The sequence below is a fragment of the Erigeron canadensis genome, chromosome 8, assembly GCF_010389155.1.
Source record: "Erigeron canadensis isolate Cc75 chromosome 8, C_canadensis_v1, whole genome shotgun sequence".
In the NCBI taxonomy this organism is placed as follows: Eukaryota; Viridiplantae; Streptophyta; class Magnoliopsida; order Asterales; family Asteraceae; genus Erigeron; species Erigeron canadensis.
Window position 1 is genome coordinate 15,113,657 of NC_057768.1, and position 72,089 is coordinate 15,185,745.

The 72,089-nt window shown below is 35.9% G+C and overlaps 1 protein-coding gene across 3 annotated transcripts; it reads left to right on the plus strand.

The window, feature by feature from the left end:
* The first annotated feature begins 21,509 nt into the window (after window positions 1-21,509).
* On the plus strand, window positions 21,510-36,866 carry LOC122610215 (valine--tRNA ligase, chloroplastic/mitochondrial 2). 3 transcript variants are annotated; one of them, XM_043783207.1, is made up of 27 exons: window positions 21,510-21,745; window positions 21,841-21,925; window positions 24,280-24,406; window positions 24,545-24,628; window positions 25,404-25,498; window positions 26,594-26,685; window positions 26,881-26,934; window positions 27,063-27,115; window positions 27,203-27,270; window positions 27,493-27,568; window positions 27,629-27,712; window positions 27,852-28,000; window positions 28,075-28,192; window positions 28,732-28,848; window positions 28,982-29,202; window positions 29,976-30,065; window positions 32,837-32,948; window positions 33,071-33,181; window positions 33,295-33,432; window positions 33,520-33,570; window positions 34,926-35,038; window positions 35,140-35,287; window positions 35,391-35,495; window positions 35,573-35,674; window positions 35,826-35,898; window positions 36,011-36,177; window positions 36,651-36,866. In XM_043783207.1, exons 1-27 carry the CDS (start codon window positions 21,604-21,606, stop codon window positions 36,777-36,779), a joined length of 2,904 nt encoding a protein of 967 aa, XP_043639142.1. In that variant the 5' UTR covers window positions 21,510-21,603; the 3' UTR covers window positions 36,780-36,866. The 3 variants fall into 3 exon arrangements, with proteins under 3 accessions (XP_043639142.1, XP_043639143.1, XP_043639144.1); XM_043783208.1 differs by lacking the exon at window positions 36,011-36,177 and having other exon boundaries at window positions 36,651-36,709; XM_043783209.1 differs by lacking the exons at window positions 21,510-21,745; window positions 21,841-21,925 and having other exon boundaries at window positions 24,346-24,411.
* The last annotated feature ends 35,223 nt before the right edge of the window (window positions 36,867-72,089 follow it).

Sequence of the window (72,089 nt, forward strand, 5' to 3'; positions counted from 1 at the left end):
TAATTTGGATTTAAATAAGTTCAACATTTTGCCACTAGATCGACTGGTGGGTGTCACATTCTTTTGTGACCCGCCCAGTGATCTTTCTGAGCCAGCTGGTCGTGTTACGTCAGTTTTAACATTATTACCAAGTACCTGAAGCATTGCAGGGGAGAGCTCAGGCTTATCTTCAGACTCAGAGAGCTTGGATAGATCTTTGCAGTATTCAGTCTGAGAGCTCTCCTGAGTATATTAGAATATCCTTCACCCAGAATGTTAATAAAGCACAAACTTAGAAATCTTGGGAAAGCAATATGTATACTCCTCTTCCCTTTCAACTTGGTCAATAACTGAGAGAACAGCATCTCAGCAAAATCCACATTCATACCATGCCACAAGTAGTAGCCCATCTCAACTTGGATCAATGAGATCTGATCCAAACCGCCATAATTGCCACCTAGACACTCCACAATCTGTGTCCAGAAATATCTCCAACAGTTCTTGAAACCGGCAATGAAGATGTGGCCTGATGTCTTCAAGTTGCCATCATCATCTAAAATCTGGTTGTGGCCGGTTACCAACAATATTTCTCTAAAATTTACTCCTTTTCGTCTTTTCATGTAAGGAGTATTGGGAGGCAGATAGTTCAATCTTAGTGCCTCACGGAACCCATCCAGGGTCAACACACACTGCACCGTACCTTCTTTCAAGGTGAAGGATATAGACTTTTCATCCTTCCTAACTTCCGCCGAATACCAGAACTCAAGAAGATATCGGTGGTACATTTGTTCAGGATCGGCAGTTTAAGGCATATGATATGGGGCATCGTTGAAGAAAAGTGTTTAATCTCCCTAACAAACCATCGGATTTGGCATTGAGGGCTGCCTTGTAATTATTCATATTAAAGCGGATGGATTTGGATTCAAACTCTTTTGGCCAAGACGAACTTGGCTTGACTGCCGATTTTGGGAGAGAGTATTCAAAAGCGATTAATGTTTTGGGTTCTTTTTGTGATTGAGCCATTGACTATGTTGATGAAAGGATATGAAGATGAAAAAGTTATGAAGGAATTTAGAGTTTGAGAATGTTTGAAGGAAAAAGAAAGTGAGAGAGAATGAATGATTGGGAGTAAATGAAAAATGAAGTAAATGATGGAATGATTTTGGGAAAAAGGTATTTATATTTTTAAAGGAATACGAAGGGATTCCCAAAGAAAAGTAAAAAAAAAATTTTGAATTTCAAACATGATAAAATAAAAAGATATTTTGTTGAAAATGATTTTGATCGCGTTTGAAATCCGAAAATAATTTTGGTTATACGTCCGCATTTAATGCAACAACGGCGATGACCCACTTTTTCGAAAAATATTCAACCATTTTTAATGCAAAAGCAATGATCATTTTTTTTACGGCGCAAGTGGTATGACACGTCATCAAAAAGGTATCTTTGTACAGTGAAAATCACATGTCCACTTGCCAACTAGGTATCCACTATAAAAGGTTTGATGGACTTCAGATTTAATAACTTTAAAATCTGACAGAGGTTAAGGAAGTGCAATCTGAACCTTCTCATTTCCTAAAATTCTGAAGTCCTTCAGTTTCTGAACCATTTCAGACAAAATATTTTCTGAGGCAAAAATTCCCCCTTAGAGAAAAATTTCCTTTACATGTAAAAATATTTTTGTCAATTCCCCCTGAAATGCTACACAGGATTTAGCATTCCTAACTCGCTGATGAGATGTTTAAAAGTTTTGACATCTAAAGGCTTTGTAAACACATCAGCTAGCTGCTTGTCAGTGGGAATGAAATGAATTTCGATATCACCTTTTAAAATATGATCACGAATGAAATGGTACCTGAGATTGATATGCTTGGTTTTGCAGTGGATAACAAGATTATGAGATATGGCGATGGCACTTGTGTTATCACAAAATATTGGCGTTCTAGTATACTTAACACCATAATCAGTTAGTTGGTTTTTCATCCATAAAATCTGAGCACAACAACTTGCTGCAGAAATGTACTCAGCCTCAGAAGTGGATAATGAGACTGCAGTCTGCTTCTTGCTTGTCCAACTAACTAATTTGCCACCAAGGAAATGACAACCACCTGTGGTACTTTTCCTATCTATCTTACAACCTGCATGATCAGAATCTAAATAGCCCATGAGATCTAGACTTGAGCCTTTAGGATACCAAAGACCTAGTCTAGGGACACCTTTAAGGTATCGAAAAATCCTTTTTAATGCATTCTGGTGTGCTTCTCTGGGATCAGATTGAAATCGTGCACAAAGACATGATGCAAACATTATGTCTGGTCTACTTGCAGTTAAGTACATTAATGATCCCACCATACCACGATATTTTGTGGGATCGACAGGTTTTCCATTAGGATCTGAGTCCAAAGTTAATGGTGCAGAAATTGGAGTATCTTTGGATGAAATAGAGTCAAATTGATATTTCTTTAATAAATCTCTGACAAATTTTTCTTGATTTATAAAAATACCATCGCTGGTTTGTTTCACTTGAAGACCCAAGAAATATGTCAACTCACCCATCATACTCATTTCATACTCAGAAGACATTATTTTTGAAAACTTGTCACACAATTTTTCATTTGTAGAACCAAACATAATATCATCAACATATACTTGTACAAGTAAGATATCACTTTTCTCATGCAAGATGAATAAAGTGTTATCTATTGCACCTCTTTTAAAACCATTATCTAAAAGATGTCGAGTTAGAGTATCATACCAGGCTCCAGGTGCTTGTCTCAGACCATATAAAGCTTTGTTCAGTCTATACACCCAGTGGGGGTTTTCCTTGCTTTCAAATCCTGGTGGTTGATAAACATACACGACTTCTTCCAATTCTCCATTCAAGAAGGCACTTTTAACATCCATCTGGTAGACTTTGAATTCATGATGAGCTGCAAATGCTAAGAAAATTCTGATAGCTTCGAGTCTAGCCACTGGTGCAAACGTTTCATCAAAATCAACTCCTTCTTCTTGTGCATAACCCTTTGCAACAAGTCTTACCTTGTTTCTGATAACATGGCCATCTTCATCAACCTTGTTTCGAAAGACCCACCTTGTCCCAATTGGTTCCTTCTTCAGATTGCTGGGACATGGAACAAGCTCCCAAACATTGTTCCTTTCGAATTGGTTAAGCTCTTCTTGCATGGCTTCAACCCAACTTGGATCTTTCATAGCCTCGTCAATCTTCTTCGGTTCTATCAGTGATAAGAAGCTGACATATAAGCATTGATCGCTTGTGGCTCTTCTGGTTTGAACCCATCTACTTGGATCGCCAATCACTTGATCAATTGGATGTGAACGAGTCCATTTAGAGTAATGACCAGGATGAACAATGATATCAGTGCAAGAGCTCCTCTGGCTTACTTCAGGAGATGGTTCAGAATGAACTATTTCAGTTTCATCATTTTCATCATCTTGTAAATCATGATTTGCATCATGAAATTCTTCATTCTGAGGTACTTCAGTGGAGACTGATATCTGAGGAGTAGCATGCACATCTGATCCAATAGTCAATTCATAAGGTAGTTTGAAAGTGACTGAAGGATAAAATGGGGTGTTACTTCGCTGATTTTTAATTGTTTCTGAACTGAGATGATCAGTAACATGTTCAGGTGACTAATCAGATTTATCATTGTGATCAGATTCACCAAAACTGATAGAACCTTCTGAAGGTGGTTCAGAGACATGTTTATTGAAAATTGCAGAATTTGATTCATCAAAGGTGACGTGAATTGAATCATCAACCTTTTCAAGTCTTTTGTTGTAGACTCTAAAGGCTTTGCGAATTGTTGAATATCCTAAGAAGTAACCTTCATCAGCCTTGGCATCAAACTTGCCCAATTTGCTGGAATCATTCAGAATGTATACTGGACATCCAAATACATGGAAATATCCAATATTCGGTTTTCTATTTCTGAGCACTTCATAGGCAGTCTTCTTATGTCTTTTGACATAAATTGAACGATTTTGGGTGTAGCAAGCAGTTGCAACAACTTCAGCCCAGAAACATTTTGGAAGACCTGATTCATTCAACATACTTCTGACAGCTTCTATCAGCGTACCATTCTTTCTTTCTACAACACCATTTTGTTCTGGTGTGTGTGCTGAGGAGAAGTTCTGAGATACGCCAGTGTCAGCGCAGAAGGTTTCCAGAGTGGAATTTCTGAATTCAGTGCCATTGCCACTTCTAAGCTGACGAACTTTTCGCTTGTGCTTGAGTTCAATTTGTTTGATGAGGGCAATAATTTCAGCAGCAGCTTCACTTTTGTTTCTAAGGAAGATCACCCAACAATATCTCGAATATTCATCGACTACGACCAGAGTGTATTTCTTCCCAGCTCTCGTCTGAACATTCACAAGACCAAAAAGATCCATATGAAGCATATGAAGTGGTTCAGTGATGCTGAAATTTTGCTTGGTCTTGAAGGATGCTCTCTTCTTCTTTCCCATTTCACACCCTGGACATGGCTTGTCTTTGTTGAAGGACATTGCTGGTATCCCATCTGCAAGTTGTTTTCTTGACAACTTATTTATATTTTTGAAATTGAGATGGGATAACCTTTTGTGCCATAACCAGTTAGTGTCCTCATCTGCCTTTGTGTAGAAACATTGTTCAGAAGTAGCACTATTCATGTCTACTATGTAAATGTTTCCCTTGTGAAATGGTGTCTTGTGAAATATCAAATAGTACCTTGACGCCATCATCACAAAGTTGACTGACACTGATCAGGTTATATTTCAAACCATTCACATATGCAACTTTTGTGAATTTAACTTGACCATTATTCACTACACCATATCCCTCAGTTTGTTCATTTTCATCATTTCCAAATGTTATCGAGGGCCCCTCTTGCACCCTATATTCCTCTAGTAGGGTCTTGTGACCAGTCATGGTTCTACCAGCAGCACTGTCAAGAAACCATGTATTCTTTTTGCGGTCACCCTGCACATACACAAAGATTAGTTCTTTTTGGGAACCCATCTCTTGATGGGTTCACTGGGCTCTCCCTTAGCAGCCTTAGATTTCTTTGGTACATATGGAACAGATGGATCAGAGGGGATGTCGGTCATGATCTCAGAAGAGATAAAAACAGTTGGTTTAATGATTTCTTCAACCTTTTTCTTCTCAGATTTTTCTTTAACTTGCTTGATTTTCTTCGAAAACGGTTTTGGGTTTTGTTTAGGATTCAGAGGAGTGCTTTCAACATTTTTTAATCGTGCATTACAACTTTGCACTTGCCTGGCCAACAATTGAAATTGACTTTCTATCCTTAACAAAACAGACTCTTCATTAGACACCTGAGCTCTACCAGAATCTAAGGTAGAGGACTCAGCAGGGGAGACAGATTTCTTCTTCTGATGGTTCTTAGAAACCTTAGATGAAGACTGAGGGGAAGGCTTCTTGGATTTAGCTTTCTTATCTGAAGCACTGGTCTGGCATGCTTCAGATTTTCCCTCAGGTTGTTCCTGGGCTTGTTCAGTTACAATCTTTTGTTTACCAATTTCTTTAAAAGTAATTTCAGGCCTCATTTCTTTAGGAAGGGCATCTAAATCAGTAATAATGGATGCCAGATGAAGATCACCAGACTCATAAGCTACTATTTGCTTTGCAAAAGTATTTTTGATGGCAACTTCAGGAAATGGTGATTTCATCCAAGATTTAATTATTTTTTGTTCTTTTTCTAAAATAATTTTTAATTCTTCATTTTCCAATTCAAGGTTGGAAACCAGAGATTGATAACTTTTCAAAGCCAGTTGAACATCTTTTAGTTCTTTTAGCCTTGCCTGACTGGCATTCAATTTAGAAGAATTTATTTCAAACATTTTAATACTTTCTGAACTCACAGTTTCAGCATATGAAATGTCAGCCTCTATCAGAACTAAAAGATCCAACTTTTGTTCCACATCTTTCTCAAAACCAAAAGCACTAACCTTCTTCATTATTATGTCCACCCATCAACCAGATTCCACATCAGCTTTCACAACATGACCTTGATCTTCACGAGCCATGAAACACATGTCCCTCACTTCTTCTTCATCATCAGAGGACACATCAGAATCCTCCCACTTTTCTAAGTCTGCCACCATGCAGTTATTCTTGTTGGATTCTTCTTGTGCCATCATTGCGATGTGGGCTTTCAGCTTTTTGTACTTAGCTTTGTACCCATCATCATTTTTCTGAAAAATAGAATGGTTAGGGGCATTTTGTGACGAAGAGGGTTGTGATGATCTTCATTCCTTCATAAAATGTCCTTTCTTTCCACATTTAAAACATTCCAAGTTGGACTTGTCAATGAAATTATTTGAAGAAAATTGTTTGCCATTTCTTTTGGATTTAAATTTGAAACGATTAAAAGTTTTGGCAACCATTGCAACCAGATCATCATCATCATCATCCTCATCACATTCATGTGATGCATAATCAGAAATACCAGCTTTCATTAATTCAGCTACCATCTTCTTCACAGAGTCAGAATGATCACTCTCAGAAGACAGTAGAGCAGTGTTTAGGGGTTCAGAATAATGAACCAATGCAGAACTGGTTAAAGTATGATTCTTAGCATCTTGCTCAGCCATAGCTCTCTCAGCTTTATTCTCCTCAGTGTATCTAAAGGCACCATACAAAGAGGCAAGAGTGTGACTGTGAAGGGTTTTTCCTTGTCTCAACACCATGATCAAGTTTTCCCATTTAGAAGGTAAAATATCACAAAACTTTTCCAACAAAATTTCGTTGTCCTTTGTGACACCAAGAGCTTTCAATTGATTAACCAAATTTGTGAATCTTAAATACGTGTTTGTCAAACTTTCATTTGGTAAAGCAAAGAAGGCTTCATATTTTTTATTCAAAGAAACTTTTCTTGTGACAATGTTTTCCTTTGTACCTTCAACCTGAGTTAATAACTCTTCCCACATTAATTTTGAATTGTCAAGTAGAACAAGAGTGGGTTTTAAACTTTCTGGGACAGCAAAGAGAATCATATTCTGCAATTTAGAGTCTAGGTCAGCCAATCTATGGACTTCCTCTGACCAATGATCTTTCTCTTTGGGTGTTAACCTAGGGGTCCCATCTTGGTTAAAAACAACAGTTGAAGCATTCATTGGTACATAAGGACCTTCTAAGAGAATAGAGGTCAAGTGTCTCTCAACCCCAGCGATATACTTGAGCATACAAGCTTTCCATGTGATGAATGAGTCACTATCCCCATTGAACTTAGGGACAGGGTTGTAATGGTGGTGGTGGTGGTGGATTTTGATTCATATTGACATTTGGGTTAGGGTTACCACTAGGGTTTGGGTTTGGTTGTTCGGTTCCAGACATCTTGTAGGATCAAAACAGGTATAACAACTTAATGAATAAACCTGGGAGGCTCTGATACCAAATGTGAGTCCACCTACACAAGATGTTAATCAAGAACAAGATATAATACGAATATGATAATAATGATAGTTATATCAAGTAACCCGACTGGCAAGTGATTCTAATCTAGATGAAGACTTGTTAAGAATCACGATCCAGATGATGGATATGAACAAGTAAGATAATTAAGAACAATTGCTTGAAATTATATAAATACTAAATATAATCAAGTATTATGGCAATGAGTCAAGATGTATTTTTCCAAGTATTTTATTTATTGCTATAAACAAAATACAAAGGTTGTTGCGGAACAAAAATAATCACACTTGTGAAAATATCTAAACAACCTAGAAATACAAATGATCTAATCAACGAGGAGTTACTCATAAGAATACTTAGAGTAAGTATCACACGTTGCAAATGCCAAAGTTCCAAGCATTTTTGCAAGTGTGAGAAGTCTTATATTTATAGGCAAACATGTCTTGATGACATGGCAAATGCCGTACAAATATGGTTGGGTGCATTTATGGATTTGTTGGACAAATCCATAACATGTTTGTTTAAGGTAAAGTATGTAAGTTTCTTTGATGTGACTTGACATACTTTATTCGCAACCTTTTGCCAAAACTATCCCAATCCCAGGTATAAAGTTATTAACCGGGTAAAGGTAGTTTAAAGCCTGCAAAAAGACTTCCTCGTAATCAGTGTAAAAGTGTTGTAAATACTTTTACACTGAGCCTCTTCAGTTTCACCTTCAGATAAGATCTTCTCTGAGCTCTGCTTCTAAAATGATCTTCTTCTTCAGTCTTCAGTCTTTAACTTTAGTCTGAACGTCTTCAGTGTTGGTTGATTCTGAAACTGAAGTGAAGCTTCAGTGAGCTTTATTCTGAATGACTTCAGAATCCTGAGCAAGCTTCATTCACTGAACTTTAACTATTTTAAACAAATCATACTTAGTCGATTTTCGACCTAACACTTGCCAATGCCTTAATTTCAGCCACAACATCATTACTTCCACCACTATCAACCCGAGCCACACTTCTTCTTCTTGTTTTCACAAGATCCGGTTTAGTTCTACCCGCCTCTCGAATCACACTTGGACGAACCATATCTTCCATAATCTTATAGGCTTCATTGTAAGTGACATTATTAATGTTACCTCCACAAGCCCAATCCAATTCCCTTTGAGTGCGGCTATCTAAACCCCGGAAGAAAATAAGAATGTGCTCATTTAATCGAATACCATGCCCGGGACAATTCCTCATCAATTCCTTCAACCTTTTCCAAGCATCTACCAAATCCTCACCACTATTTTGCTTAAACGTCCGGATCTCCAACTTCATTGTTTCAACCAATTGAGCCGGAAAGAACCGCTCAATGAATCCTTCCCTCAACTCTTCCCATGTCTCAAATATGTTTTCATCGAGATTCTTATACCAATTCGCCGCCTCTCCCGTGAGAGACAACAGAAACAATTCAAGCTTAACATGCGGCATTTGAGTCTCCCCATACTTGAACAATCGACAAACCTTTTCAAACTTCTCCACATGATCATACGGATCCCACTTAACAACCCCGTCAAACTGATTTTCCTCAACCTGAGACAAGTGATTACCCTTGACATTGAAATTCAGAGCGGTGGTTGGAGGACGAATAGCCGAGCCCCTATTAGGTGCAATGACTCGAGTACTCTCCCCAATAGTCCTATCAAACGGATGAACCATGTCTTCGGCCATGTTTCTTGGTGTAGTAGGAGGTGTAGAGGGTGGAGTTGAGTTTGGGTGTTGATTGTGGTGAATTTTTCGGTGGAGTTGGTTGTTTATTTTCCAGTGGTGTGGAATGGACGGAACTTTCATCTTCAACGTTTAAGTTTAAGGAATCTATTTTGCTAGGTGAAAGGTTAACGGTTTTAAAAGGTTTCTTCCCATGTTTCTTCGTCTTTCCCGGATTAGATTGAGGACTTACTAGTGGTACACCGGCAGCCCTTGTGGTCATCAACTAAGAAACAAACCTGAAAACACAAACAAAGAAAACCGTAAAACGCACCAAGTTACACAAACGAAACAAAACAGAAAACTTAAACTAAAAATCGTAAATTAACCTAAGAAAACAAGTAACTCTCTTGCACTTGAGTACAAGAAAGGATCAACTACGAAATCTCAAACTAAAGCTCTTAAATTAATCCTCGGAAGCGGCGCTAAAAACTTGATGTGTGAAAATCTAGTTAAATTAAAATCCTTAAAAATACTCCGAATCGAATACCACACACAATCGGGCAGTGGACCCGTTCGTATGCAATATAGATTAAAGCAAGTAAAGGTTCGTTCCACGGAGACTACAAAGAGCTAGCGAGTTTTAAGTAGTTAAAAAGAGTTTGGCTTTTTAAAGACACCACGTCATCTTGGTTTTTATATTAAAAAGTTAGTTGATTGAAGAAGTTAGAAATTCCAAAGAATTTATCGAAAAGAGAATTGTCGTATATCAAATAGAATTAAAAGATCATCTACTTCGACTCCATGACACACATTATTTAGGTTGCATCTATATTAAAACCAATTCAACTTGTTGATTTTATAACGAGGTAGAACAAAGAACTCACTAGTTGCGCACCTAGCTTATTACCCTATCCAACCCAATAACCAATCTCTCGACCCCTAAGTTCCGGTTACCACTTTCCCTATCAAGACCTACTAGATTGACTAATTTGTATTGTTATTGTAAACAATCTTGTCTATCGATTTTACCAAATCGTTAACACTTTGAATTCTATTATCTATTGTTGTTTATTATCTTGTTACCACAAGTTAACACCTATCAATTGTACCCAATCGACTAGAATAATGTACTCCTAAACCTAGATACCTCTAAATCATTCATACATTATCAACAAAACAGTAGATAAGAGCATAAGAACTCAAAACATTAAGATTACGACAAAACGTTTAACGATCAACTTGAATTCAAAAGATTATGCAATCATTATTCAATGTGTCACTTCATCTCAGTAGATGATGAAGTTATTTAGCTACTCATAATCATAAACATAACACAAAGAGTAAAAGTATAAGAGAACATATTGTACCAATGCGTAGAAAACAAGTAGAAGCTAAGAAAATCGATAACCGAATGCCTTGAAGCTCACGAGCAACCCTTAGATCTTAATGGACAAAAGAGCTACTAAATATTGCCCCAAAGAACCCTAAAATCGACTGGAGGTGATTGTATATCGAATGGGAAGGTTTTGGTCTTGTATTTATAAAGTTTACAAAAAGTCTTCACAAACCGACCTACAGGTGCGACGCACCTGGCCTTGTTTCCAAAAATTCTTCTGCCCGATATGCGACGCACCACAAGGTCGGTGCACCGCACTTCCCTGCTTTCTCACATCTTCCAACTTTCTGAGAAGAAAATGCTCCGCACCATCCTTCCAGGTGCGACGCACCTGGTAAGTTTTCAGCCAAAACTTGTAGTTTTTATTCCGTCTTCACTCGTACGCGTCCATGAACCATCCTAATGCATCTTCTAGCTGTTTCTAACCATTTCACCTGTTCTAAGCCTGCAACCACTAACAATACCATCAAAGCATCGAATATACATGTAAATTGCACATAATTAAGCTTAAAACGACTTAGAAACGATATGGGAATGTATATATAAATGGACATATCAACGTCATTTCACGATATGACCTGTTATTGAAAGGAAAGTTGGAGAGCTATATGACATGAAATAACAGCTCATAAGTTAGAATTGTTGAACGAGTGTTTGATTAGCTCAAAATTGATTGAAGGTTTTGTAGTGAGCAAAGAAAGCTTATATTGAACAAGTGAGTATAATGGTTTAACCATAAAAACTTATGGAGGGATATGTTATACATCAAAAGTTATGGCGAGTCGACCCTTTGTTCAAATGAGTCATGTGAGTTATGGTAGCAAGTTATAAAGGATACGTGTGTGAGGGGGTTAAACGCCAAATGAATAGCCTTCGCCATATGTAATGTGGGTACTACTTATGAAGGTTGAATATATGAGTTGATTGCTTCGTCTGATTTAAAGATTGAACCAAAGAAATGATGTAACGGTCGAAATGTAAAGTGAAAGTAGAAAAGATTATGTACGGAGCTAAATGAGTTTGGCAATGATAAAGTTAAGGATATGGATAAGTCAATTACATATGAGTGGTGAAATGATTCCGAGGACAGAATCCTCTTAAGGGGGAGGTAATTGTAACATCCCCAACATTTTATGTCGACCATTGATCATGTCGTTAGTCAACGTTTGCCTTCCGTCGAATTTATACGTCTTAATAGTTAACATGTTATGTGATAATGACTACGGTCGTTATATATGATTAATGTGTCTACATGTTAATGATTAATTTCATTAAATATGTTCAAATGGAGGGTTTAATATGTCATATGACAAAGTAATATGTTAGTAAAGTGATTAATAATAATGATATGTATTCCCGATTGAGTTAAAGTGATGAAAAGTGTTCCCGTAAGAGTTTAAGGGGCAATAAGTGAAAGATATAAAGTACAAGGGTATAGATGTTAAGTTTTGCAAAGTTGGTCCAGCAGATTTAGGGCCATATCATGTTCCATAAACCCCATAATCAGATTGTAATCTAAAAATAATTCTCCCTCAAGAACCCTAGAGCCTCTCTTCAAGTTTTGTGCGATTTTGGATCTATTCGGTGGTGATTTCTTCTAGGTTTTGATCCTTTAATCATTCGTACAGGTAATTCTTTATTCTAAGATCATAGGGTAATGGTCTTTGATAGATTTTGTCCACCCATCTCTGGTTTAAGGGTTGGGTATGCTTTAATTGCAATCCGTTTATCGATTTCGATTCAATCGAGTGATTAATATATGTAAGTAATCCAAGGATCAATTGATGGTTTAATGGTGTTAATTAAGTCTTAAAAGATGCCTTGAAGTGATCTAGAAAATTTCAGGTCGTAAGGATTTGAGATGGGTTCGAAACGAAAGAAACACGAAAATCCCATTTTTGGAAAATCTGAAGCCAGTGAGGCCCACTGGAATGTGGTGCCACCCACTGAGGGTCAGTTTTAGTTCAGAAAATATTCAGTGTGCCCCACTGAATTGTTAGTGAGCCCCACTAACTGCAGTTCACCATTTTCGCTCCGTTTAACTTATGTAATGTATGTTTATTGTATAATAGGTTGTCGGGGATACTTAGCAAGCACTGTAAGACATATGTAACTCATTGTTAAGCAATACCAAGGTAAGATACAGTACTTTGACACGCTGAGGGTTCAACAAAAACATAGTTTTCATATAATAACTTCCCAAAATAGTATCTTGTTTGCTTATGAGTATTCGGGATTATACGGGAGGTGATATGGGCTATGTATATGCATATTGAAGCCTAAAATGCTACCCATAGATATGACACGTTATGATATGATATGAAATGCTTGAGTTGTTATGAAATACATTATGTAATGAGCTATGTTATGTAATGAAAGATGATATGTAATGATATGCTATGAAATGTCGTGCAATATATGAGATGTATTGATATGCTATGAAATGATATGTAATGTCTTAAGATGAATTGAAATGTAATATATGTTGATGATATGTGAAATGTACATGATTACATGGCTTGTTCATCTAGTTCACTAGACTTATTAAGTTGCCATGACACGTGCACGTTTAAGGGCCCAAACATAAAGATGTATATGTGATAATTGTTTAGGTAGTATAAACACCTAAACCATATGAGATATGAAATCGAGCTTGTAATTTAGATGTGAAGTGTTAAGCTTAACCCATACTTGCCCTTGCCCGGCGGGTGCGTAGATGTGGTTGCTCGGGTGGCTCCTTGCAACATGGTCAAAGATGTGAATAGTAATACGGGAGGTCTGACCCGCCCCACTTGTCATGTACATACAGATTACTCCTGGATTGGCTTGCCATTCCTTAACGACAATAATATACAGCCGTAAGGTTTGTCCATCTAGTCGGGTGTGACTTATGTCACACTTATAAAGATGCATATGTTATATGAGATGCATGACTTATGTCAGAATTATAAAGATGTTTAGATGTGATATGTGGAGATGCAGAAGATGACTAGGCATATTTAGGATGACCCATCCTAATATGAAAGATGTTGATGCTATGATTTGTATGTGAGATGATATGTTTGATGATATGTGCCTTAACGATTTAATATGACTTTTATATAATGTTTTAAATGGACAAACATTTTATAAACTATGTTTTATCTTACTTAGTTAATTCGTTAGCTAACACTTGCTCTTTTAAAATGTGTTGTGCCCTCAGGTCCAACAATAGTGAGCAGGTTGATGTGAGAAGATGTGAGGCATGGGTAGATGATCTTGAAGCTGGTTGTAGTTTACCCATAGTGACTACCCGCATTAGACGTTGATTTGTGTTTAGATATTTATGATTTGTATTTACTATAATGTCGGTTGTTTAATGTTGGGCAACCGATGGATTTCCATTTATATTTGTTTTAATGATATGGCTAGTAACACCATTTAATGAATAAACCAAACAGATTTTGCTGGTTTGGACTTTTAAAGTTTAATTCCGTTTTCTTTGACGCCGTTAGGCGAAAGTTTTTGGAAATACATATTTTTAAACGACAGGTGTTACAAATGTGATTACATACAATCCTACTTTCATCGAATACGTTAAGCTACACAAACACCTTGTTTTTCACATTCTAAGCATGTTGATTATCAACCAGATTGATTCAAACCTAACAATAATAACATGATTCCATAAAATCTAACTGTCGTTAAGAAATAGAACACCCACTGATTCAGATTAAGCAATAATATTGTGATTCTATAAACTGTAACTGTAAACAAATACAAACACCTTTTGTTTCAAATTAGCTGTTTGTTATAATTCATATTAACATACTTGTTGTTTGTTCGTTTTCTTCATCGCTCATCATATCTTCTTCCTATGTTGATTAAGAAAATGAAATCAAAAGTTAGTGTTTTAATTGACGACGGCGAGGTTAATTGATGTTGAATTCTGCGTCGATGAACCATACAAATCGTACTAATAGAAGCAAAGGACGATGAAGATGACGGGGGCAGGAGTGTTTGACGTTGATTACTGATGGAGATGAACAATATTAGATAATAAAGATGACGACAGGTGGTGGTTTATGGAGGTTAGGGTTTTGGTCGACGGAGGAAAAACAGAGGGAAGGAGGAGCGGGGTGTTTTTTTATTTTATTTATATAGTGTGCGTAAAATTACTTTTTTGCCTCTATGTGTTATTTTTTTCAAATGAATTGTGGCCTTAGATTAGCTATGATCCAAGGATCCAGATATATTTTCTAGTTTTCACCAAAAAACTTAATTTTAAATGAATACAACTTTATGATAAAAACATAAAAATATAAAAGATATTATATAACATCTATTTGATTGTCCTTTTGCTAATACTTTTATATATATTATGTTTGTTAGATTTGGATAGGTTATCGTATTAATTTGGCAATTCTTTCATTTTTGCAATTTTTGTGATCAGCGATAAGGTACGGATATTCTGGAGGTTATTAAGATCTTTTCGGTACAATCCTTTCTTTCAAAACTTTATTTTTTATATTTATAATGGTACGAATATTGGTATTAGGATCCTTCCAGTAACGTCTTTCCTCTCAAAACTTTGTTTCATAATATGTGTGTCGTTTTTTTGTATATAAAAATTACGTGTTATTTGAAAAGTTATATGTTTGTTATCCTTTGTATAAGTGTTGTGATATCCCTGAATTTCGATGTTGTCTGCATAATTATTAATTGGGGAATCATAATATTTAGTTATCTATAGTTGTGTCAAAACCGTCTCTTGAAACCCGATTCGAAACTGTCCGTAAAAGGTAGTTTTGGGTGTTACATTGGATGCCATGATTTGTACAAGTTGTCCTGATTTGTATACTAATATGTCTCTCGAATATTCGTCGGCCAGAAATATAATACAGTCGCATAATATTAATCATATTTGTGGGCTCTGAAATATTAATACAATCACATTATATGGCATGATGACTCCATTAAAATTTTGTGAGAATTTGGTGGACAGAGATGTAAATTTAAATCTATACTTAAATGTCTTAAAATATTATATATATTTTTAGTTACTTTAATAGTCCGAAAATTCATTTTTGTTTCTTAAAAACATATTTGATATATTTATGTATATAAGTTGGTCAAAATGGTTTTTTAAGATATGCATATAAGAGTAACCTATCCATGGAGGTCCCATGAACGCGTTATTGTGACACCGATGACATGGCACCGACCGTAGCGGTGTATTTGATTTGATTTAGGGCATCTCCTTTTGATGACCACCGAGTGGTTATGTGCACTTGGATATTAAATTTTGATAGGAGGCCTATGGATCGATCCTAGGTATATTTTGTTTGACGGTGGGCACTTATCGTAGTGTCATACGAGGTGTTTCGTACCAAAAATAAATGATTAGTGGAGTAGCTACCCTATGATTTCATTTGGCCCTGATGTGTCGTATTTTATACTTATTTGCCATAATGTATTTAGTTGATTTAGCATGGTTTTCGAGTCGTTTTAGTATACATTTGATACGTTTATGATATTTGTTAGTGTTTCAGGTTAAAAAAAGGTATTTGAGCGTAATTTTGGAAGAGACGACATATTTGAGGTTCACAGAAGATGATTCAGTTAAATAGAGTTACAAAACACAAGTACAAAAAGTGGTGGTGGTCTCGTGCACTTGTTCCAGCCGAGAGAAAGAAGAAGCAGCGGCCCAAGGTAAAAGAAAAGCAATTGGGCTTTGGCCTTTGCTCTGTTCTTGTGTCCATCCGGCCCAAAAGAAGGAAAAGAGGGCACGTCCCCTTTGTTTTTGTATGCAACAGCAACAGCAACAAGTATATATATTTTGGAAGCTGCTCAGTAATAAGAGGAGGTGACAATTAATAAAGGAGGAGGGAATTTTTTGGAGACGCTTGGTTCGTGGAGGAGAGCCGCAAAAAGACGAAAAGATCAAAAAAGGTTTTTTGGCCTTTGTTTTTCTCGTGACATAGAAGCGGCAGCTTCAAAAGGATCAACGGCCTATATTTATCTTCACATCCATAGTTTGATCTTTTTCTCTTCTTTTATATTATTATTAATTACATTCTTACAAGACTATAAACATACGATTTTTATTATAAATCTTTTTATATCAATAATTGTTATATTATTTATCTATTTTGTCATGAGTAGCTAATTCTTTATCATCCGTCTCGGATGTAGTGATACAATATATAGGATTGCACAGTCGAGATATTGATGATTTAATTCCTTATTAATTATTATTTGATATTGGTGACATATGTGTTCTTCGTTAGTGGTACTAGTTGAATACATATGTGATTTTCTATTAATTGTTTGTCTATAAACAGTTATCACTAGTTCATGGTATGATAGTGAATGTCATTTAATAAAAGGAGTTATTTTGTCAACGTGTTGTGTAACGGTTGGTGGTACCACGTTATCTTCACATAGGTACAATTGTTAATTAGATAGTCAAATAAACTAGTTGGTTAGGGAAATTGTTTTAAGCATTGGTGGTACCGGCTTTTACAAAACAACTGATTAATTAGGTGATTTAAATGATTTTACAAACGTTGGTGGTACCAGTTTGTGTCTTTATTTTGTCACGATTATCTTTGTCAACTTAATTGAATTTGGACCTCATTTATGTGCAATCTGAATATGTTGTCGAGCAAAATCAAGATGTATGACTTTTAAATCTCTTTTGTCATAAAAAACACCAAATTCTCTTTTCGATTAATCCTGAGGGATTACTAACTTTTTTCTACCAACTTTTGCAAAGTGACAACTTGGTCACAACTCCTTTTTATTTGAATTACTTTAATATTAACAATTACTTAATTAAGTCTTTGTGTTCGACCTCGGATTTACCAAGTTAACTATACTGCATACGAACGGGTACACTGCCCGCAAGTGTGTAGTATTCAGTCGCTAGGTGATTCGTGTTATAAATTTTAAGACTCGAAATTACACATTAAGTTTTTGGCGCCGCTGCCGGGGACTTAGTTTAAGTAGTTGTTTTATTTTGTAATTCGATCCTTTCTTGTATTCATTTATGAGAAAGTTATTTGCTTTCTTAGTATAGCATAATTTAGGATTATTTTCTTTATTTAGTTTATTTTGTTTTATACACTTGCTTTTCACGGGGTTTCTTGCTTGTACTTTTACAGGTAAATTCATATATGGTGGAATTTTTTAAGGAGTTCATGGAGCCAGGTGATACTTTTTCACCATCTGATTTTGGTGACATGACAATGGATGAGTTTTTAAAGGAATTCGTGGAGCCTGCTGATATATTGAGTAAGATCATCGCACAAGAGGCCAAATTGCTTCCATTGCCTTTGATAGAAGTCAATTCAAAAGAAGATAATCATGTAGACTTCCCTCCAGACATGAAGAAACCAACAAGTGTGGTTCAACCTTACATACTTCTGACTGAGCATATTAATTCTCCTTTCCATTTTTGGTTAGGTATTTTATTTCTCCGAGGTATGTATTACTACTATCACCCCTACTTAACCTTAAGTGTGGGGGGAGACCCCCTACTACCTAGTAAATAAGGGTAGAGTCAAGCTAATGACTCGAACAAAAATTAGCGCTATGCAGGAGGCACCCCGTGTTTTTATTTATTCAATTTTATTTTGTTTTAATTTTTGTATTGTCTTTAATTTTTGTATTTTATAGTTTTTGATTAGTTTTTCAGGTGTCGAAGGGTATAACGTAAGCCGGTAAGTCGAAATGTTAAGTTAAAAATTTTGGAAAAAGGCTTGGAAGTCCAAGTTCTTAGTGACCTGCCCATCTGGTCCCCCTTTTCTCTTTCTGAGGTCCAAATGAGACGTGACCTTCCTTTAGGAACGAGAGAAGAAAGTAGATAGAAATGGACTTAGTACCATTTGCTTTATAGTGTAATTTAAGAAATAGTACTTTGGAATATTTTGTCAAGTTGACTTTTGACTTTATTTTAGTTTGATTTTGAATAAGATTAACGCCCTTTTAGTTCTTTGATATCATTTTGTATTGTTTAAAAAGTTATGGGCGTTACAATTTACTACTCATGCTATATCCATTTGTAAACCATGCAATTAAAGTTATAACAACAATTATAAAGAGAAATTATTTTAGTTTTAAAGTTAATTGATGACTCAACTTTTATAATATATAAAGATGGTGTTTTCTATCAAAATTGTGTACAAAATTATCAACATAACTCTTGTGAGCTGCATGAATCATGTTGTAGAATACATAGCAACTTCTTTGGTATATTTGGACTTCTTTCCCTTATTTTTCTTTTGATTAAATTTGTTGACTTTTGTAGCTGCAATGGCATGGTAACTTGATTACAAGGGGTGACATAACATTTATTTTATTTTATTTTCTTCTAGTTTTTCAACTTTATAAGAAATAAAATCTAACATTAATATAAAAAAGAGAAACTTAAATTCAACCATGAAAAAATATGAACCATTAGATAAAGTTTTCTTATTAAGTTTGAGCCATTGATCAAAAAAGATGATGTCATTTTTGATTAATCTTTTAGTCAAGACAAATTTAAGTCCTTCAATATTAATAACTTTTATTTAACCCCATAATAATAAATTAGAGAATTAATTATATTATGATATTTTTAAAAACTTTAATATATTTAACATAAAATTCCTCTCACTTATTCCACTTATGAATTTCAAGTAATACGTCTACTTTATGTTAGTTGTTTGTACAAAGAGAAAACAAACTTTTACAATATTATAACTGGCTGGATTTACAATACTCAAAAGTTTATAGACAATATTCCATAAATGTTATATTTACAAAAGAATAAAAGATGAAAAACCAAAACAAAACCTAAAACCGACTTAAATAGACTTGAAAAACCGAAACTTGATTCAAACCGAACCAAAAGTCAAATCTAATGGTTTGTGATTTCAAAAACAGAATAATTCGGGTGGTTTGAAACATCTACTAATACTTTTTGGGAGTTATCATCATCGACCTAAATTAAGGGGTGTTTGACCTAGCTTTTTTGAAGGACCTTTTACCTTTTTTCTTATCTTGAGGGCAAAAAGCCATTTTAAGTGTTTGTGTGAGGTTTTAAGATTATGTTTTTTAGCTTTTATAAGCTACTTTTTGATAAGCTAGAAATCAAAGCTTTTTAGCTTTTCTTCCTATTTTCCTTTCATTTGCTTTTAAAAACCAAAAGTTAATCCAAACACTACCTAAGAGCTTATAAATTTAAAGAAAAAAACCAAAAGCCAATTATATTTTAATTTATAGAGTAAATTACATTTTTCGTCCCTGAAGTTGGCACATTTTTCACTTTTCGTCCCTAAAGTGAAAAAATTACAATTTTGACCTTAAAGTTGGCAGATTTTTTCAATCATTGTCCCTCGCCAAACGTCGTTAAGTTTCAGCCGTTAAGCCGGACACGTGCAACACACGTGAGGGACTGAAACTGCAAAAAATGACAAGTTCAGGGACGAAAACTGAAATTTACTTTTCTGTTTTCATCATCTTCATCTTCTCCGGCTGACTTTCGTCTAGAAAATTCACCGGAAAACTTAAAATGCGGATATATCTCACTCGTTTCTTCGAATTAGACCACAAAACCACCACCAAACTTCTCAAAATTAACTTCCGCACGAATCCTAACCAAAAGATTTCAAATTCAACATTTGCCGGAAAACTCAAAATACCCATAACAATGATTTTGAGCAATATTTATGTACAATTTAGTTTGTTTCAAGAATGCAATATTTCTATCTTCGCAAATAAGTCTATGTTGGATTAGGTGTACATGCTCCTCACTAAGACACCAATGGTGTGCCTCATTCGTTATTCCATATTCATCTAGTATTGTGTTAAGTTTCATAGTGATTCGTTACCTTTTTTTTGGCGATTTAGTTAGAGGTTAGTTTCATCGTAAGAATTTCGATATAGTTTACTGGTCAATCGTTAAGGTGATTAAGTTGTTACAATAGTTAAATTAGTAGATTGAGGTACAAAGAATTCGAGTGTGACAACTGATTCATTGGATCTCGTTTCGGTTATAAGTTATTCGCACTTAAAGTTGCCAGTTCGTGCAAGTTCCATGCTAGTTTGTTGATTTTTTTGGTCAACTGGGTCTTGGTTACAATTTCATTTACGATGCTTTTCATTTATATTTCATGAAATATTGGCATTTTAAGATGTTTTTGGTTAGAATTCGTGCGAAAATTAATTTTGAAAAGTTTGGTGGTGGTTCCGTGGTCTAATTCGAAGAAACGAGTGAGATATCGACATTTTAAGTTTTCCGACGAAAGTCAGCCAGAGAAGATGAAAATGATGACAACAGAAAAGTAAATTTCAGTTTTCGTCCCTGAACTTGTCATTTTTTGCAATTTTAGTACCTCACGTGTTTTGCACGTATCCGACTTAACGGCTGAAACTTAACGACGTTTGACAAGGACGATGATCGAAAAAATCTGCCAACTTTAAGGTCAAAACTATAATTTTTTCACTTAAGGGACGAAAAGTGAAAAACGTGTCAACTTCAAGGATGAAAAGTGTAATTTACTCTATTTTATAAGCATAAGAAAAAAAAAAATAGAACCTAGGCAAACACCCCTAAGAGTGCATTTTTGAGTTTTATTTAGAAGAGATAAGAAAAGAAAAGGTAAGAAACTTTTAGTTTTTTTGTATTCTTGAGTTTTTGTTTTAAAAGAAAGGGAAAGGAAAGAAAGAGAAAAATAGGATGTTTTGATCCCAAAACTTTCTTGCCAAAAGTGGCAAGATTTGGAAAGAAAAGTGGTGAAATTATTATTATACCCCTCAAACTTACATAAAGGTTTTAATTACTACAAGGCTATAAATGTAAAATTGTATCTTTTTATCCTTTCTTTTCCTTCCCTTCTAACTCAAGAATATATTTAACTATCAACTTTTTTTTTCTTTTCAATGCCTTTTTTTTTTTATGTAATTATTTATCTTTTCTTTCTCCTGTCCAATTTTTTTTCCTTTTTTTTTCTTATTTTAATAAAAACTCTAGAATAATATCCCCCGACCATCCCATAACTTTATCTTCCCAAATGTTCTTTGTTGTCCTTTGAATCCAATCTTTTCCACTAAAACCCACCCCAAAATCAGAGGGGTTTTGGTTTGGTTATCGAATGGCGTTTTCAAACACATCCTACTTATTATCTCCATCATCTTTATACAGATTTAATCCTGCTTTATTCTCTCATCATCGCCGTCATAATATCACTTATCCTAGATTCCCTTTTCGCATTCTCAACCCAAGGTTTGTAGCAGGTAATCCTCATTTCTTTCTTATAAACTGACCTTTTGTTTTATTCTTTTTATTCGGAATTGTGATAGTTTGTATTAAAAACTGTTGAACGTTTCAGTTGCAGCATCAGAGAATGGAGTATTCACATCTTCAGAGATTGGGAAATCTTTTGATTTTACTTCCGAGGAACGGATATACAATTGGTATAATTATAATTTTTGTATTGTTAAGCAGATATATATAGCATATTACCTGCGTAGTGAAGCGGGGTTAAATATTTTTTACGATGTCCAATGATTTTTATAGTGGTTTGTGCTGGGAAAAACCAGTTGGGTTGGATAAAGTGGTTATCCCTTGCCTCTGGAGACAGAGGTTAAGGGTTTGATCCTCATGCCTAACAAGGCTGGAGGTCCTTTTCTATCTTAGGTAGGGGTAAGGTTGTATACATCTTAACTTCTCCACGAAGATGGTATTGGGACCCAAAGCACGTGGAAGACGGTATTGGGGTTACTTTTTTGTGCAGCTTAGTAGGTGTGTAATATACAAGATAATGTCCAGATGAATTAAAAAGTTGTATTGTTTTTATTTTCATAGTTAAGAATTGTAAAATATTACTTATAATAAATGATAAATTAAATAAGGTGATTATATAAGAAGGGAAATCTGACTAAATGTATAATGAATGCATAAGTAATAAACTAATAGGGGTATTGTAGGTACTTTATTGTAGGTACTTTAAATCTTGATTGAGTATTATAGATTATAGTTAGGGGTTTGCGTTCAATTCACATATCCTGTTGAATAGTTGGATCGTAATACATTAGTCATGTAATTTCTAATGTATAGGCTATTTCACATTGTTTGCTAGATGATAGCTTGTTGGGATGTGCGTGGTCCGGTTTGGACGGTTTTAGCCTAAAATCTTAACCGAACCAATACATACGGTTTGACGATTTTTCAAACCAATTTGTCCAAATTATTAGGTTAAACCAAACCAACCAAAACCAAATGAACGGTTTGGTTTGGGCGGTTAAACGATTTTTCATTCTTTTTTAAATTCAATATATAAAAACATGTAGTACGTAGCATTAAGATTCGATATCATGACATTAACAAAATATTCATAAGTCTTATTAGACATATCATACATAACAAATTGCAAATGTTGCACACATTACTTGAAAAATATAATTATTTTTAAAATTAAAAGCTAGAAATTTAAAATAAAGATGATTTATTCTTGATTTTTGCAAACTCCCACCGCCTCTCAATATCAAACTTCTCTCAATAGCAACAATTTTCCATTTTTGTGTTCTACTTTAATTTTACATACCTATAATAATTTAATGATTTTACAGTTAACTAAATTATAACATTTTTGCAGAACTTTCAATAACAACAAGAATGCATGTAAACCCTCTTTCGAGGACAATACTAGATCAAGATATACGTCTACCAATACATAGTATAAAACATTATAAATAAATGGTTCGGTTTGGTTTAAACGGATTGTATAATGTTTAAAACCAAAACCAAACCGCACAAATGGTTTATGAAAAAAACAAACCGACAATTAAAGATTTTAATTTTAACCCGACCAATCCGGCCAATTACTTCGGTTTAAATGGTTTAGCCGGTTTTGACCAAACCGTGCACATCCCTACTTGTTAACATTGCATGGCATGTCATGCATATGAACTAGTATGGCACTCTAGCCTTACTACTTGTTTTCTAATGTTTTGGTTATGGTATAAAATTCACCGGGATATCCCATTAACCAAAATAATTCACATATCCTGATGGAATACGATGGAACTGGAATTGAATTTGTTTTTTTAGGGTGTTTGGTTGTCTAAAAATGAAAGAATTTCATTCGGTTGGAATGTAAGCATTCTCTCATTTGATGGAATCTCCATTCTTTAGGGTTGTGGGAAGGATTTTAATTCCGTCCATCACTTGAATCTCCAAAAGACAGAACAATCTTTAAATTCTATTTCCTTTAAATTCTAATTCTTTAGATTGTAGGACTTTGGGATCTCCTGATCTACGGTTAAAAAGGATGAATTTTTATGTTGAAAGAAAAGGCAAAAAGGGTAGTTTTGGAAATAGAAGAAAAGGCTCGCAATACTTTCATGCGAGAGAGAAAGTCTTGAAATGAAAATACGAAATAATTTTACCAATATACTCCTGTTTGTAATTGTTTGTATTTTAAGGATGTATATATATTGTATCTACATTATCGGCCACCCAAAAGATTTGGGCGATTTGAAAATGTGATTCCAGACACCCCCTTCAAATGAAGTTTAGGGTTGTTTTCCACTTGCATTTTTTTTTGACAGGAATTGGTATTGTAAAAACTGGATGCATATTTATATCGGCTGTGGCCCTAATGAGAAACGTTGAATACTTGTGTGTCCTCGACAACAGATAGCGTTCCTTATTTAACTAGAAAAGAAAATGTTTTACATATGATAATTTGCACTATGATACTAGATTAGAATATTTTTTGGCTATGTTTTTGGAAATGGATAATTTGTCAACTAATAATTGGTTATAGGTGGGAATCACAAGGGTATTTCAAGCCAAACTTTGATAGAGGAAATGAATCTTTTGTTGTTACGATGCCGCCTCCCAACGTGACTGGTTCGTTGCACATGGGGCATGCTATGTTTGTGACTCTTGAGGTTGGGTAAATGACTACTATGAACATGTGGATTATATCTTAGGCATGTTTTTTGAACCATTGTGCCGGTTCTTTTTATCTGTGTCACTGCAAAAGCGTTATTGTCCCATATCAAATCATATGTGCAATTCTCCTTCAGGATATTATGATCCGATATAACCGGATGAAGGGCAGGCCGACACTCTGGCTCCCTGGAACAGATCATGCAGGCATTGCGACCCAGGTTTGAGTTTTATACATTTATCTTCAATCTTTTACTCCAGTTATTTTCTGTAATTTAAGGTTTGAAATTTTAACCACTTTTAAAGCAGTGCATGAACCATTATCATTATTTTATTTCCTGTAAAATTTTATGGCCTAGTGTAAGTGCATATAATTTCTGTTTCTTGCGGCAGCAATTTCTATTGAAAATGATTCATATTTTTTTCTCTTTTAAAACTATATCTATCCAGCTATGTCGTGTTCTGAGGGAGAAAGATGAAATCACGAGATCATCTTATATGATAGCCTAATATTTATAAAGGGATGGGTATTGTAAAACAAGTATTAAAGTAAAATAAATAGGACAAGATCTTGACCTTTAGATCATGGTTTAGTTGATGCACGAAGATTCACGGGGCAATTGATGCACGATGATTTTCATGATGCATGCTGATTTTCAGTGAAAAGAAACCTATTGTTTTATTTGTTTTACTTTAATACTTATTTTATTTTACCTAAAACCTATTTATAAAATTGTGATTCATAGTTATGCAAACATAAATTTTTTTATGTTATCTTCTTAATTACTATATGTTTCTTAGTCAAGTATATATTTAAATATCAATTTTATGATTTTATGTAGTGCTATACGGGAATTGTAATTTAGGCTTGCCCTGAAAAAAATTTGTTAATGAAAAACTGTACAATGAAGCATGAGTTACTACACTCGCAACTGTTCTACATCTACCTTTTCCTTTCTTACTTACATATTTTATCGTAATAAACATTAATTTCAGTTGGTTGTGGAAAGAATGTTGGCTGCTGAAGGAATAAAGAGGGTTGAATTGGGTAGAGAGGAGTTTACAAAGCGAGTTTGGGAGTGGAAGGAAAAGTATGTTTTGTTTTCGTCATTGTTATTAGCGCATTTGCTAGTTATATAGATGTTCCTAGTGCTTTATGGTTTGCAATTGTTCCATTGTGCATTCGATATTTTTATTTTTATTTTACCGTTAGGCTTGCATGGTGCAGATGATAAGAAACTTAACTAAATAAATCAAGGATAGGAAATTGTTCATCTCACCAATTGAAACAGAATAATATTCTGAAAATATGTATGACATGGTGCAAGAACAAATAATTTATCCTCTAGAACAATAGCACCCCTTTTTCACGTTAATCATTTGTGTGGTTCATCGCACAAATCAGAATTAATCTGTTATTTTGCTCATGCTCATGCTCAGTTTCTTTTTTTGTTTTTTTTCAGTGGGTTTGCATGCATGTCTCTTTTAAATCTTATAGTTTTACATGTTAAATATTTTAGTAAACTATTAATTGAATTTTTATAAGTTATGTTACTTATGTTCTCTCTTGCAAAAGGTTTAAAACAGCAGAGAAACGTTACTCACGAGGTTCATTGGACCCAATTGACCCTTCTTCATGGACTAGATCCAGCTGTCTTTAAATACCACCCTGCGAAGTGGAAATGAATTCAAACCCGTGACCATTTTCTTGCAATGTCCCCAGAATGGCTCCACAAAGCAATTACATGGGGGAATGATACCACTAAGACCGAAACCCTGTGGTAGTGTGGTTTGATGATTGACATAGCCCTGTGCCATGCCCTAGTCTCGTTGGATTTTGGCCACTGACATTTTGAAATAAATTAGGAAGAACAACCGCTGAATCATCATAATTGAAACCACAATGGGCACATTGCGAATATTGGAAGGTTACAGTCTATAGTACTATCTTGCCTTGAAACATATATTACAGAATATACTCTTGCTGCAAAATTTCCAGTCACACACCACAGATACAAACTTTTAATGACGAGGTGACCTTTGACAACATACTAAAAACGCAATGTAAATGATCAGAAAAACTTACGTTGTTTGTTACTCTAAAAAGTAATTGCATTCTTAGGACTATTTGATGTACTTGTTAAATTAATACTATTTCCAATGATGTACTTCCAATATCTCTGTAGGTATGGGGGAACTATCACGAATCAGATAAGGCGACTTGGTGCTTCTTGTGATTGGACCAGAGAACATTTTACACTTGATGAGCAGCTAAGCCGTAAGAAAGTTTTCTATCAAATTGAACCCCCTGACTTAGGAAAATGTCTTTAATAGTTTCCGACAATAAAAAGTATTTGAGCTATATTGTTTCTTATGCCTTGCAATAGTGTAGAACCTTTTTGCTGTTGAATGTGTACTCTTTGGTTTAAGGACTTCACCATGTTTCCTTAGCAACAAAGATTTAATCTCGCAGGAGCTGTTATTGAAGCCTTTATTAAGCTTCACGAGAAAGGGCTTATCTATCAAGGTAACTTTCATGCTGAGTCATTCAACATTTTTGCAAAATATAAATTACACATGAATAATTTTGGCAGATCCATTTAACCCTAAGAACAGAATGATTTCATGAGTTGCTTTATATATTTAATATTGCAGGGTCTTACATGGTCAACTGGTCCCCAAATTTACAGACTGCAGTTTCAGACTTGGTATAGTGATCTCTTATGATCAGTCTCTAATAGATTTTATCTTTTTTTAAAGCTCTTAAGTTAGTATTGTGGATCATGTCTTCTTAGGAAGTCGAATATTCTGAAGAACCTGGTAGTCTGTATCATATTAAGTATCGTGTTGCTGGAGGTTCTAGGTAATCAGCCCATATATATATATATATCATTTCACATTCCGCGTATATCTGCTTGTTTCAAATGGGGAATAATGTTCCATGAATTCTGTTAGTTATTAAAACATGACCACGGGTTCTGCAAGAGACATTGCCTGTATATCTTACCTTTTCTTTTTTTTTTTTTAACCATGCTATGTTTCTTTTTTTCCGTACTATTTTCACTGTCTTCTTTTCATATTGTAGGGATGACTGGCTAACAATAGCAACCACAAGGCCAGAAACTTTATTTGGTGATACAGCCGTGGCCGTGCATCCTGAGGTAGTTGTATTTGTTTCCTTTTCATGTATTGGATTGGTTGATGAATTTCCCACTATACAGGATGAAAGATATGCTAAATATATTGGAAAATCAGCCATTGTTCCAATGACTTTTGGGCGTCATGTCCCAATAATTGCTGATAAGGTATTGGATATTGCTTATTATATAAATAGGAAGAAAAGAACAAACAATAGATCTATTCACATCATGTGTTGCCGTATCTTCAGTCTTCACTGTAAGCATAAAATTTGACTGGTAATATGCTTCCTGCCTTGTATGGCAGTATGTAGATAAAGATTTTGGAACTGGCGTTCTAAAGATAAGCCCTGGGCATGATCACAATGATTACCTTCTAGCTAGAAAACTTGGTCTTCCTATACTTAATGTCATGAACAAAGATGGAACACTTAACGAGGTTGCTGGACTGTACAGGTGGGCTATAAAATGTATTTTTGATCTTGTTGAAAAAAAATGAATTGACATGGATGATGCTCTTGTTAATACAGCGGTCTTGATCGTTTTGAGGCACGAAAGAAGTTATGGTCAGAACTTGAAGAAACAGGCTTAGCTGTGAAGAAAGAAGCACACACGTCACGGGTTCCGCGATCTCAACGAGGTGGAGAAGTGAGTTACCATTCTCTTTTACTCTGTCAAAATATTAGTTGTTTTAGTTGAACATGTGCTTAGAGGGTGTTGGAAATGTTTTTTTAAAAGTAATTGTGTATGAAAACTTGACCTTTGGTATTTAGATGTGCTTCTGTTCTTTAATGTTAACCAGGTATTAAATGTTTGACTGTTTAGAATATTTTGATTGTATATAGAATTAATACCAAAAAGAACAATTTATTAACAGACTAAAGTGGCTTTATGAAATACAAATGTCAGTCTCGGCCTAGGTTGAAAAAGGTTAGCTAAGTTTTTTATAAAAAAAAGTTGACCTTAATAATTCTTTATGTTGCAGCTAGTAGGCACCGATTATCCAAAAATGATTATTTGACCCCTAAGTAATCATATAGTCAGATGCAAAATCTGTTTGTTCAAATCTTGAATGCTAATTATTCCGACATCAAGGAGATATAATCAGATGCAGACCCAAAATATAATTCAAAATACCCTGCTATTTACCAGCTATTTTGTTTTGTGGTAATCTGTCATGCAATCAGATTATAGAGCCTCTGGTGAGCAAACAGTGGTTTGTGACCATGGAGCCTTTGGCTGAGAAGGCCCTTGAGGCAGTTCGAAATGGAGATTTAACCATTATGCCTGAAAGATTTGAAAAGGTATGTATGCTATCCTCAATGCTAGTTATCTTTAAGTAAGTTTAAAATAGGTTAAATATGTGGCAGTAAGTTTAAAATAGGTTAAATATGTGGCTTCTCAGTTGCTAAGCTGTAGCCTTTTTTGGTACTTTAGATATATAACCACTGGCTATCAAATATCAAGGATTGGTGTATAAGCAGACAACTGTGGTGGGGACACAGGATTCCTGTTTGGTATATTGTAGGCAAAGATTGTGAAGAAGATTATATAGTTGCTAGGAGTAATGATGAAGCTGTTAGAAAAGCTCTACAAAAGTATGGGAAAAATGTTGAGATATATCAAGATCCAGATGTTCTAGACACTTGGTTTTCCAGGTTTGTTTTAAAATAAACCATTTTGAAGATTTAAATCGTGTGAATATACAATAGTCCAGGTTTGTTTTATAATAAATTAGTATTGGAAATTTAAATTTTGTAGATATGCAATAGTCCAAGTTGGTTTTAAATTGAACCTTAACGGAGACTTAACTTGTGTGTATATCCAATACTTGCATTGGCATGTTTAAAACTAGGTGGTTCGACCCGCCCGATGGGCGGCGTCAATTTCTAAAATGTCTATGTTTGTCGTGTTTATATATATTTTTTCTTTTTAAAGGCAATAAGGCATACCATCATATTTATGTTTACCCCGAAAAATGATGTAGGAATTTAACAACATAAATGTTAGAAAAGTTATAAAAAAAACATCAAAAATAACAAAATACAAAAAAAATAATAATAAAAGAAAATACAACAAAAGTATTTGGATACTTAAATAAACAAAGCAAAATTTTTTTTTAATGTTGGACTAAATCAGAAAGAAACATAAGTGGAGGGGGCAAATTGTAAATTCTAAAATTTTGAAAATACATCTCCATAAAGTTAAAGAATAAAAAAATTGGCATGGAGGGGTCTCGAACCCCAGACCTTTACTATAAGAGGCAGGTAGGCATACCACTCCTACAAACTATTGTGCTTATAGTCCCATATACACAATATATATCTTATCTATTTGTGTGATGCAAAAAGACAAAATAACTACTGTTCACATTCTATTCTGATATTAAAGTAAGTAATATTTAATAAGCATGGTTATTGGTATTTTGTAGCTCGTTATGGCCCTTCAGTACTTTGGGATGGCCTGATGTGTTTGCAGAGGATTTTAAACGGTTCTACCCAACATCAGTGCTTGAAACAGGGTATGTATTTTCTGCATCTTCCAATATCTGTGCCAATTTGGAATTAATTTATTGCTTAGTAATGACGATTGAAATGTTGCCATTATTGATTAGCTTACCACATTTTACAATTTTGTTACCATTAATCATACTTTTGATATTTTGGCTGGTTGTTCATGATGTTTTACAAAATATATGTAAAGTACATGTTCCATCATTGTGAAATAGAGTGTAAGTTACACGACGGAGATACACATTTTCAAATTTTCATTTAGATATTTCATTTTACTGAAGCTGGCATTGTATTAATATATCCTGAATATAAAAAGCCTTTCTCTTTTTTTTTTTTGGAATATAAAAGACTAGATCCACATGGGTTCTTTATTATCTTGATAAAATTAGTTTTTAGATTACACATACTATTGGTACAGGTGAAACATAAGGCGTTTCTTAAAAAAATTGTATGAAAAGGATGTAATATACAAATATATGAAGAGGTTAAAACTTGTGCATATTCTATTGCTTTGAGAATGTATGTCTAAATTTGACAGTTAGTATTTAGTAGTTCGGTTTGTTGTATAATCAATTTTGGTATAAAATAAGTAGTTGGGTTTGTTCTATGCCATGTTGGTCATTTTGTACACGTTAAGTTGGCTGTCAAACATGCTAACCTTCATATGAAAGTATTAAATAGATATATAAAAATGTTTTCAATAAAATGCTAGGTTTTGTATAGTGTTGGCTACCAACAAGGAATTGGCCTTATGGTAAGGGAAAGCACTTGGTGACGTTAAGGTCTCAAGTTTGATGCTTGGCATTAAAAACAATTCCTTCAAGGTGCCTGTTACCAATGAAGCCTGGACCCACATGTGAACTTTTAAAGACGCAGGTTCGATCCTTTGGGGTGCCCAGATCATGTGGGAATTGCGATGGAGGTATTGTACCGGCGTCATATAGGTCATACGGGGTGAGTCGACGGGTATCCAATTGTGTACTACGGCTAGGATTCCCGCATTACCCTTTTGATATAGTGTTGGCTTTACTGATTACAAAAAGACCCAAACAGCCCACAAAGCCATCTTATAATTGACTCTGATGTAAAGAGAAGTACACGGCTCACACGACACAAGGGAAATATTTCTTATATTTTGTGCTAAGAACTGTATTTGTTTAGTTTTACCTTTAGTCTGTACTTTTTCCATTTTTTTTTTCATCAACTTTAACTTAGGAAACTAAATGGGGATAAAGATAATTATAAAGTAGGATTGATAAGTCATAAATCTATTCTCCATTCGTGTATTTTCAGATGTCCTTAAACAAATATGAGCGCATACAACCGTAAAGAGAATCATTAGGACTCATAAATCAATTCTTTATTCGAGTATTTTTGCAAGTACAGTTTCTGGATTATAGTTAACCACCACCAAGGTGTTCAGGTGTCCTAATGTCCTAACAAGTGGTCTGAGGTTCGAACCTCTCTAGGTAAACATCTTGGGGTGGCCAGGAAAAGGGTTTGGACTGGTCACGGGGATATCCAGGGGTTAGGCTGCGTTACATTTCTGAATAGGGAAATTCCTGTGTTTACTATTTCTTCTCTGCATTACAACTGTCTACATTTTTATTCAACATATTTTTTGTTGCAAGAATGGCATGAAAGTTAATGGTTACTGAACAAGTAAAAGCATCAATATAGGAAAATGTAAAAGACACTATAAGTTGAGTACAAAGGGAGAACCCATACCAATTTTGTTGCTATCTAGTTTATTAGAAATCTAGGTTGTTTGTTTTGGTAATGCCACTCATATATGCCTTTTACTATATACTTATATTGAAATTATTGAATTCTATATATGTGTTGCTAGTGCTTATACGAACCCATTCCATAATACGCTCGCATCATGCCCTAAGCTAGGTGTAGAACTCTGATATGATCCCACATCGGCCAAGTATGGGATTGGTTGGTGGTTTATAAGCCTAGGTGTCCCCTTCTCCTTTGAGCTAGCTTTTGGGAGTGACTTCTACACCTAGCTTAGGGCATGATGCTAGTCTATTATGGGATGGGTTCGTATCAATTGGTATCAGAGCCATCCCAACCTTTCGAGGTTCCAACGCTCGGAGTGGTGGCCTATGGAATGGTGGCTTGGACCCAAGGAGAAGGGTGCCTATATGATCCCACATCGGCCAAGTATGAGATTGGTTGGTGGCCTATAAGCCTAGGTGTCCCCTCCTCCTTTGAGCTAGCTTTTGGGAGTGAGTTCTACACCTAGCTTGTGGCATTACACGAGCCTATTATGGGATGGGTTCTTATCAAACTCACTCCCAAAAGCTAGCTCAAAGGAGGAGGGGACACCTAGGCTTATAAACCACCAACCAATCCCATACTTGGCCGATGTGGGATCATATCAATACCCCACCCTTTGAAGAGCCAACGTCCTCGTTGGTCACGGCTATGTTGGTCACGGTTGGCACCCTTCTCCTTGGGTCCAAGCCACCACTCCATAGTGCTAGCTCTGATACCAATTGATACGAACCCATCCCACAATAGGCTCGTATCATGCCACAAGCTAGGTGTAGAACTCACTCCCAAAAGCTAGCTCAAAGGAGGAGGGGACACCTAGGCTTATAGGCCACCAACCAATCCCATACTTGGCCGATGTGGGATCATATCGGTGCTCTTACAGCGTTATATACATAGCCAAATGCACCACTAACAAGAGGCAGTTCTTAATAATTTCCCATTTAATTATTTAGGAAAGAAATTATAAAAACATTAAACGTGCTTATTGGAACAGGCATGACATTTTGTTTTTCTGGGTGGCACGTATGGTGATGATGGGCATTGAGTTCACGGGGACTGTCCCATTTACCAATGTGTATCTGCATGGACTTATACGAGATTCTCAAGTGAGTAGCATACCATTATAAAGTATCAGTAGTATTTAGTGATTATTTCCAGTAGTATCAATAATGATACATATTATTTATATAAATGTATTTCCAACTATATTATTAATGAACTATTTTAGGGACGAAAAATGTCTAAAACATTGGGAAACGTCATAGACCCCTTAGATACTATCAAAGAGTTTGGCACTGATGCTTTGCGATTTACACTTGCATTAGGAACTGTGGGTCAGGTTGTCATTTATTCTCCTTTCCCTTTTTCAATGTTTCTGTTTATATTATTTTGTAGTTCATTGTGATATTTCACTAACTTAAAAACAAACTAATTTCTGTTACTTGATTCTAGGATCTAAATTTATCAACTGAGAGACTAACTTCTAACAAGGCGTTTACCAACAAATTATGGAATGCTGGTAAGTTTGTTCTGCAAAATTTACCTAGTCGAAGTGACGTGTCAGCTTGGGAACGCTTATTGGCCCATAAGGTTTGTTTATATTCCATGTCAAAGTTCTGTCATTACGTGTTGACCACTCGTTTTTCGGTGTCCTGATATGGTTAATCTCTTTCTTAGTTTGATGATTTAGAGCATCTGCTTGGTCTTCCTTTACCCGAGCATTGGGTGGTAAGTCAGATTTTTTAATAAGTATATGCAACCGAAATCTATTATTATTGATTATTATAATCCTAAGTTGGACAGTTTACATCTTTTTTTTTGGGTAAAAGGTGAATTATATTACAACCCAATAAGAATATAAGTACAAGTAATGTGACTAAGATATCACATTAATTCACATATATGACATGCCACATATGTGTTAACCAAAAAAACTAGCAAATTGCACTGCCAAAAAACCTACAAATTACATAATAGTTACAAGAAAAAAATATTATGTAATCAGCCAACTTCGATTACGTCTTATACGTCAAAATAGTCATCGGTAACTTCCAAGCTTCAACACGTTTAAGAACATGATCAACTCCTTTGAACTTGAGTCCCATGAGTTTCAATCTAACCGTATCACCTATAATATCTTTCAAGACAGTTGGAGTCCTTGATTTATTTGAGAATACGCGGTTGTTTCGCTCCTTCCATATATAATAGGACGTTGCAGCCAAGGATAATCTTGCAATAACACTCTCAGCAGTCCGCTTTTTTGACATCGGAATGATCCACCTGAGAATGTCCTCCCATTCGACACTTGTTTGCTAAATTCCTGCAATATTTCTAATCATATTCCAAACCTGGCCAGAGAATGCACACTCAAAAAACAGGAGTTTATGCGAATCGGGGCCAGAGTGGCATAGGGAGCAACACATTAGGTTCAGATTTACTGCACCTCCAACCTCCCATGGCTTAAGCTTGTCATGGGTCTTTAACTTGTTTCTCAAAACAAGCCACATATGGAACGAATGACGAGGGATACACTGAGGAAACCATACCATCCGTACCCAGTCAACTTCTTGTTGTTTCTCTCGAGTTGTATCCCAAACCAGTGAGTTCGAAAACCTTTGGTCAACACCCTTACTATCACGCCAAAACAGTTCATCTTGTTTATCAACATGGATATCAGGTGGCCTAATAGTAGTTAAAACTGGAAAAAGATCGTACCAAGCGGTAGGCCATTTCCAATTTCCATCGAAAATAGAATCATGAACCGAAAACGACAAAGACAAACCTGATCTTAGTAGATCCCTTGGTGTTACATACTTTCGAATTGGGCAGCTATCATTCCACATATCGAACCAAACTGATGTGTTGCCATCCCCAATACTAGACCATATATGCGGCCGAACAGTCTCCCGAAGTTGTAAAAGTTTTCTCCATCCCCAAGCCATGCCAGCATGAGGTGGGATATCCCAAAAACTAGGCCCCTTTAGCTTATTAGAATAAACCCAGTTAACCCATAATGACTTCCTTTTATACATCTATGTGTGTATAAGTATATATTTCTAATGCTATATATATTTGATAAACAGATTTCAAAATTGCACATATTGATTGATTCAGCCACAACAAATTATGACAAGTTTTTCTTTAATGATATCGCACGAGAAACATATGATTTCTTTTGGGGTGATTTTGCTGATTGGTACGTATTATTATTTTTAGTTTCTTTTTCTTAGTCGATTCAATTACACGTTACCACCATCGGTTTCAATTCTGTATATTATTTTTGGTTGAATCTTGTAGGTATATTGAAGCAAGTAAAGCACATCTTTACCAGTCAGAAGATCAAGCACTTGCTTCTACATCCCAAGCAGTTCTTTTATATGCTTATGAAAACATATTGAAAATACTTCATCCATTTATGCCCTTTGTTACTGAAGAATTATGGCAGGTGATATGCATGTAAACGTTATGTAAACGTATCAATCTCTATTTGTAGTTTTAGTAAATTCCTATGATCTGGAACTCTGTTTTTTGGTTGTTACTGTTTGCAGGCACTGCCTAATAGGAAAGAAGCTCTAATAGTGTCTCCATGGCCTCTTACTTCACTCCCAAGGAATCTCACTGCTGTAAAAAGATTTGAAAACTTACAAGCCTTGGTGAGCTCATCATTTACTTTGCGACAACTTGCATCTAGATTACATTATCCTGCAATTGAATTTGATTCATGTTATAGACACGAGCAATTAGAAATGCAAGGGCAGAGTATTCCGTGGAGCCTGCAAAGCGTATATCTGCATCTATTGTTGCCAATTCTGATGTCATACAATATATTTCTGTAAGTATACGTGTCCCCTTCCAGTTTTTATAGTTCTTGCTAATCCTATATTAACAGACATACTTTTGTTCCTTTGGTTCATAGTATATCTTTTTAATTTATGTATAGCCTTCCAAACAATTTTATCAATTGTAATATAAAATTGTCACAGAGAGAAAAAGATGTATTGGCTCTTCTGTCCAGACTTGATATGCAAAGCATCAAGTTTACAGATTCCCCCCCAGGTCTATTTTCAGAATTTCTTTATAGAGAATCTTCGTCACATTATATCTATGTATATCTGTGAATTTGTATATATGCTAGAACTTGATTCTTTTAACATAAATATTGGTTCAGTGGATGTAAATCAATGTGTTCATCTTGTTGCCGGGGAAGGGCTAGAGGCGTACCTTCCACTTGCAGATATGGTAGATATCTCTGCAGAAGTTCAACGGCTATCAAAACGCCTCTCAAAGATGCAAACTGAATATGCTGGTCTTCTGGCTCGCTTGAATTCTTCTAATGTATTGTACTCCACATTACCTAATACCTATGATTAGAGGCAGCAATCTAGACTTATATATCTCGACCGAGCCAATTCGTAATATTTAGCTAAGAGGGGACTGGATCAATCTGGAGAATGTCATTTGAAATCAATGTTTAATGTATACAAGCTATCAAGTCTTTTTTTCTGAATATTCAAATTATTATTGTTATATATCTTTTCTCATCATCATTATTTTATTATTTATCATAGAAACAGAAAATAATGGATGTTTTTGTGGGTAGAAAGTTACTATGAACATGTTGCCCAACCTGCCAACACCTGCTACTTGTTACAATTACGGTCAATATTATTTTTATTACCCGATGATAGATCATATGACCATATATCCAAGATTGAAAATAAAAGCTTTTGTGTTATATGATGCATGTAGCATGGATATATCAAGAATGTTCATTCATTATTCTGATGACTCTTATTTTCCATCTACAGTTTGTTGAGAAAGCTCCGGAAGAAGTTGTTCGTGGTGTTCGTGAAAAGGCAGCAGAGGCCGAAGAAAAACTGAATCTTACGAAAAAACGTTTGTCTTTCCTTCAATCAACAATTTTGGTCTCAGATTAAGTCTAATATATTTTGTATGTTCACTCTGTAAAATACTTGTTAATTCTCAGTGCATTCCTAACGTCCTTGGACCGCGCCTTTCCTTTATAACCTATCTTGGTAGTGCTACAAAGCCAGTTAATATGTTGTTCAGTTTAAGGAACCATAACTATTCATCTCATTGAAAGCCCGAAAATTGGACTTCTCGTTTTGCATGAATGCTAAATATAAGAGAAATGTGATTAGCCATGTTGAAGTGATGGCTGGTCTTCAATTTGTATTCGTTGTTTTTGTTAAATGGTGGTTCATAACATTTCTTATTTTTCGTACAAGTTCAAACATTCATTGCCTAGACATCTGGAAGGATTCTATATGTGCTGCACCGCCACTTTCTTTTTGCTTTTCTTTTTTTTCCTCGTAAAGGCCATCACCCCTGTTTCATATATTAAATATGTAAAATGAAGTTATGGCACTCTATGTGAATAATAGAATGACATAATACAATGACCTTGCAACAAGACAACCACAAAGAGTGACATAATTCCCACCTAGACATATAAATAAAATTACAAAACAGTACATGAGATATGAGGATCAACTAACTACTTGCTAAAACCGGAAGGTCTCATGCTGTCACGAATGTATCCAATCTCTCGGTCTTCTTATACCGAAAGTAGACAATTTTAAACGCACTTTGCCTAAAATTTCTTTCACCAGCTCGTCCTTTAATCGTTTTCGCTTTTTGATTAGCCTGTTTTTTTTCTTGCCAAATGTGATACACCGTAGCCACTAGCAATAGTTTAGCTGCTATACTTTTCATGGAGCGCTTGGCAACAAATGCCTTAATCCCTTCTACAACATCTTCTTAGGTTATCAATTGAACACTAAACTCCACCTTTGCCTTTACCTTTGTCCAAACCTGTTTTGACAAGACACGTTCAAAGAATAAGTGAGAGTGAGAGTTCGGATGTGAAACACACATTATGTGCACACAACCGAACTACCTTGGAGCGAACCTAGAGCATCCCACGTACTCAAAACATCTTGCGTCTTCACTTTGGGAGGTCCCTCTCCGTCGTTCTTTGTCTTGGAGCTGGCGCAAAATCCTTCAGGTAAGAGGTAAGAGATCTGGTTCGAAAACACCTACGGGGTTTTTGGTATGATGGAATGGAAAGGGAAGAAAGGGAATGAGAAAGACTTCTTTTGTTTGTTTCCAATCGAGAAAGGGAATGAGAAAGGAGAAAGGGGAATCAATTCCATTCGGGTGAGAATGAAATTTTTATTTTTTATTTTTTAAAGATGTTATATGTAATAAATATATTATTATTTAAGTTTTTATTTTTTTTATATATCCATTCTCTGTGGGTACTAAACAATGAAATCCATTCTCTTTTTAAATACTCATTCTCTTTCTCATTATTTTCATTCTCTATTACATATCCATTCTCTATGATTCCTTCCTACCAAACATCCCCTATGGTTTAATGTTGGAAATGGATTAACTGCTTCAGCATGGTATGACTGTTGGAATATTTATAGCCCTTTAGCTGATCACTTAACAACTAGAGCTATTACTAGTGCTGGTTTCTCCTTAACTGATAGAGTACAGATATCTTGATGAGAGAGTATGGAAATGGCATCACGAATGGACCAATAAACTTCAAAATATCCAAGCACCACTCATTGATTATCTCAACACGGATAAACTACAATGGAAGGATAATAACAATGTGTTAAATGATTAGTTGCATGGGCGTATTTGCGAACGAGGTATATGTGTGCGCCTTGGTGTAACATCCTAAAACTTTTTGACGTTGACCGTTAACTTACCGTTAGCGACCGTTAGTTACTAAGTGTTTTATATGTGCTTACGTGAATTAAATATTTTACGTGAGATATCTGTTAAAACTATTTAAAGTAATGAAATTAAAGTTGATAATGATTAATGAAGTCAATTAATGTTCCCAATAAGATATAAGGGTCGATAATTGTTCCCATAGGCGTTAAAAGAGTCGTTAAGGGCCGAAACGAGTTGTAACGAAGTGCGAGGGCCTAGATGTAAAATTTTAAAAGTTATTTTAGTATATAAAGGGTATGGAGGTCGACCATATGGCAGAAAAATCAAATCAAAAACCCTAGAAAAGTACTTCACACAAAACCTAGGTTAAACATCAAGGTCTAGTTGATTTTTGGTGATTTCAAAAGGGTTTTTGCCAGCTTTTCGATCTATTAATCATCCCTACAGGTAATATGTCAGTAATATAATGTTGATTAAGTTTTAAAGTAGGTTTTATCTCTGTAAATTCGACCGTGGGGGTTGGGATGGATTAAAGTTGATGTTTTCGGTTAAAAATGACGTTTTCGTGAGTTAAGTCATTAATAGAGATGATATACTGTATCAAGATGCAAACTTTAATGATGAATAATGTTTTTAAGATGTATTAGAGTGTATAGGAACTGTAGAGTGCATGGTAGATGTGTGATGGTCGAAATTGCTTACAAAACTAAGGGTTTACTAGATATGAAAATGTAGTAATATTGAAAAAATCATATCTCTTGAATCGATATGAACAAAGTTTCTGGTGATTCTGCCCATAAATAGCCGAAAAGTGTCGATTTCCAAAAGTGGTCGAATTTCAGACAATTTCTGCAGACCCATCTTGTAAACGTCATAAATCATTCATTAGAGATCTTCAAGAGTCAAACTTTATATTTCTGGAAAGGTCTTTGCATTCCCTACATTTCGTAAGAACTAAGTTTTGACTCATTTGGTCGTCTTGAGGTTGAACAATCTCCTGCAACTGGAGGGTGTAAGTCTGGAAATTGATATCGACGAGACCACCCATGGGCTCGGCGATACCAGCCGAGAGAAGGGTTCTAAGCGCGTTTAAGTATCTAGTTGACTTATATTTCCATCCTTTTTGTATCATAGGTTGTCAGGAACACTTGTCAAGCACGGTAAACACATTTGTGATTGTTGAGTACTCCATTGAGGTAAGATAATATCTTTTTATCACATGAGGGACAACAAAACATAGTTTTCATAAGTTAACTTCCCCTAAATAATGTTTGTATGCTTGTATGTATCCGAGAATATATGGGAGGTTACTATAGGACTGTTATGGTTACCATTAATGATGAACAGTAATCTTATGCATGCTATGATGAAATGATATCATGATGTGTTATTATCATGCTATGATGATATGATTATATGTATGTGTGTGTTACATGATTATATGCATTGCTTGATCACCTAGTCACTAGACTTCTATAGGTTTGCCATGATACGTGCACGATTAGTGACCCTAAAGTAAAGAAAAGATTTATGTGATTAGTTTAGGTGAAAGTTAGCCTAAGCTAATAAAGATATGAAGTCTCGAGCAAAAGTATAAAGTTGTGTTAAGCTTAACCCATGCTAGTTCTTCGGAGCTAGTGTGTACGTGGTCACGTGGTGCGGGAATCTAGATACCTCCCCGTGGCATAGTTATGTTTGAGTGTATCTGGGTGGAGTAACTAACCACTACATGCGCAAAGGTTAAACTGTATACTCAGTTGGATTGACTTTGTCTTTCCTTAACGACGACGATGGACTACCGAAAGGTCTACCCATCAAGTCGGGTGTGAGGTCCCCATGTAAGGTCTTATGGCCGCCTACACACAACTCCACATCCCTAAGTATGTGTGGATTATGTCACATTGCCTACGTCTAGGCAAAAGAAAAGTAAAGAAATAAAGAAAGTAAAGAAAGATGAAAAGTAAAGCTTTATGATGATAGGCACATTTAGGACTACGATGAATTCCTAATGTGTTAACTTATGTATGTTGCTTTAATGTTGATGATACGATCTTGCTAATGTATGATGTGATGGACACCATAATAATGTGGTGATCTTAACGTGCTATGACGAATATGTAATATTAACAATATGAAATGTTTTTCTTAAATATATAATGAATTGACAATGTTTTCATAAACTCATGTTATCTTACTTAGCTTTAAAAGGTAACACTTGCCCTTTTGAAAAACGTTGTTCCCTCAGGTTAAGCAGGTTGAGCTAGTGAAACACTTATCTTGGTGAGGCGGGTAGTTGCTATAAAGAAGACATTTAGTCTTCCCGCTAAATATGTTAGCCTTATGATGATTGGCTACTTTTAGTATGACTTATGTATTGATTATGTTGGTATTTATGTTGGTGCCAAATCTGGATTATCTTATACTATTTTAATGATATGAATGTTGTAACACCACTTTTATGAATGAACTATCCATTAAAGGTTAGTTATGTTTTAAGGATTTTGTTTTTCGCATTTCTAAACACCGTTAGGCAAAACCTTTTGAAAATCCAGATTTTAAAATGACGGGTGTTACAAGTTGGTATCAGAGAAATGGTTTAAGTGAACCAATGACTATGAACTATAGGACTTGGACTTAAACCGTATGATAAGAAACGATAGGTTTTAGTACTTGTACTTCAACCATAAGATAAGATGCTTGTAGGATGGGTGGGGTTGAGTGAGAGAGTATGATTAAGGCTTATTATGTGCTTCATACATTATTATGTGATTATTTCAAGTAGCTTTAATTCTTCTAATTCTCGCTTATTCCATTGTTAAGTTTTCCCTTACTAAGATAATCGGTTCTTGGAGGTAAAGTAGCTAATCCCTCCTTACGAAATTTCAAGAGTTTGTGTATGGATATGTGTGAAGAACGGTGAAAAGTTATAGTCGGTTATATTTTATGATTATGGTGTACATAAAGGTAAAGGAAGTTGAAAGAACGGTAGATGAGAGGTGATTGGAGGTCAATGTTGTCGAGCCAATGGCTTAAACGACACTTACCATGAAGTTTGATGATAATGTTATGATTGTACACTTGAAAGGAATAGAGGTAGGTGATGCACGGACAGGTTACCTGGCACCTGCGTGGAATGATACAGTTACAATTATGGTCGCGAACGTAATTGTAAATGTATCACGACATGTGTGTGTTTGTGAGACTGTGTCTGTGTTGATCTGAATGAAGTGAAGGTGGGTATGGTAGCATATTAACTACGCGAAGAGTAGTCACGTAAATATGGAATAAAGAATGATGAAGCTGAAGCAAGTAGAGAAGTTAAGGCTAAGGGTAATTGAACCCCGAATCATGAAGCATTTTCATTATTTGGGTCCCGTGTCATAACCTCAGCAACATTCAAGTAGGGAAGAGTTAAGCTTGAGCATACGAAGATTATTTGGAGCATGTTGAAATTAGTTTTTTTGATCTTAGCAGATATGCGGCGCTCAGAAGCAGTATGCGACGCATACTCATAGTTTCCAATTTCTGCGGCACATATATGAAACGTATGAAATCCTCTGACTTCAAAAACCTAAAATGTGCGACGCATATTTCTTCTATGCAGCGCATATTTTGGTCTGTATTGTATTTACGACTCGTTTAGTTTTGATTTCGCTACGAGGTGATATATGACGATTGTGACGAGTATCCAAGGTGGATATTCCTCCCCAGATTACACGAATTTATGATGAATGATAGGTCGTATTTTATGCCCATTTCCCATAGCTTAAGTAGTCGATTATTGAGGTTTAAGAGTCATTTTCGTATACATTTGGTGCGTTTATGGTATTTGTTAGTGTTTCAGGGTGTTAACAGGTACTAAAGCGTTATTCGGGAGCTAAACGAGTGTTTACGGACGTTTTACGAGGCACGGAAATGTCATAGGAAGTTGGTCAATGAAAGTCAAACTTGGTCAACGCTGGTCAACTCAGAACTACAAAGTAGTTTAAGACTGCGACGCAGTACAATTACAGGGGATCTGACTGCTTCGCAGTTGGAAAGGACTGCGATGCAGTTGTATTACGATGGAACCTGCTCTTCGGTCAAAGTTAGTCAAGGTCAACGATAGTCAAAGCCAACTGCGACGCAGTTGGGGGCGGTTTCTGTGTTATTTCGGGCAACTATAAATAGAGAGCATTATTATTCTAAAACCCTAACTTTACTCTCCAGACGATTTTAGAGCACTTTTTAAGTTTTTTTCTTGTATTTAACGATTTTGAAGGATCTCTAGCTCGATTGGAATCATTTCGTTTATCGTTTTCAATTCCTTGTATTCGGTAACGATGAATTCTTCTATTTCAATTTGTTATTCGTATTTTAATATGAGTGGCTAGTCGCATTTTCATTCATCTTGATGGAGTGAGACATTATGTAAGGATTGCACAATATATTATAATTCAAGTGATTTGATTTAACGTTGTGTCGTGATCTTGATCTATTAATTCTTGTTATTTAATTATTGATTGCGGATAATTTTTATACAAAACTTAGTGACGACTAGGGTTTGGGTAGGAGTTATTCTAATTGCTTGGTTATAAGCGATTGGTTCTATGACGGGTACGGTAGAAGGTAATTAATGATTAATAAGAATTAACGGGTTGATGTTTGGGTACAATCAATAGACATAATTGTTATCTGAAATGACCAAAACCATTGTAGAACTAGAGAAGTTATAAAAAGGCGTCTTGGGGTACTGGTCTTAATAATGGAACTAGTTTATGCAAGAGAGTCAAATGAGTTGTTAACTTGACGGGTAAGGGGTTGTCGATTAATTTGAGTCTCGGTTATTTAATCAGTAAATTGAATTTGAACTTCATCAAATGTGCAATCTTAACATGTTGTCGAGCGAAATCAAGATGGGTGCCCTCTAAATTATTGTTTTAAACAACAAACTCTTCTTCCGATTAATCCTGAGGGATTACTAACTTTTTTCACTAACTGCTTGCAACGTAGCAATTTGGCCACAAAACCCCCCATTTTACTTGAATCATTTAATTTTTACGATTGCTTATAAAAGTCCTTGCGAACGATCTCGGCTTACCAGTTTTTACTATACTGCATGCGATCAGGTACACTGCCTGTGAGTATGTAGTAGTCAGTCTTTCAGTAAATCATGTTTATAAATTTAAAGCTAGATTTCGCACATCAATGAATTATCACGTAAATCTTTATAGCAGTCCCATCACTTATTCCCTTCGCCGGTGTGACGTAATGGTGATGTTGAAATCCTATATTCTTACGAAATACTACGAATGATTGCTTCGCTAGATAAAGAGTTTTCCCTTAAGAAAAGTTAAGAGGTATTATGATGGAGTCATTTATAGTTTCTTAAAACAAAAAAAGAAGTAAAAGTTTTCAAGAGCATTTGATTCCGAGTTGACCATGTTTCTCGCCTAAGTGAATTACTCATGTAAGGCAAAGCTTATATTTCTAAAGACAAGGCCACCAGTAGTTCTGAAACTCCCTGATAATGTTCCTGGTTTCGTTACGATCGTGGGGTTAAGTACTCCATTGATTTTTATTTATGGTGTTATTTCTATGCTAGGGCACCTTACCGTTTGTCTCGCTAAAAGAAAGGGGTTAACGTTTTCGGTTGTGAGATCTATTTCTTTCTCTAAGATAGATTTACGGTTTTGCTACCATATGTTGAAGTTGATGATGAAAGTCCTGCTAAAGTTATTCCTACACTCATTATGACCCTATTGAGTTTCTCAAAATACCTTCATGTTAACGCATTGTCCTTACCATGTCATGAACTTAAAGGATCAAGTCTAAAGTTTTCTCTAGATCATTCAGTCATTACTCTTAGTGATGACGATCTTACCTATTCTAAGTATGGTAAAGAACATCATGTTTGCGTAAGGAGAGTTATTTCGATTTTCTACAAGAAGAAGTTTAAATCAAAATTTGTTAAAGGTAAGATTTCGGTATCCGAGAACGAAATGACCAAAAGTTGTACTTGAGGAAGCTTATGAACCGTGGTAAGCTACTCATTTGGATGTCGCCTAAAATGTATTACGACCTATTATGAAGTGAAGAGTTGGTAATTCTCGATCCTCAACGATGTGTGTTTTGTTTCAAAAGTCAACACTATGTGTTAAAAGTCTTATGGAAATATTAGGCAGGCTGACCATTGGTGAACCGTTAGACCATTTCATCGGATAAGATAGAAAATATGTACGTTAAGGAAGTTCTTTCAAAAGTGCGGAAGTTAGATTTCGAATGTTTCGCATCAAGACGGTCGTTATGTGAATGATTTCAGAAGGAGTATTCACTGAAAGATGAGAAATATGGTGTACTAAATTGATTATCACTCCTATATTGATGGGAAAAAGAAAGAATGATTTGGAAATTGGTGAAAAATCATATGATGGTGCGATGGTACATTGGGATTTTCACTTTCTATTGTTGAGTTCACATATGATGATAACTATGATAAAGGCATTGGGTGTCATCTTATGATATGACATGTTATGGAAAAGTGAAAGTAGAAAAGACTATGTAAGAAGCTAAATGAGTTTGGCTACGCTAGGTTAAAGAACAACCTCGGGAATCCTGAAATGAAACGATAAAGTTAAGGATACAAATAAGTTAATTATATAGGAGTAACGGAATGATTCTGAGGACAGAATCCTTTTAAGGAGGGGAGAATTGTAACATCTTAAAACTTTTTGACGTTGACCGTTAACTTACCGTTAGTGACCGTTAGTTACTATGTGTTTTATATGTGCTTACGTGAATTAGTAGATTTACGTGAGATATCTGTTATGTAACACCCCAACTAAGGCGGAACAATGAGATGTACAGAAAGTCGAGTATTCAAAACAAAGGATTATAAATAACATTCACCATAGCTTTATTTGATAAAAAGAATTTACAATGTACAAACATGTGAACCAATTTCCAAGTATAAATGCGTCCACCATACTTGGATATTAAGTCCACGAACCAAATAACAAGCACATGAAATAGTAAACTTCAATGATCAAGGCGGATTCCATTGCCTATCACAAGGTTTGATCTTTCACTCCAAAGTGCAATGCAAATAATCATGAAACATATAAATCCTCAATGCTTAAGCTTATTTCCTGAAAAGCATGAAGAAAAAGTGTCAACTACGAAAACGTAGTTGGTGAGTGCATAGGTTTTTATATAAATCTTGGTACATGCCCATTTGAACACTTACAAAGTATATTATTGTTACATTTCGAAATTCCCAAACCATAAGACCGACAAAATTCTCATATTAAACCATCAAGCTTTCCAAATACTATAATTTCATTTCAAGACTTGGAAGAATCCATGGTAACTTATAAAGTTCTCATTTATCAAAATCATTTTGAGAGAAAATATATCAATCGATTTATCGTATATCATATCCAAAATCATTCGGTTATCAATATTCAATTATCACCAAATTCAACAACTTTCAAGATTCCATATAGGGTCCAATACCCAAACCATATGTTCAATTCATAATATTCAACATAATAATATCAATTTCATTTAGCCACATGGGCATAGTTCAAGTAAGATTTGATGAGTAAATGCTTGAGCCACTACTACTACCATTTTATCAAGTCCAACAATATATATATATAATTCATTTCATAGCACAAGGTGTCAATCAAGTGCCGTATTAATAATAATAGGGTCGTGCCATGGAGACGACCATTCAAATTTAAGGTAGCTAGAGCACCACTATGGTCGAACTGGAAATGAGGGTCGTCACAAAGGCAACAAACCTTCCACTGTTACACTTATGGGTGGGTGGATGAAACCTAGTTGCACAAGTCTCTAACTACATGCCTCCACTTTCAGAGTAAATAGTAGTGTACCGAAAGAAAACGGGTTGACAAAACTCAAGCTCATCATAAAACATTTATCACCTTGAACATATGAAACAATTTCATTTCGTAATCATTATATCAAGAATCATTTCATATATATATATATAAAGCAATTTAATTTATATATCATGCTTTTCACCCCGATAGTTAAACACATAAAATAGTTTAAAATAAAATAGTTTAAAAGGGGGCTATGACTCACCTTGATATGCAGAGCATTGTATATACTTATCCAAAATGGGTACTTCCCATCTATTGCTTCCTTGATCATATATTCCATATTAGTCCCAACTATTACTAGATGGGTGCTGAAGACACCTCTATGTCGATGGTGAGTGAACTTTGCAACATGATCAATTAATCTGGATGTGACCAGTTTAGATTGATCTTGTACCAAGTTAACTGGAATTAAGTATTAAGGTGACAGAATATTAATACATGCAATAATATAAATGACGAGTATATAAACTGGTGAGACAATATGTAATTTTCAAGTGCATTTTATTTATTACTTGTATAAATAAAATACAAGGTTGTTGCGGAACGAAGATAATACAAGAATGTAAATATCCTAACAACCCATGAATTACAATTGATCTAAACTTGGAAATTCTCCTAAACAATCGAAACACTTAGAGTTGTGAAATGTTTCTTTTTGCGATTGAGAGAATATTGCACAAGTTCACCAATATTGCAGAATATATGTATTTGCAAAGTTGTTGAAAAAACTTGTGCAAGGACCTCTATTTATAGTCGAAGATTGAGCATGGGGATCTCAACTTCAACGTACAAATATGGTTAACAGCACACAAAAGTATTGTTAAAATAATCCTTCGTGTGTGTTAAATAAAGTAAGACAAAAGGTTACTTTATTCAACCACTCTACATCTTTGTATCTTTATCCAAAGACAATATCATTGTCCGGTTAAAAGGATGTAGAGTAAAAAGGTCCTCCTCGTAATCAGTGTAAAGCTTTGTAAGAGCATTTACACTGGAGGATTCTCCAGTTGATTGATCTGGTAGATTGTCAACTGGGTTTCGCTGCCATTGCCAATCTCTATCTTCCATTTGTTGTCTTTGACTTCAACTGGAAGGTCTTCAGATTCTAGTCTTCTGATCTCAACTGGAGGAAGTCATCAGTTGCTAAACCTGTACAATGCAATTGGACTTCTAATATTTCGGACAATTCCTCATGGTCTCCAGATGTCACTGGAGAGCTCCAGTTTAGCTTAAACTGGACCTAACAAATTCCTCAGTAATCCTGCCTCTATTGTGCCTTCGACGCTGTACATCTGACAAATATGTGCGAGCTTCAGATTCATTTGTCAGTTTGATTTTGCTCGTGCTCAGCTTTTGTGTAGCAGCTCGAATATCATCAGTTGTGGTTTCAGATGGTTCTACCCAAGTCCTCAGATTTGCATCTCTTGGCAAGGCTTTTTGTTTTCTCCCTTTGGACTTGGGTGGATTCAATACTTTGGTGACTGCCTTCTTTACTTGTTCAGTCCTCTTGAGAATCCCTTCAGACCTAATGTCTCTGGCCTTCTCCACCAACACATTCAAACACTTAGTATCCAGTTCAGCCTCATCATCCTGGTAGTGTTTGTCCAGTTCAACTTCAAGCATCTCCTTCAGTGCATTGACTATTCTTGGATCTTCTTTGATCTTCTTGTATTCAACAAGTGTCAAGCCAAGGAGTTGAGCATCAGTGATATCAACAAGAGGGGTTGGAAGATTTCTTCTTGATTCGAATTGGTTCACCTTCATTTGTTTCTTCCTTTCCTTGACCAGGTATCCCACTCTTGCTAACTTCTGACTCTCGCTTTCTGTAACTGGAGGCAACAAATCAACATTGCCAGTTTCCAACATTGGTGCATCGGTGGCCGGTTCCATAGATTCATCAGCAATGACCTTTCCCTTATCAACACTCCCTACCACCACATCATCAAATACCTCAATCTCCTGCTCACCAGCCTCAGTACTGGTAGCCACCACTATCTCCTTCCCTTTACTTGAAGTCTTCACAAGAGTGTGAGGGGCATGTACCGACCTTTCCCCCTTGGCAGCATCTAGTCCCTGCCTGATGGCTTCAAAATCGGCATGACTAGAGGGCAGGCGATCTAGAGGCTGCCATGACTCTTTAAAATCTGTTTGAGTATTGAGAGATCATCTGAAGAGAGCCCAGTTGCAGGGACTTCCTTAACACTTTCAGTCACAACCTCCCTTCCTTTGCCAACTTCAGTGGTCAGATCCGATATGGCAGTTGAATGTTCAGAGACCTTGCTGGCCAGTGTATCCAGACTGCACCTCAACCGATCAATCTCAGATGTAATAGGAGTGAGATCGACCTGGGGCGCTGCAATCTTGGTGATCTCAGACATCACCTTTTCAATCAAATTGTTTTCACTGGCAGCCAAAGTTTCTTCAATCTTGAGACCCACTGAAGAGGCCAACTGGTTTCCAAGCTCTGTCACATCTAGGCCAGGTTTGTTACATAAATCTTGCACCTGCCTTTCCAGATTCTTAATATCAACCTCTGAAGATCTGACAGTACTGTTCAGCAGGTTGGATATTGAAGATGTGACTCCAGATTGAGTCAGTGCGAACGCCTCCCTTAAAGATGTTGCCAGTTGATTGGAGGATTCCACTAACTCGTTCAGCTTGCCAAACACCAAGTCCTCATTGGCAGAGAACTTGTTGATCCCCAGGTCAACCACTTTAATATTTTGCAAGTGATCCTTGTGGTACCTGGAGAGGGACTTGGTGTTCCTATCGAGTGTCTTTTGAATCTCTTCCACCCTCGCAAGAAGGTTCGAGAGATCAGCTTGGAAAGACACGAATTGGCTGTCCAATGACGGAGGAGAAGGTGTCACTGGACCAGCCGAAAAAGCTACAGGTGCAACTGGACGAGGTATGACAATATTTGGTTCTCCAGTTGCGGTAGCATCAGTTGATAGAAGAGGAGGGGTTGTAGAAATGAAGGGAAGAGATTCAATGTGTCGTTCATGCTGAGAGTGCTCAGGTGTGAATGACGGCGACGGTGGGGTTAGGATGTGTCTATTTCTAGGCACACCCATAGAAGAAAGTGGTTGGCGAGAGGTGAATATTGGAGGTATATCTAAGCTTTGTACATTAGTTGGGGAAACTGAAACATGTGGTTCTTGGGGTTGACCAAGGAGAGAAGGGAGCTGATCAAGTACAGTTGCATCAGCCATCTCCTGGTCAGATTCTGTCTCAGATGAGTCCGAAGACTCAAGCTGAAACACACCCTCATTTATGCCAAGATCCATAAATGTTGGGGGTGGCTGAACAAGTTGTTCAGACTCCTGATGACCAGTTTGAGTTGCCTCAATGGTATCATCAGTTTGAGGATCGTTGCCGAAGCATCTTCTCCCTGGACAGAGGTGACTGGTGCCTCAACTACAACTGATCTATCCTCAGTTGCAATATCACCGGCAGCGGCTTCAGAGACCACTATCACAGATTGTGACTGGTCAGGTGCAGCAAGTCCAGATCTTGATCTCCTGCTTTTAGAGGATCTTCTTGCTTTAGGAACTGCCTGGACTCCTGCTTCTGCCACAGTTACTACTTCAGTAGACGAACCGGTGGGTCCCTCATTATTTTGAGGCCCGCCCAGTTGCCTTTCTGATTCACCAGATTGTGGTGCATCAGTTTTAGAGAATGCAAAAATCATTCTCGGGGACATCTGGACTTCATCAGAAGTGGACACCAGGTTGTCCAGATTCCTCAACAGTTCTGGCACAGAGAACAAGGATTGCGTGTTGTTGTACTCTTCCCTGCCCAGAATCTGAATGAAACAAAGGGACAGGAATCTTGAAAAGGGGACACAAGGACCCCTGTTGCCCTTCAGCTTAAACACCAGGCTTCTGAACAGAATACCTGCAAAGTCTACCCTCAGTCCATTCCAGAGGCAGTAAGCCATCTCTGCCTGAAAGGAGTTTATCTGGTCCAATCCACCAGAAATCCCTCCCAAACTCTCCACCAAGTGAACCATAAAGAACTTCCAGGATGGTGAAAGCCCTTTCATTGTAATAGACCCCTTGGTCTTCAACACATCCCCCTCCACCATCTCCTTATTTCCCATATCAAGGAAGACCTGGCGGAAATTAATATTGGAGGAAATCACCACTGGATTTTCATTTTGTCTCCAGTAATTGAGGTTAAGGGCTTCCCTCAATGTTTCAGTGGTGATGGTACACGGGACTGACCCATCCTTTAGAGAAAAGGAGATGGATGAGCAGTCCTCAGAAAGAGAGGCAGTGTACTAGAATTCACACAAGTAGTCGTGAAATAGCTTGTGTGGATTCAAAGAGAAGGCATCGCTGAGGGGAGAAATCCGAAGAAAGGATTGGATTCTCCCTATAAGAGAGTCAGCGGCCTGGAGCCCTTAGAGAGATGCCATTGGATTATTTGGATTTAATTTAATAAGTTTAGAGCTTATGGGAGCACCAGTGGCACGAATAACATTTTGTGATGGAATGTACTCAGCAGTGAGTAGATTCACATCATGAGAACGAGATGAAGAAGAAGAAGATTTAGGAGCCATTTGTGAATTTTGATTTAGGGTTTTGGACTTAAAGAAGAAAGAGAGAAAAGGATCTCGAATTGTGAATGATTGAAAGAGTAAATGAAGGAATTTTGAGAAAAGTAAATGAGACGGATATTTTGGTGGGGGTATATATAGGCAGTAAAATATTGCCAAAATATATACGAAAAGATATTTTTAGTCTCCAAAAATTTGAAATAATTTGTAAAAAGTTATTTTCCAAAATTTTGAGAATTCAAAAATATTTAATACTTCCCATCAAGCATTTAATGCTACGACGGCTGGTATTCCCACTCGCCCACTAACTTCACCAATACCCATAAAAAGTGCAGTACATTTCAGCAAAAGTCTTGACACGTAAGACATGTCAGGTGACGTTCGTGAGTGCGAGGTTAGCACTCGAGTAACATCACGTGTCACAAGTATCCACCAAGTAAAACACAACGTTATGAAATCTGGCTGACCACCATTTTGAGACAAGACCAAACTAGCAACCAAAAGAAAATTTAGATGCCAGTTTCAACTGATGACCTTCAGTTGCATTTTTCAATAATTTATTTGAAAAAATATTTTGAGTCTTTTTCCCCCTAAAAATGTGATCCATTTGATCAGTGACTAGTCTTCGAGTACATTAAGGCGTTCAATCTCCAACCAATCAAGGATCACCTGGACCATCCTCAACTGAAGGTCCTCTCCAGTTTAATGAGGATTTAACATACCCAGTTCACTGATGAGATGTTTAAAAGTTTTTTCATCAAGAGGTTTTGTAAAAACATCAGCTAATTGTTTATCAGTGGGGATGAAATGTATTTCAATATCTCCTTTCATAACATGATCACGAATGAAGTGATACCTGATATCAATATGCTTTGTCTTTGAGTGCATCACTGGGTTGTGAGATATAGCAATAGCACTGGTGTTGTCACAAAAGATTGGGGTTCTTGTGAATTTCATGCCATAATCAAGTAACTGGTTTTTGATCCAGAGAATCTGGGCACAGCAACTGGCCGCAGAAATGTATTCTGCTTCAGCAGTAGACATTGAGACCGAAGTCTGCTTCTTACTGGTCCAACTCACCAGTTTTCCCCCTAGGAAATGACATCCACCAGTTGTGGATTTTCTATCAATCTTACAACCTGCATGATCTGAATCTGAATAACCCATTAGATCTAACCCTGAGCCTTTGGGATACCAAAGACCAAGGCTAGGGCACCCTTTCAGGTACCTAAAAATGCGTTTAACAGCATGCAAGTGTGATTCTTTTGGATTTGCCTGAAATCTGGCACATAAACATGTTGCAAACATTATATCTGGTCGACTGGCAGTTAAATACATCATTGAACCAACCATTCCACGATATTCTTTTTGATCCACTGGTTTTCCATTTGGGTCAGAGTCCAAATTTAATGGAGCTGAAATAGGTGTGGTTTTTGATGGGATTGAATCAAATTTGTATTTTCTCAACAAATCTCTGACATATTTTCTTGGTTAATAAAAATACCATCCATGGTTTGTTTAATTTGTAAACCTAAGAAAAATGTTAATTCACCCATTAAACTCATCTCATATTCTTGAGACATAATTTTTGAAAACCTTTTACACATTCCATCATCAGTTGACCCAAATATAATATCATTAACATAAATTTGTACCAGCAAGATATCACCTTTTTCTTTCAAGATGAACAAGGTATTATCTATTGCACCTCTTTGAAAACCATTTTTGAGAAGATGTTTAGTTAGAGTATCATACCAGGCTCTTGGGGCTTGTCGAAGACCATACAAAGCTTTGTTCAATCTATATACCCAATGTGGATGCTTTTCATTTATGAAACCTGGAGTCTGCGTAACATACACTTCTTCTTCCAATGTGCCATTCAGAAACGCACTTTTTACATCCATCTGGAAGACCTTGAATTGCAAGTGAGCAGCATAAGCTAAGAAAATTCTGATGGCCTCAAGTCTTGCAACTGGAGCAAAAGTTTCATCGAAATCAAGACCTTCTGCTTGACAATAACCCTTGGCAACTAATCTAGCTTTGTTCCTGATAACGTTGCCATCTTCATCCATCTTGTTCCGGTAGACCCACCTCGTTCCAATGGGTTCTCTCTTTAACCCTGGAGGACAAGGAACAAGCTCCCAAACGTTGTTCCTTTCGAACTGGTTGAGTTCTTCTTGCATAGCTTCAACCCAGCTTGGATCTGCCATAGCCTCGTCAATCTTCTTCGGTTCAATCAGTGATAAGAAGGTGACGTTCAAGCATTGATCACTTGTGGCTCTTCTAGTCTGAACCCCACTATCTGGATTGCCAATAATCTGCTCAATGGGATGAGCAGCAGTCCATTTAGTGTATTGACTAGGTTGGTATAAAACAACATCAGTGCAAGACACTTGACGATCTCCAACAGATGCAGCAACTGGAGGAGGATCAGTCCAAACTACTTCAACTTCATCATCAGTGTCAACTGAAGAGTTGACATGATTATCTTCAAACAAAGGTATATCTTGAAGAACTGGAGAAGCTTGAACTGGTTCTGATGTTGTTGTGGCACGCACATCAGATCCAATTACCAGTTTTTCAGGTAGGTTAAAACTGATAGAAGGATAAAATGAGGTGTCACACAAGTTCTTCTTTTCCATTACTGGTTCCAAGACTTGATGTCTGGAAACATTTTCTGGTGTACTATCTGATTGATGAACCTGATCAGATACACCAAAATCAACTGGGACAACTGAAGATAAATCAAGGGTTGGTCTTTTGTTGATTGCTTCATTTGATTCATCGAACGTGACATGAATTGTCTCATGTATCTTTTGGAGTCTATAATTATAAACTCTATAGGCTTTTCTAATATTTGAATACCCCACAAAGACACCTTCGTCAGCTTTTGCATCAAATTTTCCCAACTGACTGGAATCGTTTAAAATGTAAACTGGACAACCAAATACATGGAAATATCCAATATTTGGTTTACGATTCCTGAGGACTTCATAGGCAGTCTTCCTGTGTCTCTTGACATAAACTGACCGGTTTTGGGTGTGACAAGCAGTTGCCACAGCTTCAGCCCAAAAACAGGTGGGAAGACCAGATTCAGATAACATACTTCTGGCAGCTTCAATCAATGTGCGATTCTTCCTTTCAACCACACCATTTTGTTCTGGAGAACGAGCTGACGAAAAGTTTTGAGAAATGCCAGTGTCAGTGCAAAATGTCTCCAATTCTTTATTCATGAATTCTGTACCGTTATCACTTCGCAACTGACACACTTTCTTGGTATACTTGAGCTCAATTCGCTTGATGAGTGAGATAAATATCACCCAACAAAATCTGGTGTATTCATCGACCACAACTAAAGTGTATCTCTTACCAGCTTTAGTTTGAACATTCACTGGACCAAAAAGATCCATATGAAGCATGTGAAGAGGTTCAGTGATGTTGAAATTCTGCCTGGTCTTAAAACTGGCTCTTTTCTTTTTGCCCATTTCACACCCTGGACATGGCTTCTCCTTTTTAAAGGAAAACAAAGGTATCCCATCAACCAGTTGCTTTCTTGACAACTTGTTAATATTTTTGAAGTTAAGATGGGATAACCGTTTATGCCACAGCCAGTTGGTGTCCTCATCAGCCTTGACATAGAAACAATGCTCTTTTGGAGCAGGCTCCATGTTCATGATGTACACATTCCCTTTTCTTGGTGCAATCATGACTACCTTCCAATCCTTGTTAAAAACAGTGCCTTGAGCAATGTCGAACAGTACCCTATATCCATCATTGTTAGAGCACATAAAGTGCACAATCTGTTGTCCGATGCAATAATTCTAAAAGGCTAAGAACTATTAAGTTAATAAGGCCCAGTCTGTTTGTACAGCCTATAAATATAAGTCTTAGGTCACGAATTTAGGTTGATGATTTAGTTGCAACATAGAGTCATTCACTAGGTTCTCGAGGTAGAGATCTATACCTCGAGATACCGCCCCAACTATCACGATTCGTCTCAATGATTGTAATCCGTAATCATTGTAGATGTTTTTCATACGGATTCACCTTGTAATCATATGATTAATGATAGTATTTTCATGTTTATCTCCTGTTCTTATTATCTTCGTGTGTGTTTTTCATGATAATCATTAATTAACCCTAAAGACGATCATAGATGGATTCCGCACATCTATGATTGTTAGATCTCGTGTTAATCGATCCGGGAACGTGCTGAAACACGTTTTCACAAGTGGTATCAGAGCTTTGGAGGATGATATTTCCTCAAACGAGATCTGAAAATTAGGTTTTTGATGAAGAATTTTGACCAGATCTGCTAAATTCGTTTTGAATCTTGCAAAACGAAGATAGGAAACAAATTTAACTTTAAATTCGTTCTAAGTTCATCTCACGAAGATAGGAAACAAATTTAACTTTAAATTCATTCTAAGTTCATCTCACGAAGATAGGAAACGAATTTAACTTACGAAGTTAGTGGTGCTTACGAACTTAAGTCTTAACTTCGTACAGATGAGGTCTTCACCTTACGAACTTAACCCAAAATAGCCAAAAACACCTCACGAACTTAACCCTTTTCACCTAACGAACTTACACTTACGAACTTAGCATTTGGTTGCAAAGTAACTTTGTTCTTACGAAGTTAGATTGCACTTACGAAGTTAGTTGTTCTCACGAACTTAAACTTCGTTTCATGCAGACTTAGTTCTTACGAAGATAACATCTAAGTTCGTGCTGATGTCATCAAGAAGTTAGTTTAACTGAGAGTTGATGTCATCACGAAGATAGTCGTTCTAGCTGAGACAAGTTTGTATATGGTTCTTATCAGACGACGAAGCTGTTCTCAAGCTACTTTAGAGGTTCAGTGTGTTTCAACATCAGAAGATCAATTACATGGAAGCACACAACAGGGTAGTTAAAAAAAAAAAAAAAAAAAGTAAAAAGGCGGGAAATCTCGAGTAAAATTTACTTTCTTCTATGGTCTTAGAAGTGGATTTTTACGCGAGATTCAAAATTTGGTAATGGTTGGAAAATTTTGGTCCGTTTTCGCGCATATTTGGCACGGTTTTGGCACAAAATTTCGACAATCATCAGATTTTTCTTACCATCTTAGATTCAATAATTTACGTGAATACCAATGTTTCACGTAAAGGTGTTTTTCCCAGAAAATTTGGAGGGAAAATGGTGTACCCTGTTATCGGCGAAGAGTTTGCAGTTGTTATATGCTCTAGGCCATTTGGAACCTCATACAGGATAGGAGATACCTAAGACAGGCTGAAGTTCACGATTTTTGCAGAGAAATGGCGGGGGGGGGGGATAAAACTTTCAGTCCTCGGTATTTCTCAGCAAAAATATGAACTACTCGACATTCATTGAAGATCAAAGGTTATTCTGTTCATTCATTCAGTTTAACGGTTGATGGTGATTAAAGTATTATAATGTTCGAGTTTGAAGATCATCATGTTATTATTGGAGTATTATTAGAAGTTGATCTTTTTGATATAGCGGTTTGAACTGTTGAAGTGTTGGTGCAATGAAGTTGGTTACTTGTTGTTGAGTATTTGAAGATTGAATCTTATCTATATTCCAAGACATAAAGATGATATCAGGTGACTGAGAGGAGCAGTCACGAAGATAAAGATCTTTGTGTATGGCAGCGTATACAACTGAAGAGGATATCTGATTAGAAAGGCTTCGGGTGATTGGTAGAGTTGTGAAGATACAAGACAGAGTCAGACACTGCTAGTTGAGACAGGATTCATGATACTACAGTTTGTGATTCAAGCTACAGAGTTTCTTATTTTTGTGAGAGCTGATTGATTTGATGTTGATTGTTGGAAATTCAACTCCGCCATTACATGCCAATTAAGCAAGATGAGCAGAGTCTCCGGCAATAAATCCTAGGGTGGAAGATTGCTGATGTTTAATTTGGAGGTGCTACTACTGAGGGGGAGAACTACAGCGAGAAGTGTTGGGTTGGTTAGTTTTCATGAAGATATAGAGATTTTGCAGGTTGAAGATGAGATTGCAGTTTCAGAAGATCGAGTCTCAACATTGAAGATCCGATATCTCAAGTTAAGGGGGAGGCTATTCATTTAGACTTTCTATAATTAATATCGGTTTGTGAAGAATTGATTGCACCGGCCAAGGGGGAGTTTGTTAGAGCACATAAAGTGCACAATCTGTTGTCCGATGCAATAATTCTAAAAGGCTAAGAACTATTAAGTTAATAAGGCCCAATCTGTTTGTACAGCCTATAAATATAAGTCTTAGGTCACGAATTTAGGTTGATGATTTAGTTGCAACATAGAGTCATTCACTAGGTTCTCGAGGTAGAGATCTATACCTCGAGATACCGCCCCAACTATCACGATTCGTCTCAATGATTGTAATCCGTAATCATTGTAGATGTTTTTCATACGGATTCACCTTGTAATCATATGATTAATGATAGTATTTTCATGTTTATCTCCTGTTCTTATTATCTTCGTGTGTGTTTTTCATGATAATCATTAATTAACCCTAAAGACGATCATAGATGGATTCCGCACATCTATGATTGTTAGATCTCGTGTTAATCGATCCGGGAACGTGCTGAAACACGTTTTCACAATCATCACAAAGTTGACTGACACTTATCAGGTTATATTTCAAACCATTGACAAATGCAACCTTAGTGAACTGAATCTGCCCATTGTCAACAACACCATATCCCTCAGTTTTCCCACTTCCATCATTACCAAATGTCACCGCTGGTCCATCGCAGATAGTGAATTCTTCCAGCAAGGGCTTACATCCGGTCATAGTCCGGCCAGCTGCGCTGTCCAGATACCAAATATTCTTCTTACGATCGCCCTGCACACCCAAGTAATTGATTAGTTATTTTTGTGAACCCATCTTTTCTTGATGGGTCCACTGGACTTCTTCTGAGAAGTCCCAGGTGCTTGACTGGGTGTTGAACTGGATGAGGAAACTGGAGGGTTCTCTCTAGTTTCCGGAGTAAAGACAATTGGTTTTAGTGGAACATTGACCTCCTTTTTCTTTTCAATGTTTGCTCCTTTCTGAGCTGATTGTTTTATCTTTTGTTTTTGAGGAGGGGTTTTGACATTTTGTTTTTCAACAGAGGAGGATGCACCTCCTTCTAAATTTTTAATTCTGGCAGTACAACTTTGTACCTGCCTTGACAAATTTTGGAGTTGATTCTCCATTTTTAACAAAATGTTCTTTTCATCAGGCTGCTGGCCTATGGACTTGGGCTCAACGGGGGTTCTAGTCTTTAGAGTTGAGGACTCATTTGACTTATGAGGTAAAGGATTGTCACCAGATTCCTTTTTAACTGAAGCTTTAGCCTTCTTAGCTCCAATTTTAACCTCAACAGGGTTGGTCTTAGTGGATTCAGATTTGACAGTGCCAGAGGAATCATAAGGTGTTTCAACTTTAACAGATTCTGGCAATTGGTGAATTGTGGGTAAAACAGCTGCCATCTGAAGATCACCGGATTTCCAGGCAGTTTTTTGAGCATCAATGGTTTTAGAAAAAGCGTCATAATTTTTACCAGATGCTTGAACCCAAGAATTAATAACCATATGTTCTTTTTCAAGATCTAATTTCAGTTTTTGGTTATCTCTTTCCAATGCCTCGTTTTTCAAATCTGACTCTTTAAGAGCCAACTGGACACTTTGCAAATCATTTACTTGACTTTTCATGTTGTTTAATTCAACCAAAACTGTTTCTAAATATCTTTCACAGTCAGTTCTCATGGTTTCAACAAATAACAAGTCATCATTTAATGATTCAGCAATATCCAGTTTCAGTTCTGAATCAATTTCGATATCATAATCCCTTACCTTCTTTAAAATGATATCAACCCATCTTCCAGACACAACATCATCCTTCACCACTGGTTGTTGACTCTCCAATGCCATGAAACACATATCTCTAATCTCTTCTTCATCATCAGATGAATCATCAGAGAGTTCCCATTTCCCTTCAGTTTGAGCCATCATGCACTTGTTCTTTTCTTTCTCATTATTTTGTTCAAGAGACATGAGAGCAATCTGGGCCTTAAGTTTCTTGTATTTGGCCTTATAATCATCAGTTTTAACAAAGTTTGGGACAATAGGACCAGTTTGGTTGTTCATCTGACTAGATCTGCATTCCTTCATGAAATGGCCTTTCTTACCACATTTATAGCAGGTAAGATTAGCCTTATCCATTGAGATTGAATTGGAAGCATTATTGGACCCATTAAATCGATTAGATTTATGCTTAAACCTATTAAAGGTTTTAGCAATCATGGCCACCAGATCATCATCGTCAGTTTCCTCACAACCATCACTGAGATTAGTGGTTAGGCCAGAGTTCAAAAAGTTGTTTAACATTTCCTTCATAGAATGTGACTGGACATTCTCAGTAGACATTAAAGCAGCACAAGGTTGCCCAGAAAAGTTAGCAGCCTTGGAACTCTGAGCATGGTTTAAAGCATCTTGCTCAGCCAGTAATCTTGCAGCATCATTATCTTCAGTGAATCTGAAGGCTCCATAAAGGGAGGCAAGAGTATGGCTATGCAAGGTCTTTCCTTGTCTTAAGACAAAAACCATGTGTGCCCATTTGGATGGCAAAACATCACAGAATTTTTCAAGAAGAATATCCTTATCCTTCTCCACTCCCAAGCCTCTAAGTTGATTAATTAGGCCAGTAAATCTGGTATAAGTACCAGTCAAACTTTCATTGGGAAGAGCAAAGAAGGATTCATACTTCTTGTTGAGAGCAACCTTTCTAGTGACAATGGTGTCATTTCCTCCTTCAAACTGGAGAACTAATTCATCCCACATAGATTTTGCACTTGGAAACAGCACAAGGGTAGGAATTAGTTCCTCAGGTATAGCAGAAAGAATCATGTTTTTCAATTTGGTATCAAGATCAACCAATCTGCGATCCTCATCTGACCAATGTTCTTCAGATTTCTCCCTGGTGCCTCTTCTCCCAGTGGGATCGAGAAGAGGGCTAACACCACTGGACATGGGAATATATGGTCCATCCTTAAGGATTTTCAACATATACCTTTCTATCCCACCAAAATGCAAGAGCATTCTAGCTTTCCATGTACCAAATGTCTCACCATTCCCATCGAATTTGGGAACATATGAAACAATTTCATCATAAAACATTTATCACCTTGAACATATGAAACAATTTCATTTCGTAATCATTATATCAAGAATCATTTCATATATATATATATATAAAGCAATTTAATTTATATATCATGCTTTTCACCCCGATAGTTAAACACATAAAATAGTTTAAAATAAAATAGTTTAAAAGGGGGCTATGACTCACCTTGATATGCAGAGCATTGTATATACTTATCCAAAATGGGTACTTCCCATCTATTGCTTCCTTGATCATATATTCCATATTAGTCCCAACTATTACTAGATGGGTGCTGAAGACACCTCTATGTCGATGGTGAGTGAACTTTGCAACATGATCAATTAATCTGGATGTGACCAGTTTAGATTGATCGTGTACCAGGTTAACTGGAATTAAGTATTAAGGTGACAGAATATTAATACATGCAATAATATAAATGACGAGTATATAAACTGGTGAGACAATATGTAATTTTCAAGTGCATTTTATTTATTACTTGTATAAATAAAATACAAGGTTGTTGCGGAACGAAGATAATACAAGAATGTAAATATCCTAACAACCCATGAATTACAATTGATCTAAACTTGGAAATTCTCCTAAACAATCGAAACACTTAGAGTTGTGAAATGTTTCTTTTTGCGATTGAGAGAATATTGCACAAGTTCACCAATATTGCAGAATATATGTATTTGTCTGCAAAGTTGTTGAAAAAACTTGTGCAAGGACCTCTATTTATAGTCGAAGATTGAGCATGGGGATCTCAACTTCAACGTACAAATATGGTTAACAGCACACAAAAGTATTGTTAAAATAATCCTTCGTGTGTGTTAAATAAAGTAAGACAAAAGGTTACTTTATTCAACCACTCTACATCTTTGTATCTTTATCCAAAGACAATATCATTGTCCGGTTAAAAGGATGTAGAGTAAAAAGGTCCTCCTCGTAATCAGTGTAAAGCTTTGTAAGAGCATTTACACTGGAGGATTCTCCAGTTGATTGATCTGGTAGATTGTCAACTGGGTTTCGCTGCCATTGCCAATCTCTATCTTCCATTTGTTGTCTTTGACTTCAACTGGAAGGTCTTCAGATTCTAGTCTTCTGATCTCAACTGGAGAAAGTCATCAGTTGCTAAACCTGTACAATGCAACTGGACTTCTAATATTTCGGACAATTCCTCATGCTCTCCAGATGTCACTGGAGAGCTCCAGTTTAGCTTAAACTGGACCTAACATTCCATCATGGTCCTCATCCACATTTCAAAGCCGAGACTATCCCTACGAGAGGACTAATATACGTAAGTTCCTATCTTATGCTGTTACTTAGAAATGCCACTTTTATTAAGTTGTCACCAATTATGTAATCCAAGTGTATTGCTAATATTCGCATCTTTTTAGTCGTAAAGATTGATGGTGTTAAAGGTTACTTCAATTATATACGCAATTATAAGTTGTCAGAACTTCGGTAACTTGGCTTCATTTGTGGTTTCGCTTGATATATTAGGTTATCATATAGAAATCCCATATTAAGTTATGTTATCCTTATTCATCATTTGTTGTGTAACCGATTTTAGCGCGAATTAGCATTTGTGATATCAATATATAGCTTGGTTAACATAATTACTTATGTCTATCTCACTTAATTATCTTTGTTTTATTTTGATTACACATATCTCATGAAATTCGTTTAAGTGTTATGGGCCATTATCAATTGGGCCAAAATGTGATGGGTTTTTAGGTGACTTGGGCTTAATTTAGTTATTGGGCTTAACCTTAATTATGTGATTAATGGATCATAGTGGTTATTGGGCCAAGTGGGCCTACTGATTTATATTCCTTATGGGTTCATTAGTTTGGCCGGGCTAGCCCATTAACTCCTTAGTGCATCTTTTAGCCCATTACACTAATGATTAGCTTCTTTTAAAATTTTCTGTTTTTACTTCACATTTTTATGAAATGTTGGCTACCATTTTGGGGTCAAGACGAACTATTTGGAACTTCATGATTTTTACATAGCGACTTATATGTATCTAGTATTTTTGTGAATTTTTTGTGAATTTTTAGATAATGTTTGGTGTCCTTAAAAATTATCCAAACACAAACTGTCCCGAATGGGCACTGCTTGCGACATCAGAAGTTTTATAAAAGTTCTCGATGTTCTGATAGTTAGAAAAATCCGATGATTTTATTTTAAGTTCACGACACATTGAAATTACTTTCCACCAAGTATGACCTCCTGGAACCTTATGGATTAGGAGATAAAAATTGTTAAAGTTGATAAAATATTCAGACAAAAATGCAGACTTGACCAGTTTTAGTAGAAAAATCATATATTTTGTTAGGTTTAGTGGTTTTTGAGTAATTCCAGTTGAAGGTTAAACTTAACTCGTTTATCTACATCTTTTATTTTGATACAAACACGTGATTTGGCCTATTTCAGTGTGTTTTACTCATTTGAAGTACGAAGTTTGAATCTGTTCAGCCTTTCTTGAAAACACCAAAGCATGCATTTACTTTGTTACTTCACCCAACACCAAATTTTACATTTTCAATATATTTATTTCAATTTGAACAATATTCTACCATGTTAATAGTGTTTCTACAGATTTTATATCAAATTTTCCATAGATTAAATTGTTGGATTAAAGTGAAGTGTTCATATTTGTTTCTCAAGCTTTCAGTTTGTGATTTTTGGACATAGCTTTAGTTAGTTTGTATAAAAATCCATACTTCTTGTCATATATGAATACAACCCAGAATATTATACTTCTTTTAACATCCATAGGTATATAAAATCATAAATCTAAAGATCCATCTCAATCCCATATCAAAAAAAACTAAACTAGTGCAAAACCCAAGCATGCATGTTAAGATCTAACCATTTTACATACAAATAAGTTATAATCTTTTATATACCTTTTAAAAACTCCTATATATTGAAAAATCACAGAATATGGACATATATTTTTCATCAAAAACAGATTTTTAACAAGACCCTTTCATCACTTTAAAAGCTAAATCGAAAAGGCACACTTTTGGTCTTGACATGGGTTGGATCATCGAATCTCCTCATAGATCTCCACATGCATGTGTCTTAGTGAGTGATTCTACCAACATCAAGACCCCATCCTCAAGATTAACATGAAAATAAGAATAAAATACAAGTTTCATGAAAAGCCTTTTTAAAGAAACATGATTAAAACAAGTTGTTGAACAAGAAAAGAGTGTTTCTAGCTACCTTCAAAGACTCGATTATATGTGAATAAGGGGCTGATTTTCATGACATTCAAGACCACCAAATGACTCCATACTTGACCTTAGATGATGAATTAACAAGAAAGATTATTATTATAATAGTTTAGATTAGATTTAAGCTCCATTTTTGCTTGCAAAACCCGAAAATGGAAAAGAAAATGTGAAGAAAAGTTGAGAGAAAGTTTTGAGATGTGTGTGTGTTTGTTTTGTGTAAAATGCAAGAGTGGGTGAGGTCTTGGGGGTCATAAAAACATGGCTACGGTTAGTGTAGTGGGTTATGTGCTTGTTTATTGGTTTAGAGGGGTATTAGGGATGCATGGATTGGTTAACTCATGTGGGGTGGTGTTTGGTGATGTTTTGGGTGTTGTATGTGAGGAAAGGGGGTGTTTGGCTGAAATTTTATACTAAAACCCAATTAAGAGCTTGATTTTTTTTTTTATATAATCTTTTATATATGTAATGTCCATATGAAGTCTAGGTTCATAATATATGTATATGAGTGTAAGTATATATGGTATAGTTATATAAAATTAATTAGTTAACTATTTCAACTTTATAAAGTGTATGTGTAGGTTGTAGGTATGTTTAAATGTTATAAATTAATTTAATCTTTCTAAGACATAATTTGTGTTTGTATTTATATATATATAGAGGACGCATTTATATATGGTATATATAGTTTTTGTGTTTTAATTTTATTACTTACCTCGTTATTTATAAACTTGCATTTACAATAGACATATATTGTTACTTATTGTTATTTAAGCTCACTTATATACACACTATTTTATAAATAATATTTAGAGTTGGTAATTATATTTTTATGTCCAAATGTACTTTAATTAGCTTGATAATAGAATTGTTGGACAAATATAAGTATTCTTGATTGCTTAAGTTACCTTCATATAGGATTGTCATCATTTGACTCACAAAAGATCGTTTGGAATAATTATGACTATTGTGTTTGGCATTTCTAAGATAACAAGTCATCTATGGTATTTCATTGAACTAGAGAGCAATTATCACTATGCCTTAAATGTTTGGAAGACCTATTCTCTTAATAAACCTCTAGGGATAAATACCTAGATAAATCCAAGTAAATTGTCCTAACCTAAAATTGAGGGTTGTTACATGTTAAAACTATTTAAAGTAATGAAATTAAAGTTGATAATGATTAATGAAGTCAATTAATGTTCCCAATAAAATATAAGGGTCGATAATTGTTCCCGTAGGCATTAAAAGAGCCGTTAAGGGCCGAAACGAGTTGTAACGAAGTGCGAGGGCCTAGATGTAAAATTTTAAAAGTTATTTTAGTATATAAAGGGTATGGAGGTCTACCATATGGCAGAAAAATTAGATCAAAAACCCTAGAAAAGTACTTCATACAAAATCTAGGTTAAACTTCAAGATCTAGTTGATTTCGGGTGATTTCAGAAGGGTTTTTGCTAGCTTTTTGATCCATTAATCATCCCTACAGGCAATATGATAGTAATATAATGTTGATTAAGTTTTAAAGTAGGTTTTATAGCTGTAAATTCAACCGTGGGGGTTGGGATGGATTAAAGTTGATATTTTCGGTTAAAAATGACCTTTTAGTGAGTTAAATCGTTAATAGAGATGATATACTGTATCAAGATGCAAACTTTAATGATGAATAATATTTTTAAGATGAATTAGAGTGTATAGGAACTGTAGAGTTCATGGTAGATGTGTGATGGTCGAAATTGCTTACAAAACTAAGGGTTTACTAGATCTGAAAATTTAGTAATATTGAAAAAATCATATCTCTTTCAATTAAACGAGTTAGGAGCTGAATCTTATATTTTTAAAATATGTGTTCTCTTGAATCGATATGAACAAAGTTTCTAGTGAATCTGCCCATAAATAGCCGAAAAGTGTCGATTTCCAAAAGTGGTCGAATTTCAGACGATTTCTGCAGACCCATCTTGTAAACGTCATAAATCATTCATTAGAGACTTTCAAGAGTCAAACTTTATATTTATGGAAAGGTCTTTGCATTCCCTACATTTCGTAAGAACTAAGTTTTTACTCATTTGGTCGTCTTGAGGTCGAAAAGTCTCCTTCAAGTGAAGGGTGTGAGTCTGGAAATTGATATCGACGAGACCACCCATGGGCTCGGCGATACCAGCCGAGAGAAGGGTTCTAAGCGCGTTTAAGTATCTAGTTGACTTATATTTCCATCCTTTTTGTATCATAGGTTGTCGGGAACACTTGTCAAGCACGGTAAACACATTTGTGATTGTTGAGTACTCCATTGAGGTAAGTTAATATCTTTTTATCACATGAGGGACAACAAAACATAGTTTTCATAAGTTAACTTCCCCTAAATAATGTTTGTATGCTTCTTTGTATCCGGGAATATATGGGAGGTTACTATAGGATTGTTATTGTTACCATTAAAGATGAACAGTAATCTTATGCATGCTATGATGATATGATTATATGTATGTGTATGTTACATGATTATATGCATGGCTTGATCACCTAGTCACTAGACTTCTATAGGTTTGCCATGACACGTGCACGATTAGTGGCCCTAAAGTAAAGAAAAGATTTATGTGATTAGTTTAGGTGAAAGTTAGCCTAAGATAATAAAGATATGAAGTCTCGAGCAAAAGTATAAAGTTGTGTTAAACTTAACCCATGCTAGTTCTTCAGAGCTAGTGTGTACGTGGTCACGTGGTGCGGGAATCTAGATACCTCCCCATGGCATAGTTATGTTTGAGTGTATCCGGGTGGAGTAACTAACCACTACACGCGCAAAGGTTAAATGGTATACTCAGTTGGATTGACTTTGTCTTTCCTTAACGATGACGATGGACCACTGAAAGGTCTACCCATCAAGTCGGGTGTGTGGTCCCCATGTAAGGTCTTATGGCTGCCTACACACAACCCCACATCCCTATGTATGGCTTATGTCACATAGCCTACGTCTAGGCAAAAGAAAAGTAAAGAAATAAAGAAAGTAAAGAAAGATGAAAAGTAAAGCTTTATGATGATAGGCACATTTAAGACTACGATGAATTCCTAATGTGTTAACTTATGTATGTTGCTTTAATGTTGATGATACGATCTTGCTAATGTATGATGTGATGGACACCATAATAATGTGGTGATCTTAACGTGCTATGAAGAATATGTGATATTAACAATATGAAATGTTTTTGTTAATATATAATGAATTGGCAATGTTTTCATAAACTCATGTTATCTTACTTAGCTTTAAAAGGTAACACTTGCTCTTTTGAAAAACGTTGTTCCCTCAGGTTAAGCAGGTTTAGCTAGTGAAACACTTAGCTTGGTGAGGCGGGTAATTGCTATAAAGAAGACATTTAGTCTTCCTGCTTAGTCATTTATGTTAGCCTTATGATGATTGGCTACTTTTAATATGACTTATGTATTGATTATGTTGGTATTTATGTTGGTGCCAAGTCTGGATTATCTTATACTATTTTAATGATATGAATGTTGTAACACCACTTTTATGAATGAACTATGCATTAAAAGTTAATTATGTTTTAAGGATTCTGTTTTTCGCATTTCTAAACGCCGTTAGGCAAAACCTTTTGAAAATCTAGATTTTAAAATGACGGGTGTTACACTTGGTTCCCGATTGTTTGGTTTAAACAGAATATCCCCAAGCATGCATTTATTTTATGGCTGATCTTCAAGCGCAAACTTAAGACACAAGACCTGATGAACCACTGGGATTTCAATGCATCGGTTCCATTGTGTTGCTCCTTGTGTGAGACGCTTCCTGACTCACATACTCATCTTTTCTTCGAGTGTCCTTTTTCTTTACAGGTCTGGAACAAAGTTAAACTAAAGGCAGAGCTGTTTAATGTGGCACAAGATTGGGATTCGATTGTTGCTGATCCACTTCACATAGCGCATAAGAACTCAGTACAAAGTGTGGTAGCAAAGGTGGTGCTAGGGGCTGCTACATACTTCATTTGGAATGAAAGAAATGCTCGATTGTTTCGAAAGTAGAAACGTTAAGTGATCAGCTCGTTGGAGATATTTTGCGTACGGTTCGACTCAAACTTCTCACGTGTAGATTCAAGAGAATGAGAAGAGTAGAGAGGTTCCTTACTTCATGGGACCTTCCGTTTTCATTATTGCTTTAGTTGCTATAATATTTGAGCATTATGATTTGTTTTTATAGATAGGTGATTGGGGCGTGGTATGTCTCCCATCTGATATGCATTTGTAAGTCAACTTGGTACTTCAGCAAAGTTGCCTGTTATTATTTTGTGATGATATAAAGTTAACAAGGGGTGATGGCCTTTACCGAAAAAAATGTAAGAAAGCATATGCTTCGGGATACAATGCTAAAACAACAACATATTACACCATGGAGTAACAATGGCTCTTGGTTGAATATCTTTGATGCAAAAGTGACCCGATTTACTGAACTGGCGAGTAAGTCATCTGAACTGAAGTCAGCTTCTGAACTGATAGGGTTCTGAGATAAAAGAAGTTTCTGAACTGAAGTCAAATTTTGAGCTGAAGTCAATATCTGAGCTGAAGTCAAAAACTGAACTAAAGTCATCTTCTCAGCTAAAGTCAAATTCTGAACTGAAGCAGGGTTCAGAACTGATAATGCCATCTGAACAAGCGATGCTAATTCTACCAGCAATAGCCCATTTCAGACAAGTCTTTACTGAACCTGTCCAGTCGCCAACAGTAACACTTCTGCAGTGGCAAACGGTCCCAGTAAGAACAAGCAGTGATCCATCAGTGAAGTTCTCCACTGAAGCACTCCAATGACCAGTTCCAGTCTAGTCTCCAGTTGAGTACTCCAGATTCAAGTTTCCAGTTCCCAAATAAAGTTTGTTTCAGTTCCAAGTCTGTGGGCCCAATAAAGAAGGAATGACAGCTGTTGACAGGAAGAAGGAAGGAACGCGTGACAACTTTAATCCTAATGGCTTTTGGGCCCATGTGTAGAACGAATCTTTCTGGAAGCTTTGTATGTCCATTTCCTATTGGCTAATAAGTTAGTGGTTGTCCTTTGCCCATGACATCTTTTTATTATTTAATTATTATTTCGTTAATTCCTAAGAAATAGCATATGTGGCTAAAAATATGGGTTTATTTCTCATGGTAAAGGCAGACTTGTTAAGTGGGGGAGAATGTAACAACCGCCTTACGAATATTCTAATTAAGTTCTTAGATCATACTTTTGCCATCTGAACGGCTAGACAGTCCAATCTACTTAAGTTCTTGACGCACTTTAGACTCAAAATATGTGCTTATTTGAAGGTCAATTAGATCTTAAATCTTGATCTATGTGACGGATTATGAATTAATTCGATAAATTATGAAGGTTCGGTTCATAAATGTTCGTGTCCATAAGTGTTCTAGTGCAAAATGTTCACAAATAGTCCCTTGGAAATACCTAGTGCATTCATTTGGAAAAGGTATAAATAGAATGTTGTAGTGTGAGAAAATTCACTATTCATTCATCACCTCCATTTCTCACTCTCTCTCTAAAAACACATAGTCAGGAACATCTCCACCACCATTTTCACACACTAAAATCACCATCTTGATTTTGGGTTGGTTAAGTGAAATCATTTGTACTTTCGGGTTCCTTGTGACGATCAAAACACGTTTCCAACAACAAATCACAGGTAATAACAACATCTTTTGAGAATTTGATCAAAACAAAAGTGTATTTTTTTTATGTTCTTGTTCTTGATGATTTGGTCCGATTTTTGTTAAGAAATCATGTATATAAGCAATGGGTTTGTGTCTAAATGTGTTTAACATCATTTTGGTGAACAAATTTGGGTCATAACATGATTAAATTGCAAAACCCATTTTTTTTTCAAATATGAGCATAACTTGTTCTTGAAACCACCAAGTGTTCATGTATTAATTTGATTCTGAAATCTGAAAATGTGATAAGAAAATGGTGTTAATATGTTAACATGTACTAATATTACGTCCTAACTCGTTCCAAGATCGACTTAGACCGCTTAGACTTGATTTCTTGGTTGATTTGGGTTCGTGTTCATGTTCTTGAGCTGCTACTGCTGCAGCACGTTGTTGTGTTGCTATAGTGTGGTTCGGTCTTGGTTCACAGTCTGGGTAACTGATCATATGATCGGTTTCGCTCAATCTAATGATGAATTGAATCAGTCGAATTGGTGGTAGTGTTTGGAACTCTGAAACGATCTCTTCCTGCTTGTTGATGGAACGATCTCTTTCTACTTGTTGATGGAACGATCTCTTTCTGCTTGTTGATGGAACGATCTCTTTCTGCTTCATAATGAAACGTCTCTTATGACAAATGTAAAGGGACGATCGCTTTTAGCGAGCAATGTAAAACGACCTAAATGGAGAACCAGTAAAACGATCTAAATGGAGAAGCAGTAAAACGATCTAAATAGGGAAGCAACAAAACGACCTAAACTGATCAACACCTTGAAACGATCTAAAGCTCAGAACCTTAGAACGACCTTGAGCGACCATGAATGTGAAACGATCTAAATAATGAACCAGAGGGACGATCTAAATGATGTGACACTAGAACGATTTGTTTTGGTCACACATTAACCAGGGACGATCTTGAGCCTATATGTATAACTAGAACGATTGGAATCTAATACTCTAAAACGATCTAAACAGGAGAGGATAGGACGATCTAATTGACTAGAACTCTGAAACGATTTGTTTGGCTAGAACTCTGAAACGATTTGTTTGGCTAGAATCTTGAGACGACCTATTTTGACTAAAACTCTGGGCGATCTGCTTTGCCAAATAAGACGATCTGGTTGCAATAAAACTTAAGACGAATTGTGCATTAAAGCATTAGGACGATCCTGAGAGTCACCTAGGACGATCTTGAAGGGAACCTAAAACGATCTTGTCATTTAAAAACCCTAGACGATCTTGTGTTCATCATTTACCAACTTATATTTGTTCTTTAACGCACCACACGTAATCCTTAATCATCTAATCAGTTCGTAACAACATCACTACTTGATTAAACACATTAAAGGCTATTCATTAACCTCTAGGCTAGATCATGGTTCGATCTAAGACGAAGTACAAAGCGCAAACCCTAATTAAGTACAAATAAAACATGTTCTATCTTGATTATCAAAGTATGAGTTCTATGATCGATTAAATTGAGTTCTAAAGACTAAAGGTTCATCATTAAAGACATGGTCAACTCATTAATACGATAAGTACTTATGAATGAGTTCAAAGACGATCAGTTCGGGCCCAGTTCATGTACTTAAGGTTCATTCAAAATTGTTCTAAGAGCCAAAACATTCTAAAGGACCAAATCATCGGATCATCAAGAACATTTTCGTGATTAATTAATCACCGAGTCTAATATATGTACATATCATGTGTACGACAATGTGTACTTAGGCTTCTGTCAAGGCGCGCTTGGATTTCTATAGATATAACATATCTATCTCTGTGCTTGTTCTCTGGGCTCAATAACCGTTCTATACCGGATCACTGTGAGTTCACTTATCCCCTTTTCGTACATTTTGTTCAAAGTTCTTTATCGGGGACTGAAAAGCATGAAAACTATTTTGTACTTATATATATATATGTAAATATATCTATGTTCTTGAACTGTTCTACGTACTATTTTATGATCGTACGAAACACTTATAAAATGAATCTGAATTATCTTCTAATGTGTATTTAGATCTTGAATGGGCAGGATCTTGAATACATAAATAATGTTATACATATTCTCTGATGTGTATTTAAATCTTGAATGGGCAGGATCTTGAATGCATGAAAACGTATTATACATACTCTCTGATGTATATTTAGGTCTTGAATGGGCAGGACCTGAATATACTTATATTGATATACTGTTCTCTATTATGTACTTATCGTTCTATATATGAGTTCTATCTTTACTGCTATCAATTCATATCCCACAGTTCAGGGAATGAACCGTAGGTAATTATGGACAGCGCTGTTAGGGTAGGCCCACCCTCATTCTCTACAGTTCAGGAGGATGCATATTATCTGTACTTGTTCTGATCTAGATCATATATATAGCTTACTTGATTAGGTGAGCTTACTGGTTCGTTATTGTTCATCTTTAGCCAACCGGGTTAGCAGTAATTATATACATACATATTAAGTGCATACTTGTTCTTAAAACTGTTCTTACTATTACAAAGTACTTGTAATAAACGTACTGATCTTATGACTTGTTCTTATTATACATATTATTATTATGTATAACTAATAAGTACTTTATGTGAATCTCACCAACTACTTGCGTAGTTGACCCCTTTGAACTTACATGTTTTTCAGGCTAGGCTAGTAGATCCTTTAGCATAAGAGTCTTCATCCTTTGAGTTCATTCCTTTGGTGATGGTTCGTGCGTACAAGATCAGTAGCTGTGAAGACTTCCTTTTGCTCAAATCAGTTGAAGACTTGTTTCTGTAAAGACAATTAATCTTTCTTTCTTGATTTTGACTATTCTGGGTATATCCCATGTTCTGTAATAACTTAGGAACTTTTTCTCTTTTAATGTTATTGGCTGTGTTCGAAATTGTACTGTGCGTGCTTGTGCTTATCTGTGCATCCCGTGTATTCCGCTTTAGCGGGGTGTTACAGTTGGTATCAGAGCCCATGGTTATAGTGACCACCGAGCTTTTTCCTAAG

Excerpts from the sequence above, each read along its gene's own strand:
- LOC122610215 (XM_043783207.1), top strand. The coding sequence starts at position 21,604 with ATGGCGTTTTCAAACACATCCTACTTATTATCTCCATCATCTTTATAC. Across the intron at positions 21,746-21,840 it reads CAACCCAAGGTTTGTAGCAG|TTGCAGCATCAGAGAATGGA; the intron begins GTAATCCTCATT and ends TGAACGTTTCAG. Across the intron at positions 32,949-33,070 it reads GACTTATACGAGATTCTCAA|GGACGAAAAATGTCTAAAAC; the intron begins GTGAGTAGCATA and ends GAACTATTTTAG.